Genomic DNA, 72,089 nt, shown 5'->3' on the forward strand with positions numbered 1-72,089 from the left:
ATATCCGTGGGGAACAGGGTTTTTGTAAGAAGGCAATGTGCGGGCGGCCATAAAGAAATCACTGACCAATATTGTACTGACGTTGTATATGAGCTACACATTTTCTCCGTCTCACAGGGAGCTGCCTGTGGATGCAATCAGAAACCAGGAATCTACTAAAGCCTTGGACGGTTAACACTTCTACAGTGGAAGCCAAAGAGGGAACATGAACGTGCGTGTGTGTGTGTGTGAATGCGTGTGTGTGGCAGTTAGACTCAGTACCATCTGGTTCTGTGTGACCTGTACAGCTGCAGTGACTGTGCTGCCACCACTTGGTTCTTTCGTTCCATTCGCTCTCTGATTTACTGTCTGGATTTTTATCAGCCGGCCGCATGCCGGGGCCTGCGGTACACCTCTCCTCCACCGCATGGACAGACAGTTAGGCCTCCCCTGAACACCCTGCCAAACCTCCACTCACACACTGCAGCACACGCACCCGCCATGAGCCCTGCTGCACTACTGCATGCTGGGTATGCAGCCGTTGCGAAAGAGAAATGAATTGCTGTATGTGTTTTCATTACATCACGAACATGGCACGTGAATTTCAGCAGCACAATAAGCAAAATCATGGGCATGTTAAGAGATAAATTTTTGGGCAAGGCCCAAAAATACGCAGATGAATGAGTACTGAAACACGGAGCACAAGATCGATTGATTTTGTGGATCAATATATATGTAGATTTTGCCTCCTATTAACTTTGGGGTCAATTTGACCCCATTCAATATTTAACGTCTGTAAATACATTATTAAAAAAAAAAAAATTCTTCAGATTTAATGACTTTTCCTAATTTAATGGGGACAACTCTGTAAACATAAAATTAACCTGCTGATATTTTTTCAATGTCCTGTACACATTTTGTAGCATCGGTGTTCCAGGCTCTTTTAGCTGTATAAAACATAAGAAATATAAAAATTTCACACACATTTGTTTTGGTTGATTTATTGAGTTCACTATAACATGTTATAATTATATAATGTTCATTATAATTTCACATATTCAATATTATATTCAAAAAACTTCCCTCTGTTTTAGGGCTCTAACCTAACATAACCGTATCTGAAGTAGTTCACATGACATGGGGCATAATTCTCATGAGAACTTTGATGTTTCATATGCCATGGGGGAGGGGAAAACATTATTTTTGCGAGAACTTTGATATTTCCCGTGCCATGGGGAGGAGAATACCTAATTTTCATGGTTTACCAAACAAAGGGGAGGAGCAAACATTATAAAAGCATGAACATAAGCATTCTAAACCATTTCTTTTTGTGTTCTGTGTGCTCTGTATGTTCTCCATTTAGCTATACATCTAAGCAAAGATTTTCTGTCAATGAGATTTTGAGATTTTGACAGTGAAAGTGACAGAGGAGAATGTGTCTAAGACCGATGATACTATGGAGGACCCTGATTATGAGGCATCCTCCTCAGATGAGAATGAGACTCCTAATGTTGACCCTCCTGTTGTCTCTCAACCACCCACAAACCCATTACCTTCCAAAAATGGAAAGTTATCATGATCCCGCTCACCACCTGAACAACAGGGTAGACTTAGTGCTGCTAATGTCATCAAAATGGTTCCAGGGCCCACTAGATATACTGTCAGCCATGTCCAAAGATATAAAATCAGCATTTCATCTTTTCATCACACCATCAATTGAAACGAATGTACTTGAAATGACAAACTTAGAGGGTAGGCGTGTGTATGGGGATGGTAGCAAAGACTTTGATGTGACTGACTTGAAAGCCTACATTGGGTTGCTCATTTTGGCAGGAGTCTACAAGGCAAAAGGAGAAGCAACAGCAAGCCTTTGGAATGCTGACACTGGTAGGGCAAAATGCAATATGCCCCTGAGGGAGCACATCTTGTAGCTTTTGGTCTCTCAACCAAGGTTGCTGAGATCATCCTGCAATCCAGAACTCCCTCCATGAGGAAACTGTACACCTTGAGGTGGAAACCTTTCACCTCCTGATGCGAAGACTGCCAGCACGACCCAGTTATTTGCCCAGTTGGGACAGTTCTGGAGTTCCTGCAGGCCCTTCTCTCTGCAGGGTTGACCCACTTAACCCTGAGGGTCTACGTGGCGGCCATTACAGTCTACCACGCCCCTCTTGGTGGCCATTCAGTGTGCAGACACCCTCTGGTTACATGTTTCCTCTGCGATGCACTGAGGCTGAGGCCTCCGGCCAGAAGAAGTGGTTGATCAGGATGCTATCCTAAAACCTTGAGTCCTCTGATCTCCCCACACCATTGGGATTCAAGGCTCACTTGAACCGAAGTATGGCAGCTTCCAAGGCCTTCTTGTCAGGTGTGTCTATACAGGACATCTGCAACGCAGCTGGACGGTCCACACCCCTCACATTCATCAGATTTTATGGTTTAGATCTGCGAGCCACTCACAGATCTTCTTTCACTTGCCTTAATTGTGCTCCTTGTATACACACTAGGCAGGGACTTGCAAGTCTGGCAGTGTGGGCATTCTTGTTGCCATAGCGATTTGGATCCAGCTCGAGTTCCTGAAGGGTGAACGTCCCAGGTTACGTATGTAACCATGGTTCCCTGAAGGGAACGAGATGCTGCGTCTCAAAGCCATTCTTCCAGCATCCCTGCCAGAGTTCGCTTCATTCCTAGAAGCTGACGCTCGTTCCACCTCACGTTCTTTTATAGCTTCCTGGTCGTTACGTCACCCGCCTATGACGTCATGCCCATTCATGAGACTGATTTCACATATTATTCAGATTTGGTCAGGCTGAAGGGCGTTACCATAGTGTTTCGGACTCAGAGTCTCGTTCCCTTCGGGGAACCATGGTTACATACGTAACCTAGGACGTTTTTCTACACATTATGTATGTTGCCATCCTTGATAACAAAAAAGGACTGGTCTGTGTTCCTTACTGATGTATTGAATGTGATGAAGTTCTGTTTAAAAATAAAATCCTTCTAAATTTTTGAAATTTTGTTTGTTTTTCCTGGGGTCAAATTGACCCCAAACATAACTCGTGTTACTATCATTGATAAATAAATATTTTTTTTTTCTTTTCAAATGTTATAGATTACAAAAATCTGTACTTAGAAATATTATAAAACAAATAAAACACCAAATATATATATATTTTTTTCAAATTTTAGGTCAATCAGTAAGATTTTATGGTGATTTGTAAATGTGTCCATGCGTCATGCAATGGGTATTCTGGATTTATAAGGGGTGGGGAGGGGGGGGGGTTGGATGTCAACTTAAAAGGCTATTTAAGTAGTCAACAAAGACATAAATTACCTGAGACACAAACCTTTGTAAAAAAAAAAAATCATATTCTGGAGGTTTAAATTACTGGGGTCAAAATGACCCCAGTGGGTAACAGATGTTATCAGATTTTAGGGTAACAGGAGGGTTAAATAATGATTGCAATTATTTGAAAAAAAAAAATAATAATAATAATAATATTTTACTCCCCCTCATTTATTAGCTTGACATGGCATCTTAAAAATGCAGAACTCATGATGTCAAATGCTTATAAAACAGTGAGACATCCATTTAATATGTACATATACCAATAATTAAAGAAAGAAACTGGTAAAACTTAATAATGGAAATTAATACAACATTTAGCTATACTTTTGTTCATTTATTTATTTATTTATTTTTCTCGGTGATGCATTCTTTTTGCACTTTAACTGCCCTTCATCTACAGCCTTAAATCTGAATGTCAGAAAGAACATTATGCTTCTATCCCTCTTTATTGAATAAAAGCACCATATGCTTTTACTGTTCATGAAAAATGGCACTCACATATATTTCCTCAATGGTAACTATGTGTGTTTGACCTTTCAACCCTGCTAGCTATCAGATTCCTGTGGGATATTATTGCCTCCACCTCACCTCTTTTGCTCTCCCTCTCTCCCTCTCCCTCTCCCTCTCCCTCTCTCTCTCTCTCTCTCTCTCTCTCTCGCTCTCTCACTCTCTCTGGCTACTCATGAGGTAATGTCTAAATTTGTAATCTGTCTCTGTGCCTTTGAGAGAGAAATCTTTCCTCTCAGAATGTCGAAAAACCTTACACCAGACCTTCCTTCAAAATAAACATAAAAAAGCAGCCTTTGAAACAGAAACTGGATACTTTATGCATATAAATGCCACAGACACTCAAAGCAAACTGGCAGAAAACACAGTTCATATCTAAGTTAATCGGTTTCAGGCAAAGATGAAAACACCAATTTCAAAGTAACAGCAGAACACCATTTTTCTACAGCGGTCTCTAATCCAACCCACAGCAATTGTCCTGGTCAGTGCTGTGGAGAGAGGAAAGTGAGCCACTGATTTGAGGTTGGTCACAGAACCACAACATGTAAACACTTCATAACTCCTGGTTTACTAACCTCACAAACAAAACCGGATGGCCTTGGAAATAGTTTATTATCTATCACGTGATTATTCATGTAATAAATGATTTACAAGGTGAAATACATGACAGATGAAAATTTTACAATATAATATAGTATAACTAAGCAATATTAAACGAGCAAGAGAGGAAAAGTTGCAATTATGGTGCAAGTAATCAAAGTCGTGCTGAAGCTCAACATGAATGCAACTGTGATACTGCTTTTATACTGTTTAATAAATAAGAATTTAATATTGAGGAACTTACATGTTTAGACACAGTAATGATGAAAATAAATCCGAATGGAGTCGAGCTACGATCAGTGGCTGGGTTTTTACGAGCAACACATGCTAGTGCTGTTTCATTCCTGAAATGAATAAGAGATTTAAATGAATCGGTTGATTTATTGATTCAATGACTCTCAGAGTCTTTTGTCGCTACCTGCTGATATAAAGTTAATAATATTAATATATAATGCTGTACATAAATGTTATTATTATTATTTTTTTTGTATATTGCATTTTCATTTAATGTTAAGATTTATTTTTATTTTATTTTTTTGGCATGGTAATGGTTTAATTGCTGAGCATAAGTTTTATTTATTTAAGTAAATTTCCCTCCATCTGTTTGAGGCTGTTATATGAAAAGATGAGATAGATGCTCATATGGACCACTTCTAACTGTCTATAAGAAGACCTGAACTCCTGAACTCAAAAAAAGATGGGAGTCCATCAAAATTCTTTCAAACAAGCATACGTGAATAAACGCGAAGCCTTTCACATCTCAGGATTCTGACAACAACAGCTTGGTTTGCAGACTTTTTTTAGTTCAATCAGAATGTTTCAAACCATTTGGAGGTTGAGAGGTGTAGTCATAATCAGCAGAAAATAGTTTAGACAGTGATTCAGATGAACACCTCACGTCAGTTTCAAAAGTAGAAGTTGTGCATTTGGCGAACGATGCAAGGTCAAAAGGTTTAGAGATCTCATTGATGGGAAATGTATCTCAAATCATTGCTGACGCCTACTGTAAATATCCTTAAAATATGAGCACCATGAATCCTGAAAAATTTATTGACTTGAAAATATAAACACTCCAACCTGAGCTTTGCAAATCAACACCCACACATCTGACAGAAACAAGTCGTCCAGAACATTTTTTTTTTTCAAACAAACACCAGAACTGGATGTACCAAGCAAAACTTGACTTTTAACCTGAAGATAATCATTTCTGATGATAAATGTACACATTTTAGCAATTTTTCCACATGCAGAAACTCACTTTACTATGGTCTGCCAGTAAAGTGGTCATTTTTGGTAATTGCTCAGGGGTTTTGTTTTCTACCGGCAGTGGCGTGGGAATGTTGTAAGATTGCCAGACTGGATTGATGAGGTCTTCCTTAACTGACCTTCCTTGAAGTGCCCTGTGCCTGATCTCTGTTGGCTGATGGCCATATTTCCTTCCAAATAAGTCCTTACAACCTCAGCTTTGTCATGATGAGCCATGCATTTATGTTGTTGTTCTGAGCCACACATTGAAAGCCCTATTTGCCAGCTTTTAGTACACACAAGTAGTACACTTACCATATTGTACTTTAAAAAAAGAGTACTTATTACAGAAATAATAATCTAAGAATAATACACTTAAGTGTGAACTGAATGCAATGTTTTCAGATGCTTAATTGCATGTTTTCTACAATGAAATTAAATGATTATAGTTAAAATGTATATAGTTAAGAATATTTTTGAGCCACTTACATTTTTATATGTAATGTCAAAATCATTATTAAAATACTATTAATTGTATTATTAATATATGGTTAACATTGAAGAATTTACTGAATTTATGGTAAACTAAAATATACAATGTTGTGTTGAAACTTGGATGAAGTATTAAAATATATTTATAAAAAGAAATAACTTTAAATGCAATACCAGATAACATATTCAAGTACTTTACATGTGCTTTAGTATGAGATTATTAAAACATGATTTAAAAAGGAAACGTAGTCATGCAAGTTTCTCTCTTTAAATGCACTTAATTGGCATTTTATTTCAGTAAAATTGTATAAATATTTTAACTGAATGTACAGTTTGTAATCAAATAATATATATATATATATATATATATGTGTGTGTGTGTGTGTGTGTGTGTTTAATTAGCTTGTAAGTAGCTTTTTTTACACTCTATTCAAATTCATCAGTGTGTTTTGCTGGCGTATGGAGGTAGACAATGGGCCCTTCACTATCTCTCTTTTTCGATATCGCTCCCTCTTTCAGGCAAGAGAAACCCTACCCAACTGTTACAACCTCGGGCACTTCATTTGACATCTTTGCACATACTGGAACGGTTAGCGGAGGCCTAACCTCATGACCTTGTGACCTCTCCTCCTCTCACACATACACACAGCCTGTCTTAGACAGCCTCCAGGGAGGCCATGGATTAGGCAGGAGTGCAGAATACACCATTCCCCCACTCACTGAGCTCAAATGTGGGGTTACACTCTTGTTTTCCACACTGCTGTACTGGTTTGGAACTGTATTGCACCTTGGCATCCAAAACACAGAGGGACAGTAGGATAATTGGGCCTTTAAGCAGACTTGGACAGGTTTGTAGAGCCTTCAGAGGGACTTCAGTATTAGATAATGTGTCATGTTGCATGACTGAGTGTTTAAGAGGTTCTGGGCTGTGCCTGGCCACTCTTTGTTCTCAAGCAGCTTGGACAAAGATCAGCTTCTGTCTCTCTAAGCCAATGCACAAAAAGCTTTTGGGAGCATGACTCTAGAGAATCTGCACTGACATTGCAAAAGAAAAAAAAAAAAAAAATAAAGGCACAGTACACCCCCCTAAAAAAAATGTTTGCCACCATTTAGTCAACCTCATATCGTTTTTTTTTTTGTACATTCTAAAGGCAGGGTCACTGATGTTCTGCAAATTTTTGTCATCCATTCAGTCATTTAAATATGCAACAGATCCATAATTCAGTTCGGCAAGGGAGGTTCAACGTCACCCATTCAAAGTCAATGAAAAGCATTAACGCCGATATTAATGTACCGTTAGAAATAAAGCTTTCAAGCTACAAAAAGGGTGCAAAAGCAAAATAAAAAATATCCTAAATGTGGCCTGTGTGATTTATATGCTATATTTCAGTCTTAAGTCTTATGATAGCTATTGTGTTAGAACAATATGGATATTTAGTTATTATGTACTGATAATGTTCTGACATTTATTCTGACATTCCTTGGCATGTTTATGAGAGATAATGAAAAATAACATACTCAAAAGATAATGAAAAAAAAAAAAATAAATAATAGAATCAGCAAGTCTCAGCTCACTGAAGAGGAAGATTATCAATAAGTGAAGTGAATAATGACTTACATTTCCTAAATTGGTTCATTTTTGGCTATCCCATTAAATATTGATTTTAATCATGACAACTCTCTGAAGATTTTAGTATGGTGATGGAAATTACATTAATGTATTTGGTCTTGGCGGAACAGATCTGCTACGCTGCTGAATTGCTGCTACGGTTTGTTATTGCTGTAGTTGTAGATTATTGCTGCAGCTGCAAGCAAGCACAGGAACTTGCTACTGCCAATGCATACGGCCATGTGGTACTGTGAGTGTTTAAGACATACTGCTGCTGCACAAATAGCATATAAAATAACCCTTAGCAGATCTATACAGGTGGAGCTGGTGAAGGTGGAGGGTTTCAGAGAAACTCTGAAAAGCATGCTGCTGGAATCTCTAGTGAATGCTGGCCTGCCATGTAAATGCAAGGCAGTAAGCTCATTGGCTGCATATGCAGCATGAACCAATCAGCTTGTGCCAAGTCATTTAAGTCTCTGAACATCATCAGTTACATTAACAACCCATCAGCCTGTGCAATCTAGAGTTTAATGACTACGCTATATATGTATACCTGTTTTCTCACTCCCTCTTTACTCCAGTAAGCACAGAGTCTCTCTCCTGAACTCCAGCAGTGTAGCTTTTCTTACCTGAGGTTATAATACTTAGACTGTGAAATCATCTAGTCACCGCCGTTCCCCAACTCCCTAAACTTTGCACGCTCTCGCATAGCAGATCTTTAATATTTATGGTTGTAGAGCCGAGGGAGCGGAAGGGGGCTGAGGGGTGGAGGTCCACACTGCTGGAGGAGGGAGGCCCAGGGTGGCGGTTTAGCAGCCAGAGCCCAGGCATGGGCCTCCATGTTGAAATGATTAGGACACAGGAAACTGAACCTGACACTGCTGACACCAGGCCTCACCGCCACATCCTGCCCACAAGACCCTCACTGTGCCAAAGCACCCCTCTCATGACAGCTAGACGGTGATTTACATCTTCTGATAAGAGGAACTTGGACATGGAAAGAGTGGGTGTGGAATATTAAATGGCAGCAGAATCGTTATGTCCATTCAAGTCAATTTTGAATGTGAAAAAATTTATCTTTGATCAATAAATTGCACAATTGACATGTGGCCCATGTCTTATCCCATTTCTCTTCTGCATTTTGTTTTATATAACACTGACATAGTTTCTGCCCCTGGTGAATTTCGGTAAGAATATTTACTAGAAAAAAAAACAATTAAATAAATAAATAAATAACACACACCTTTCTTCTTGCCCCCATTTTTCCTGACTGTGTTTTATTGTACTACAGAGATCTAGTGCCACCTTCTGGTGTGGGTTATAATAAATTCACATCATGCTTAAGGGTCCAGAATAACTCGTGAAGAAGAAGGATAACATCACTGGTCATATCATATTTGCAGTTTAGCTTTATAAATCTTATATGAATATTAATTAACTATTGGCACTTATTCTTGAGTACTGGGATTGTGTCTGAAAAAAAAATGAAAAAGAAAGAATTATTTAATAAAATGTCTATCATCCCATTGATAAATAATTAAATGCTTTTTGATAAATGCAAGGACAAATCCAATTCCTCACTCAACTTATTAATTATATTACAAAATCAAGGTTTCATAGATGTTAAAATTAGCACCTTGTTTGCTTATGTTTCAGAATCTGTGATTGAGCCCTTTTAAAGAGTATTATACATGTTTTACAACTTCTAAACTATGACCATAGATTTAAAAATGAATGTCTGGGATAATACAGTCTTTTTTTTTTTTTTTTTGCAAGTGAAGATGGGCTGACGTGATGTTTCCATGACAGGGATCATAAGGATGATACGAGTATTGTTTGGGCTCCCAGATGGCCGTCTCTTGTGCTGGTTTTCTTTAATAACACACTGCTACTGTTGCCATCGAGATGGCCGTTGGTTACAGACAGAGCTTTAGAGAACCACTACCTCATTAACATTTTTAACAGGCCTGTTTGTTTGTCTTTCCTACCCTCTGGTCATAATTATAACAGTCAATTAACGCTCAGAAAAAGGGCATAACAGCGAGGGAGCCAAACTATTAAACCGTGATTCACTAACTTTAGCCATATTCACCTCATCCTGTCTAGATGGCAAATTACTGCTGGATAATTTGACTACAACACTGGAGGATAACATACATTTACTTACATAAATTACACACCAGAGACCTGGAGAGACACTGACAGACTATGAGGAATCCGTATCGCATACAAACTCAAGTTCAGAAGAGAACGGATGAAATCAATAGTGCAGTATGCAGATTATGTGTGAGAGCAGTGTGCATCTTCTTCTGTTCCTTTTAATATACAATAAATAGCCAGAAACCCGGTTATGGCTCATTACTCTAAGAAGTGTCATTAAAGGTTTGCTAACTTTGGTTACTACTGCCAATTCAGAATACACTTCAGATTCTTCTTCTTCTTCAAAATAAAATAAAATAAAATAAAATATGAAATGCATGTTTAGTAGGAAAGACAGCTGAGCTTGTTGCTCTGACGGCATTTGAGTAGCTTGAGGAAGGTCTCTATCTTGTGGGCGTCCTTCTTGAAGCAGATGAGCAGGTTGTAGTCCCTGAGAATGGACTCCAGCATCTCTGGGGACTGTTCATTGTATGGGGTCAACGTGTGCTCGAAGATGGACGAGGTCGTCAGAATCCCATCATCCAACATCTGGAGAGAAACTGGAGTGAAAATGCTGCTTGGCACAGTTGCATTATGAGACGCTGTGTTGATATTGATTTACCTTGCGGATGAGGACCAGCACACCTTGCTCAAGGCTGAGCAGTTTATCAGACACCCACTTGGTCTTGTTGAGCAGAGCATCTGGGGCGTCATCGTAACGATTAAGAGTAGTTTGCAGATAGATCAGGGGTTCCATCCAAGACTGCACCAGCATCAGGACCGAGTGAAGCAACCATTTATCCTGCATAAAACACACCAGAGTCGAGAGTTTTTTTTTTTTTTTTTTAAATTTTGATGTACGGATAACATACTGTAACTTTCAGAACATCTTCTCCAGTCCAAAAGGAGAAGACATTTATTACTAAGCTGCGGAAACAACTCACTTGAACTCTCTGACTTTAGAAACATGAATATATTAACAAACAATCGCCCACATTTACACACCAACAAAGCATGTTTAGTGTTTAGAATCCATCCAACCAATTCACCAAGATGAGTTATTATTCCTAAACAGCAGAAAACGTATACACAATTCCAGTTTGCATGCCGCTAATAAAAGCTGATTACGTCACCTTGACCTTAAAGTTTTATGATGCACATTTTAGGATGTGTGTTGTCCTTATTGTAATGCAGACTAGGGTTATTAGTTAATAATAATAATAATAATAATAATAATAATAATAGTAATAATAATACAAGAATCACAAGATCGTGGATGGAAAACTGAAGTCCGTCCAGTGGAGGTGGGGTGCAGAGGTTTTGTGGCGGTGTCTACCACCAGACTGCTTGGAGACCTGGGAATCAGAGGCCAGAGCCTGCGCCAGGCCATCAAAGCAATGTCGGAGGCAGCTGAGAGAAGCAGCCAGTGGCTGTGGATAAAGAGACAAGACTCTTGTTGGGCTCCAGCTTGATTGGGTGATTGGGGGGATACACTGCGGGGATTGATCACCCCCGTAGGGCCTTCCTCAACCGAGGATGTCTAGTTATAATGGCCGAAACATCCTATGAAGTTTGAGGTGTACTACTGACGATGTGTCCCTCGGACCACCCATCAAGGAAGGATGCCCACCTGAAAACTTCACTGTGACAACTACACTGCCAAGGTCAAGCATATTCTCCTGGTACGCGCTTGCACTTAAAAGGATGCATTACATCTCGTCCTGTGTTTCCTGAAATCTAAATATCTGGACAAGTCCAGTGGTCGCTGAGAAAGGTCAGCTGACAACAGGGGAAAGTCCTTGTGATGGCATGGAGAGACAGCTGGCAGGAGGGAACAGACCCCAATGGGACGTCATGGGCTAGCTCCCCGTGGCTGTAGTTTCCAGAGCTTTTTAGCATATGGAAACGCCCGCTATGGCTACGAAAACACAACAGAAGAAAATACCCTCAGAGTCTGCGAGAGCGAGGGCGCAAGAAGACTCATCGGCTGACACTATGGAAACAGACCCTGGACCGGAATCGACTACGAGTAGAAAAAGCGCATACCAGGAGAGCACCACAGGAACTGTCGTGGCTACATCTGCAGCAGCGCACCGCACACTCCAGATATGTGCCTGCGGATGGAGGAAAGTTACGTCATACCATGGGCTGAGGATTCACCAGGGGAAGAGAAAGTGTGTGGGAAACCAGAGACAGGGGCCTCGCATTGATCACCTTCTGTCGAAGGAGTCTAGTCAGTCGAATGAAGCACAGCAACCGGACCTAAACCACAGCTTGCAGTGCATCAGCACCACTATAACGGAGGAAGTACCCTCAAGCAAAGAGATAGTAACATCTGAGAATCCCACCCAACTTTCCAGACCCGCGATTGAGAGGAGGTTGGTTGGGCACAGACCACGAGTGAAATGGCCAGCTGCTGCCGACAAGAAACAGTGGGAGGCAATCAACAGTGATTTGTCCTTGACCCTAGAGCAACTTAAAGGCACAACGGAAAAGAAGTTGGAGAGTATGGGGGACATCATCCACAGATATGGAGCCGAACGCTTTGGTATACAAGAAGGGAAAAGCCAGAAAAGGTCTCAAACTGCACCAACCTCCAGGAGGCAACAAGAGATCAAGCGCCTCATCCAACAGAGGAGGCAACTTCGGAAGCAGTGGAAAAAAGCTTTGGAGAGGGAAAAGGAAGGTATTGAGGTGCTTCAAGCTGACATCAAAAATCGTTTGGCATCTCTCCGTAGAGCAGAGAATCTACGGAAACGCAGAAGAAAAAAAGAAAGATCTAGAACACAGTTCTACAAAGACCCCTTCAAGTTTCTAAAAAGCTTTTTCACTATAGAGAAAAGTGGATCTCTGAAGGTAGCAAGGAAAGATCTGGAAGAACACCTGAAAGTGACACACTCTGATCCAAGACGGCATGAACGGATGACCATTCCACCAGACATCCCACCAATCAACTCTCCAGAACATCAGATGGAGACTGGTCCTCCGACCTGGAGAGAAGTGGAAAAGGCAGTACAACGGGCAAGGGCGACATCAGCCCCAGGTCCTAATGGAGTCCCATATAAGGTATATAAGAACGCGCCACATGTCCTGAGGTTTCTTTGGAAGCTCATGAGAACAGTGTGGCAAAGGAAGATGGTGCCCAAAGTGTGGCGTAGGGCAGGAGGGGTCCTGATCCCAAAGGAGAAGGCGGCGGAGAACATCAGCCAGTTTCGGCCAATATCTTTACTAAATGTAGAGGGTAAAATCTTCTTTAGCGTCATTGCTAAAAGGATGTCCGAATACCTTCAAAAAATAAGTATGTTGATACATCAATACAGAAAGCAGGAATCTCAGGCTTTTCTGGATGCCTGGAACACTCTAGCATGATCTGGCACCAAATTCAGACTGCAAAGGCGAGTAAAAAATACCTCCATGTCATCTTTTTGGACCTGGCTAATGCCTTTGGGTCAGTGCCCCATGAGCTTCTGTGGGCCGCCTTCACCTTCTTTCATATTCCGGACACCATTACAACCCTGGTTAAATCCTACTTCCAAGACCTGCAGTTCTGCTTTACCACAGCCGATTTTACCACATCTTGGCAATCCTTGGAAGTTGGCATCATGGCCGGATGCACCATCTCACCCCTGGCCTTTACAATGGCAATGGAGGTAATCATCCGGGCATCAAAATGGGTAGTCGGTGGGCAGCGGCTTAATGTGGGCACACGCCTTCCTCCCCTTAGAGCCTTTATGGATGACATCACTACTCTGACCACCACTGCTCCATGTACCAGGAAACTGCTCGGAAAACTGGAAGAGAACATCAGCTGGGCTCGCATGAAGATAAAGCCATCAAAGTCACGGAGCATCTCCATTGTCAAGGGAGTGCTCTCTGACTGCAGATTCTTCATTGGAGAAGAACCCATCCCAACAGTTTCTGACCAGCCTATTAAGAGCCTTGGAAGGTGGTATGATGCCAGCCTGAAGGATAAGGACCAGGTACAGCAGCTGCGGAAAGAAATCAGAAATGGGCTCCAGGCCATTAACCACACTCAGCTCCCTGGAAGATTGAAAGCCTGGTGTTTACAGTTTGGCCTTCTTCCCCGAGTGCTGTGGCCCCTTACCATTCTTGAAGTCCCAATCTCAACAGTGGAGAAGTTGGAAAGAGGAATCACAGGCTACATCAAGAAATGGCTTGGAGTGCCTCGATGCCTTACCACCATAGGCCTCTACGGAGATTGTGCCCTTAAACTGCCCCTCACCAGTCTCACAGAGGAATTCAAGTGTGCTAAAGTAAGACTTCAGATGACACTGATTGAATCTCGTGATGCTATGGTGAGAAACAACACACCAACCTTGGTGGCGGGCCGCAAATGGAGACCAGCTAGTGCTGTGGAGGAGGCAGCAGCAGCTCTCAGACTTGCGGACATAGTGGGGCATGTCCAGCAGGGAAGGGGAGGCCTTGGGCTAACAACTAGGCAACCAGCCTGGAATACAGCCACGGCACACGAACGGAGGAAATTGGTGGTGGAGGAAATACACCGGCAGGAAGAAGCAGCAAGGTGGGCCAAGGCAGTTTCCCTTGGTAAACAGGGACAGTGGACACGCTGGGAGAGTGTAGAGAGAAGGAGGATCAGCTGGAAGGAGTTGTGGAGCATGGAAGCAAAGCGAATCAGCTTCATCATCAGGGCTACATATGATGTTCTTCCAACACCTAGCAATCTCCATCAGTGGTTGGGAGAAGATCCAGGATGTGCCCTCTGCTCCAGGCCAGGTTCTCTCAAGCACATACTGACCGGATGTGGAGTCAGCCTCACCCAGGGACGGACGTTATACGTGGCGTCATAACCAAGTCCTTAAGATCCTTGCAGCCACCCTGGAAAACAAACGGACTGCCTCCAACTGTTTACCACCACCATCAGCACCCAATCCACTGCAGATCAACTTTGTCCGCATGGGGGCAAAGGCAGCCAGGTGCAGGCCCACTTCTCTGGAGCATGGTCAACTTCGAGGGGCCTGTGATTGGAAGATGTTAGTGGATGTTGGACGGCGGCTAGTTTTTCCTTCAGAGATTGCAATCACCACACTTAGGCCTGACATAGTTCTCTGGTCCCCCTCTCTGAAGAAGGTCTTCATCATCGAACTCACTGTACCCTGGGAAGACTCAGTGGACGAGGCATACGAGCGAAAAAAACTACGCTATGCTGAGCTAGCTGCTGAAGCACAAGATCGTGGATGGAAAACTGAAGTCCGTCCAGTGGAGGTGGGGTGCAGAGGTTTTGTGGCGGTGTCTACCACCAGACTGCTTGGAGACCTGGGAATCAGAGGCCAGAGCCTGCGCCAGGCCATCAAAGCAATGTCGGAGGCAGCTGAGAGAAGCAGCCAGTGGCTGTGGATAAAGAGACAAGACTCTTGTTGGGCTCCAGCTTGATTGGGTGATTGGGGGGATACACTGCGGGGATTGATCACCCCCCGTAGGGCCTTCCTCAACCGAGGATGTCTAGTTATAATGGCCGAAACATCCTATGAAGTTTGAGGTGTACTACTGACGATGTGTCCCTCGGACCACCCATCAAGGAAGGATGCCCACCTGAAAACTTCACTGTGACAACTACACTGCCAAGGTCAAGCATATTCTCCTGGTACGCGCTTGCACTTAAAAGGATGCATTACATCTCGTCCTGTGTTTCCTGAAAATACAATTTAAATATAATAAATATATTTCAAATATATTTCTTATAAAACATAGAAATATAATACAATTTAGCTGGAATAAGATAAAATATCTAATTTTCTCTTAGGTTAACTTCATGTACTAAAATAAAAATGAAATAAAAATAACCAAAAGCCATAAAAAATCATCTCTCTTTCTCTCTCTCTCTCTCTCTCTCTCTCTCTCTCTCTCTCTCTCTTTCTCTCTATATATAAGGCATTGATCTCAAGTATTAACAAACAAACAATTCATCATATAAATAAATAATGACCCCATTTACAGACTTCAAACTCTAAACGGATGAAAAACTGTGAATACAGCAGCCAAGACTACTTCATAAATAAGCACAACCTCCCGGTGAAGGCGAGGTTACAGGACATAACCCATTTTCAATATTTGTGCAACAGTTTTTCTGTACTGTAGCTGCAGAAGAATTTTCAGAGACTGTAAAACATCTAAATCAAACGAAAAGAAGGGTCTACTTAGGCTGTGTACACTGGTGGTGTGACAAGACTCATTAACTAGTAAGAAGCTAAAGCACTTTTCAGGAAATGATTAAACTTATTTCAGCCGATGGATTAATTGGTTTATTGAAAAGTAAACAGCCTATTTGGTGACAGAGGCAATTTTGTTGTAAAGAAATACTAGTCTCTTCATTGAAAGAGCTGTCAGACAGTAGTGCATTAGATGAACAAGACAGCCTGTCGTCACAGACTTTCACACAATACCCGTTAGGCAGAGCTCATTTGTTCAGAGCTGGAACACATGGTTCAAGTATCAGTTTTCCAGTGAAAGACTTAATCTGTACTGACATGCATGGATGGATGAGAAAAAAAAAAAACCTTACAAATCTGCCATAGGATGAGAGTAAGAAAGTTAATTCAAAGAGAAAACAAACAATATTATTTTTTACCCCCCCCCCCCCCCCCACCGCCATATTTATTTATTTATTTACAATAAGTAATATACATTACTTAATATCTTAAGATGTATATATATATATATATATATATATATATATATATATATATATATGTATGTATATGGCGTGGGTTTACGCGCTTTGGATGAGCGCATGCACAAATCTTCTCACTGCGCTTGTGAGCTTGCGACCTTTGGCTCTTAAATGTTTAAACTGGCAAAGCTTACGTGAGTTTAGTTTAAACACAGATATCAACGTGTGCTTTTCAGGTCTCAACTGTGCGCACAAGCTATCAGCACCTGGTGATGACGGAATAAATGACTGCTATTCCAGCATAAGGCATTCTTCCAGCAGGATAATGCACCATGTCACAAAGCTCAAATAATCTCAGACTGGTTTCTTGAAGATGACAATGAGATCACTGTACTCAAATGGCCTCCGCAGTCACCAGATCTCAATCCAATAGAGCAGCTTTAGGATGTGGTGGAACAAGAGCTTCCCATCATGGATGTGCAGCTGACAAATGATGCTATATATATATATATATATATATATATATATATATATATGAAGTGTATTTTTTTTTTTTTCAGGGTTCAGTCTGTGGGTAAAAAATAAAGCTAATTCAAGATGTATTCTCTGAAATCAAATCTATCACTTATGATGTTATGTTTTAAGCATATTTAGATACTTATTACTGGGGTGAAAAAAAGGTAAAAATACTGATTAAGATATTATTTTTTTACATACTTAATGTGTACTTTGAAATGTCACCATACATCTCCACATTCACAGAAATGTAATACACATAGTTTGCTAATGTTAAAAAAACACATTAATAAACAAATAAAAAAAGAATAAAAGATAAGAAAAGAAAAACTGTTACTTGCAAGCAATCTAAACCTCCCTTTGGGGGCTGAAACATCTTGAGTCAATAAGGCTTTTCACCTTACAATGCTAGTTTATATATCCAGTATAAAATCAATGAAACATCTCCTCACCGATATCTGCTGAATTTCACTCTTGGAGCCCGGGATTGGGAAGGGTTTGCTGTGGCACAGGTTTCCTCCATGGTTCCTCAAAAAATGCAGAGGGTACGGGATGAACATATCCTCCTGTAGGACACATGGATCATGAAGATCTGGAAATCTTAGTTTATCTGTTTTAGATGTGGATGGGTCATTTAGGCAGCAGTTGATTCTGAGATTTGACTAATTTAAGGTTTTCATTGCAGTGCCAATAGTTAATTTAATATATAAAATATATATCTCTCACATATGTCACTTCAGACAACAGATTTGGAGAATCTGAGGTGAAAAATGTAATTATACCATCATTCTCTGCAAGTTTTCCCACTGCGAGAAGACAATCTACCTAAGACTGATAAAACTGACTGATAAAATAATCAAAGAAGACTGATAGGCATCTCACAGTGTTTATAATAAGTCTGATTATTCATTAAGATTACAGTCTCATTAATTCAGAGTCATGCACACAGCCGGCAATAATGAAGCACTGTTGATTAAATGAAACCAAATAATGAGATTAAATGAAAGAAAACTTGCTATCATTTTGGTTAATAATATATCTCAGCTGATGAGATGAAATTACATTTCTTATCTGATTCTGTGTTATATATTTCTTTAAGACAAAAAAAAAATGCAGACATTTAGCAACAGTTAATTCATGTGCAAACTACACTGTCAAAATTATAATTCAACTTCATTTGGTATGTCATTTCTGTCTTGTTTTCCAGTACAAATATCTAACGATTCTTAAATCAAGAGACATTTAGAATCATTAGAATTCATAAAAAAATATTTCTAAAGAAAATTTATAAAAAGTAAGATTATTTTTCTTGTGTTTAGATATTTGTACTGGAAAACAAGACAAAAATACCAAGTAAGCAAAATATAATTTTTTTTTTTTTGTTTTTTTTTTTGTTTAAGGCTTAAGTTCACATATTTTTTTATTTTTTTATATTTTTTTTCAGAAAACATGACTGAATGTCGTGTAATTTTGCCTCAAGTAAATGTTTCTTGATTGAAGTATGTTTCGATCTCTCTCTTTCTTCACAGTATAAAGACCTCCAGTGAATAATAAAGATCAGACAGAGATGGTACACTCACAAACAGAGTACAGGACTCTTCAGAGACACGGTAGATGAGCTCTGCATGTTGGATGACACGATCCAGAAGTTGCTCTTGAGAGATTGATGTACACTGGGTGAGTGATCCCGTCTCGTCTTTGCAGTCCAGAGGAACGGCGTGAGGAAGCCAGCAAGGCCACAGCGACACACACCACAGCCAGGCCTGCAGAACTGAGGACGCACACACACATGACCAGAGAAACACACCATAACTGAGATTCACTTCAAAGATTCACTTTAGCAAAGAAACAGCTGAACTGTTAAGCTAATATCCATAGAAATATTTTTGCTCTCTGTAGAGATCACATATTTGATAAGCGAGCGCTGTTTTCATATCGATGCTAATGCGTTTCTTCCAGGCTGCTGTCGGCAGATTTCCTTGCAAAAAGCAAATACAAATCTGGAGTCAATGTACCTTTAAGCCTGTTCATTTTGCACGGATTTGTCAATGGTCAATTGTTTGCATTCGAGACAAACACACTGGTTTTATATAGCAGTGATTCATGAAGATTCTCAGAGATCCATAGATTCATAAACTCACCTGCTCAAGTGTAAGAAGAGCCGTGGCCTTCTCCTCAGACTCCTGAATATATGGGCCTTTAACAGATACCTCTGAGAATACGATAATGCCAATGAATAATGCCACCAAAACTAATGCTGGTTTTATTAATGAACGGGAAGTTACTAAAAATATTGCTGCCCAAGATAGAAGATATTTATTTATAGTTAAGCTTCTGTCAAGATGCCCTGTCAAATATTTATTTTTTTATAGATTATTTTTTCTTATATTTAAAAACACAAATATTCTTTTACAACTGCTAATATGCCTATATGTTACACATGTTAGGTGCACTGTTTATTAATGTATTTAAATTAACCATTGTTGTAACACACACACACACACACACACAGACAATCACAATTTATTTTAAATATATTAAAATAGAATATATAAAATAGAACACATAAAAATGTAATAGTATTTAATATTTTTGATCAAAAAAAAAAAAAACCCTCACTATATGTGTAATGTGTTAAGTTGCTTATATACAGTATTATTTTTATTTTTTCCAATACCAATCTCAATAAATACATATATTCACAATTAAAACATCTTTATTTCTAATGAAATTTATATAAACAGCAGCTGAACAGCATAGAGCTTAAGATCTTTGCCCGATCGGTCGGGTTCGGTCTTAATTTATATCATCTTACGCGGGCTCGGCTCGGGCTTGCGCTCCGGTCATGTGATGGGTTTCGATTAGCGCGAGAAAGATGCGAAAATGGATGCTGAGTAGGTGTAACGGAGGCTTGCCTCTGGCGATTACGTTTTGGTTGCACCAGCAACTAAAGCATAGTCTGAGGTGTGGAAAAGTTTTGACCATGTTTATAATGAGAATAATGAGTGAATAATGACGCACCATCAGTGAACACAGGAACGCGCTGAAGACATCTACAGTGGATTCAATCATTTTCCTCCACAAAAACATGTAGGCCTAGCCTAATCTCTGTGAGTTAAGGTTTTTCAAATGATAATTACATATTCATTTAGTTTTAAATGCATAATGTGGACAGAGTATTCACGCTAATCTTGGCATTCTTTTATTAAATGTCAGCTGCTAGTGGCGAAGCAAATCCGGCGGAGCCTTTATCTTAATTTCGTTATAGCCAAATACCCATCTTAATTTATCTTAATTTGTAAAAATAAAGACTCGTTTTATTGGTCTATTTATAGGCTAAATGAGCCTATGCCTATTTGGAGTGCTGAGATGTTAAGATGTCACAGAGGACTTTTCTTATTTCTTTATTCCAACTTCTAAGTGGTCTAGTCTAGTTATGAATAAATTACGTTAAAACATGTATAAATGACTCATTCTTGACAAAAGGCAAAAGAGCTGTGCATGGGCACATGTGAATAATGTCGGGCTGTAAACGGGGTCGGGCTTTTAAAAAGCTGTCAATTTAAATGTACTTGTCGGGCTCGGGTCCTGTCGGGCCAAACTTTTATGGCCCGATTACAGCTCTAGAACAGCAGCTGCAACTAACTAAATATTTTGCAACAGCTACACAATGAAATGTATAAAGTTTGCTGTCCTAGCAACTATATAATGAACACTTCTTCAAAGCATATAGTTTCCTGGCTGTCCTGAGGAAGGTGATGGTGTTCTGGTTGCTCTCTGTGCTGATGTGGTGAGCTGATTTGTCTCCGAGTTCTTCAAAGATCTGCTGCTCTGTGTAGAAGCTATAGGCTGCCAGCCAAAGCAATCTCTCTCAGAACGTAATCCACATTAGGAAACTGAAATTGAAATAATCCTATAGCAGGTGGGCGGCGGACTTCATTAAGTCCTGAATAAAATCTGCCCATAAATGTCTAATAAATTTTTGGACATATTTGTCATGCACATATATATCATGTCAGTAAATATATAATATATACATATATAAAAAAAAAAAATAAGATGAAAATATTTATTCTAATTTGTTAAAAAGGCACTATTATTGTTATTATTATTATTATTGCATTATATATGTATTTATTTGATTATTATATTTGATAATATTTGATAATTATATTTTTAATTAATATTTATTGATATTTGATTTAAACATATATTCCAAGCTTTGGCAATATCGTATTGATTACATACATGATTACATTAAATAAATTCTGAAACATAAATTTTTTTCCCACTGAAATAAATGGTTGGACAGTACTTATAATAACATGAAAATCAGAATAAATTCACATTACCTATGAAAAATCATCATATGGATATTATTAAAATGTACATATACAAATTGTATTATGAGGATTTTATATGTGTTATAAAATAAAAATTTTCATCTACCCAAATAATTTACATATTGCATATTGTGGAAAATACATTGCCTTATAGGGGAATGATATGACAATATCACTTAAATATGGCAATACGTGACATTTATTAGATTTCTGTATGGGTCTCATTAACAGTCTGTTTTCTCCTTTCTTCTCCTTCCTGATGAGGTGATTTTTCAGGGTCATTTGACAGTTTCAAATGGTCTGTCTCAGAGCCAATGAGAGCGAGAGGCAGAGAAACTTAGCTGTCCACAGACTCACACTTACAGACGTCAGAGAACTGTTTCTTATTCACGGTTCTTCCTCAAAACACCTGAAGCTCAAAGTGTCTCAGCAGCCATCCGGCCTCCACACACCCTCTTAATCTCTTAATCTTACTCCACGAGTCTGGAGTTTTCAGGACATTCAAACAAAGGCAGAGGAAACTGTGTGCTGCCAGAAATAAACTACACAAATGTGTATGTTAATATTCACTATGCAAATACAAGTACATCACAATCACACATACACTTAAATCTACAGAAATCATACTACTACTTCTCCTACTAATACAAACTAATAATACAATTTTTAGTCAGATTACTTAAAACCAATAAAATCAATCAGTCAATACTTACTTTTCCATATTACCACATTTAGCATGCATTCTTTTTGCACACACACACACACACACACACACACACACACACACACACACACACACACACACATACATATATATATATATATACACACACACACACAGGGTTGGGGGTAATGCATTACAAGTAACGCGAGGTATGTAATCAGATTACATTTTTTTCAAGTAAAGTAATGCATTACTTTTTAATTTACTAAAATATCTGAGTCACTTTTTCAAATAAGTAACATCAGTTACTTTTTTCCCATTTATTGATTGACAGCTCTTCTGTCCCCATGTTGAGAGAAAGCAGGGGTAAGATGTCACTGTAGTTCTAGAATAAATGTGAAAAAGCATTAACTAATGAGATTAATGCATTAATCTCACTCGCAAAAAAAAAAAAAAAACGATTCAGTATTCCTCATAAAGAATAAAAACAGCAAAATGCAACTCAGAATGTGATGCAAACTCGCAATAATTAAATGTTAAACAATACAAATATAATTTATATATTTAATCCCATTTTATTAATCAGTGTCTAAGCTGCTGACCTTCAATGATCCAATTCAACCATACAAATTAGCAAAAATTACTCTAGATGAAGATTTGTGCTTATTTTTTTATTGCTAAAGTGTGTTGAACTTTCTTCTTTTGTGTTCTATTATACAGACGTGAATTGACTTTTTTTTGTTTTGCCTGGGTCCTAAAAATATGACTTTTTTATATTTAAAAAATTAAGGGCAGCTGTGGCCTAATGGTTAGAGAGTTGGACTTGTAACCTGAAGGTCGCAGGTTCGAGTCTTGGTGCTGGCAGGAGTTGTAGGTGGGAGGGAGTTAATGAACAGTGCTCTCTTCCACCTTCAATACACATGGCTGAAGTGCCCTTGAGTAAGGCACTGAACCCCCAGTTGCTGGATATATAGCTGCCCACTGCTCCAGGTGTATGTGTTCACTTCTCACTGCTGTGTGTGTGCACTTGGATGGGTTAAATGCAGAGCACCAATTCTTTGTATGGGTTACCATACTTGGCAAATGTCATGACTTTTTTAAAACAAACAAGCAAGTCCAGATCGCAAAAGTAGCAGAGGGGGGTATTACTTACTCAAACATGTTCTGAGGGCAGAAAGGAAAGTGATTGGTTAACAGATTCAACCAATGAATTTGAAGCAGAGGCGGAGTCAGGAAATTTGAACTTGTGGAAGGAATACTTCAGACAGATACGTTACTGACGCTTCGTGGGAGGCATTTATTGCAAGGTAAGTTAATTTACCATGTATTCTCATGAAAAAAATTAAAATCTAATTACATTTTAGATAATTAGACACAGCATTATTAACATAAAAGATAATTAGCGAACAAAGATACACAGAACAAATAATCATGCATTTTCACTTGACTGCTTCATCAGTTAATTGCAGCAAAGCTGGTTATGAGGTAACTGGAGTAAAACATGCTTTTCCAATGTTTTCACGCTGTCTGTGAAACCGAAATGAGCGAAAAAGTACTCATCCGTGTCTCCTTGACATTACATCAGTCAGTTAGTGTTAGCATTAGCATTAGCACTGCTCTCAGGGCAGGAGTACTCGATATAACTGTTATTTTTAATGAACTGTGTGCTGCTTTTAGGGCAGGAAAACTCCATATTCATATTACTATTATTTTACTAAACTATGTGCTGCTCTCAGGGCAGAAGTACTCAATATTCATATTACTATTATTTTACAAAAAATGTGCTGCTCTCAGGGCACAAGTAATCAATATTCATATTACTGTTATTTTTGTGTATTATGTGCTGCTCTCAGGGCAGAAGTACTCAATATTCATATTACTGTTATTTTACTAAACTATGTGCTGCTCTCAGGGCAGAAGTACTCAATATTCATATTACTATTATTTTACTAAAATATGTGCTGCTCTCAGGGCAGGAGTACTCAATATTCATATTACTGTTATGTTTAGTGTAACATACTGCTCTCAGGGTAGGAGTACTCAATATTCATCATGCACTTGTGAGTGTTTTGTCTTGGTTTCTCATTAGACTTCTGTGTGATCGTCATTGCTAGGAAAGTTTTTGGTTTAAATTGTGTGTGTCTTACCCTGGTAAATACGTGCTGAAAGCGGCGCTTGGTTTTGCGTTTGCCTATCGCGGGACTGCCCAGTTTCGATCTGCTAAATAGTGAGGCGTGGCCAGCTGACTTCAATCACAGGTAATCAGGCAAATACAAAAGTGGTAGGTTTCGTGGCAGCGGTCGCAGCAGCCCTCGTGTGAAGACCAACGAGGGTAAAGACCATCGACTCTACCTGCGCAACTCCACCGAGCAAGGACACCGACAGGGCACATGAGTATTGCTTTTTGCCCCTTTCTTTACTTTTTGTATAGCTTCTCCTCAAATATTTCTTACACTTGTAGTCACTATGTGCTTTCAGATCTCTACTACCACTACTAACACTTGAAGAGCAAGCTACGTACATCACAGGAAGGCCTGTCTGACAAACCTACGGCCTGTCTCTCTGACCTCTACTACGCTCTCTATTCCAGTTGGTCTCTGGAACTGCCAGTCTGCAGTTAGCAAAGCAGACTTCATTTCATCTATTGCTACTCATTCCGGTCTCAACCTCATGGCACTGACTGAGACTTGGATCAAACCTGAAGACACTGCCACTCCTGCAGCCCTCTCCACTAATTTCACTTGTTCCCACACTCCTCGTACCACTGGGAGGGGTGGAGGTACTGGTCTCCTTATATCAAAAGAATGGAAATTTGATCTTCAGCCATCACCTACAGGTAACGGTTCATTTGAATCACATGCTATTACTGTAACCCACCCTGTTAAAATCCACTTTGTGGTCATTTATCGTCCCCCAGGTCAATTGGGAAACTTCTTGGAGGAATTGGATGTGCTGCTATCAAACTTTCCTGAAGATGGTACTCCTCTGGTACTGCTTGGTGACTTCAACACCCACCTAGATAAACCCCAGGCTGCTGACTTCAAAACTCTGCTCGCCTCATTTGATCTCAAGCAAGTGTCTACTACAGCGACTCACAAATTAGGCAACCAACTGGACCTCATCTACACCACTGTTGCTCTGTGGACAACTCTTCAGTTGCTCCACTGCACACCTCAGACCACTTCCTCATTACTGCTAACCTAGCACTTACTCCTGAAGCGGCTCACACTCCAACGCAGGTCACCTTTCGATGGAACCTACGCTCACTCTCTCCATGGCGCCTATCTTCTGTGCTTCAAACACACAAGCAGAGCTAATGACACAAAGCCACATCAACGACAAACAGAGTCAGCACACAAAAGCATTCATGAAAAAAATACTGCTGCTGCTAATACCAGATTACTTTGTGGAGAGAAAAATGTATCCAGGAAAGAAAGTTTAAGCCAAACTGGACAAAATTTGAATGAGGCCTATCCAAGATAAAAAGAATCACTAGACGATCACCAGGTGGACCCAAACTGCTCAAGCACTGTCTGCATGTACTGTAGTGCCGATGCCAAGCTTTGTTTCAATACACTAAAGCATTGCAATAATACAGGAGTATGACTTTTGGACAAACAAATGACTGCAGTAATGACATATTTTTGTAGGTCAACCTGGAAGTTCACATCACATTGATTTCGTCAGCAAAACACCCACTAGGATTTTTCCATTGGATTTTGGATTATTGCATAAAATAAGCTCTGCGACCAACAGAAGTTTATGATTCTTACACATTTTTGTGTAAAAAAAAACTTTGACTTCAGGATGATAGAACCAGACGTGTTAGAATGGCAACTGGTTTCTAGACTTTAGCCAACAAAAATGTAATTTCTGTACCACTGTGTTCTGCAACATCATTAAGCATATTTAGCAGATTTTCTTACTTCTAAATTTGATACCACACTTTTCTTCAAAAGGACTCAGTATTGGCAGAATGCAGCCAAGGCACAGTATCCCTGAATTTTCAACGACACACATTAATTGTATAGAGCATAATTCAGTTTTAACAATTCACACTGTAAAACCCGACAAGTTAACTTACCTCAAACCGTTTGAGTAAACAGGTTGCCTTGATTTAAACCATGTAAGTTTTAAAACTTTGCATTCAAGTAATTAAGTGATTAACTAAGTCCTGATTGAGAATTAGTGATGAACAGCTGCTGTTAACAAACAGAATCACTGAAGAAAAGAGAAACACAAGAACTACTACAACTGACTTCAGACACAGTCTTAGATGAAATCAACTGAAATAAAATACATGAAATCTCTCAAGATCTGATTTAACAACCCCACAAACAGCATCACCAGCTCCACTTATTAATAACCAGACTGACTTTATTTCTGTCAGACGTCTACAGAAGATCTTATTGAGAATGAACTAAGATTTAGATGTTGATTTATTGTTTCATTTGAAGTAACCATGTTAGAGATCAGTGTTTGCTTTAGTTGGGCTCTTGACCCTTGACTTCTGTCTTTGCGTTACCTCTGGCTGTTATAACCATGTGTTTCTACAACACATTTGTTGTAATTCAAAAGCCCAGAAGAAATGCCATAAGGTGATAACCTGTACCTAGGTGAAGTCAGTTGTAGTAGTTCTTGTGTTTCTCTTTTCTTCAGTGATTCTGTTTGTTAACAGCAGCTGTTCATCACTAATTAACAATCAGCACTTAGTTAATCTTAATTGCAATGTACATCTTCTTTCAGTGAACTCAACTGAATTAAGTTCAGAGTACTCATAACTGTTAGTTTTTTCAACTTAAATGGTTTAAGGCAATCGGTTTCCTCAAATGGTTTGAGTTAACATAACTTGCCAGGTTTGAGTGAGGCTGTGTCTGAAGTCAGCTGCAGTTCCTTTCTCTCCTTTCTTCATTGATTCTGTTTGTTAACAGCAGGTGTTCATCACTAAACTCAATTATCACTCAATTAATCACTTAATTACTTAATTGCAATGTATATCTTCTTTCAGTGAACTCAACTGAATTAAGTTCAGAGTACTCATAACTGTGAGTTTTTTCAACTTAAACGGTTTAAGGCAATCGGTTTCCTCAAATGGTTTGAGTTAACATAACTTAAGGATATCTGTTTACTCAAACCGTTTGAGTTAAGTTTACTTGTCGGGTATTACAGTCAAGGCAATCGGTTTACTCAAACGGTTTGAGTTAAGTTAACTTGTCGGGTTTTACAGTGCAATTTAAAAATAAATATATTAATAAATGCACATTTAGTACTTGGTCGCTTACAATGAATGAACGAACAAACGGACAAATTAATGAATTTCAACCTGTGTTTCATGAACACTTGTATCCAATAATCTTTATCATCCCAAATTATCATTGAGACTGAAAATGTGAAGATGGCACACTTGAGTGGATGAGATGGAGGTTATCAAATCAGTCTTTTCAAGCATTCTCAACAGATAAAATCTGGTCTGGGCTTATTCATTTCGAAGAAGGGGCAACATGCCCTCTCAAGATGTGAAGGGTGCAAAGAGACTTGTGTGCAGAGCCACTTTAGCCCTGAAGAGAGCTGCAATTGCAGAACATGCATGAATATTTATTATTCCTCGATGTTCATGGCCAATTACAGCACAGCTTCCTCTCTTTCCTTCCCATGTTTGATTGTCAAGCTAAGTAATCAATCTGGGTGCTATCAACTTTGTAATTAAGCTTCATTGGGGGTTGAATGTGGTGTTATGTGTGTGTGTGTGTGTGTGTGTGTGTGTGTGTGTGTGTGTGAGTTAATAGTAATTTACATTGATTCATATTGATTCACATTTTAAATACAGCCCTCTAAAAATGAAAAAAATAAAAAATATAAATAAATAAAGAGACGTGACCTTGAATAGAATATCACAAAACTCTCACACAATAGTCATAGAAGGGAAAAGCAAACATATACAAACTCAAAGCAGTTTTTTATTTTTATTTCGAATGATGCCAATAAAATAAATATAAATAAAATAACATTTAACATTACATTTTAATTTCAATTTTAAATTAATACATACATACATACATGGATGAATGAGTGATAATTCAATTGTGCAGTTTTCCCCTTAAAATAATGTTAAATTAATTTCAACACTGTTTCGCTGAGGTTTGTAATGTTCAAAGCTTGGCCTAGAAAATTGCTTCTCTATTTGAAAGTGAAAGTTATGTGACGTGCAGCCAAGAATGGTGTCCCATACTCTGAATTCATGCTCTGCATTTCACCAGTCCCCCCGGGGAGCATTTGGGGGTCTTGCTCATGGGTCTCACCTCAGGTGTGATATTGAGGTATGTGTATTAACTGCCCTGTGACCTTTGGATTACAAGTCAGACTCTCTAACCATTAAGCCATGACTGCCCCATTGTCTCACCTCTTATGCAAAAGCTGGCATTATATGATCCAGTATTTCAGCGCTTGCCGAATGTTATGAATGTGTAAATCTTGACAAATGTTCTCAATGCAGTGGAGGTTTCTATTTCTTTATATATTGTAATGACTTTTTGGGTCCACTTGCTCCAAGCTGAGTTACTGGGAAATGTGGAATTCTGATTTATGATGATTGTTATCACTTAAAGAGCACTAAAGCAAACTTAATAGATGTGTGTGTTTTTAGTGTGTAGGAGGACAGCTTTAGTGCAGTGCAGCCGGCAGCGCTCAATACATCAGCTCGCTGGCGATTGTGACAAATACATTAGCTGAAAGCAGCCAGTCCATTGTTTTCTAATGAGGATTTGCTGATACAAAGGGATGATGTGTGTGTTTTACAATGTGATACCGATAATCCTTGGGCAAATATGAGAAAGATGGGTGAGATAAAATTCTGTATCTCCATGACAACCTTATTTAGGTAATTCTGCTTCCATCTTCTTCCCGGTCAACCAAAAGAAATGTGGATAAATTGAATGTTTAATATATTAGAGGAGTGGCTTTTTTTTTTACTTTCTAATAAAGTGATGTGACATACATCCAAGTATGGTGACCCATACTCAGAATTTGTGCACTGCATTTAACCCATCTAAAGTGCACACACACACCTTGAACACACACCCGGAGCAGTGGGCACCCATTTATGCTGTGGCGCCTGGGGAGCAGTTGGGGGTTCGGTGCCTTGCTCAAGGGCACCTCAGTCATGGTATTGCCGGCCCGAGACTCAAACCCACAACCCTAGGGTTAGGAGTCAAACTCTTTTACCACTAGGCCATGACTTCACCTAAAGTTCTAATTAGCATTAGTGCCTTCAGAAGATGCTCAGCAACTCAACTCAAATGAATTCTTGAAGTGTGGTATGAATGTCTACTTCGTCCAAAGCCCCATTTTAATAAAAAAAAATAGCATTGATACATCAATTTATTGAGGATGTTGATATAATTATTATTATTATTATTATTATTATTATTATTATTATTATTATTATTATTTATTTTATTTTTTTTGTGGGTGGGTGGTGGTGGTGGTGGGGAGGTATGCTCCAGCTTAGCTTCATCCTCAATGGATGCCATGAATATTAATATTCAGTAACAAATTGTGCAATATTCTAGTTTGTTTATAAATTAATCCTATAATTTCCATGCACAACACATTCCATTTGAACAAGACACTTAGCTCTCTTCTGAACACTTGCTTTTGCTGGTTTAGATTGTCTTTTCCAAATGATGACAAGGTTTTGAAGAAACCTTCTAACTCTCAGTATTGCCCTCAGTGTGCTGGCACTCTTCTAAGCAATCAGATTTAGGCTACAGTTTCCACAATAAAAATCTGTCAATGTATACTTACCTTAATTGAGCGACTCAAACTGTATCTTGAAACCAAACTGGACTCTTTTTAATTTGACTAGAGAGAAACCACCTACAAGCCATCAAGAATCCCTGAAGAACTTGCTAAATGATATGTTACGGGGTCATATGAAGTGATTAAAATTTTTCCTCTCTCTTTGGAGTATTACAAGCTCTTGGTGCATAAAGAAGATCTGTAAAGTTGCAAAGACTAAAGTCTCAAATCCAAAGAGATATTATTTATAAATGTTAAGAGTCAACCACACCCCCTTAAATGGCTCATTCTAACACACCCCTACATGTCTAAGTCATTATTTGGGAAGAATTGCATAACGCCGCCAAAAGGCTTTCTTTCTTCACAGATACCCATGATCCTGACGGCCGACGACAGCCCTGGAGCGGTCGTGCTGCATGCTGGGGTTAACAAGACCACGCTGCAGCAGACAGAGACACTGAAGAGGGACTTCAGGAGCCTGATCAAAACGATGTGCAGCACAATGGCCACGGCGATTATCATCGTATCAGGACCACTCCCCATGTATCGACGAGGACACGAAAGGTTCAGTAGATATTTTGCTTTAAATTAATGGTTATTGTCATTGTATAGAGAATAGAAACTGCTCTTTGTTAATAATCTGAATCTTTTCTGGGAGAGTCCTAGACTTTTTCGCACTGATGGCTTGCACCTCAGCAGAATCGGAGCAGAACTCCTGTTGAACAACATCTCCAGGATGCTACGCTCCATATGCTATGATGCTATGATGACTTTTGTTCTATCCGCTTAAATGATAGAAGTACTTGCGCTGTCCAATCTATTAAGACTGTGTCTGTTATACAAACACGAGCTTGTGTCAGTACAGCAGAAAATAAATGTGTATAGACCACCAGGGCCATATACAGAATTCCTAAAAGAATTTGCAGATTTCCTCTCAGACATTTTGGTTACAGTTGATAAAGCACTAATTGTCTGAGATTTTAACATTCCCGTTGATAATACAAATGATGCATTAGGACTTGCAGTAACACTCTCTCAAGAAAGAAACTCGTAGTCTTGTGCAAAAAAGGAGAAAAAATAACTTGGAAGTTTTTAGAATTGCGTGCAAAAACAGTATGTCCAGCTATAGACAGGCTCTAAAAACTGCCAGGGCCGAGAATATCCACAAACTTATTGAAAAGGTTTTTATTTAGCACAGTGGCTAGATTAACAAATAATCAGATGCCACCCAATTTAAATATTCCCTCACAAGTTTAATAATAATGACTTTATGAATTTCTTCACTGATAAAATAGATAAAATCGAAATACTATAACAAATGTAGATTCTACAGCGTCTAATACTTCAGTTTCATACATCACACTCAAAGATAAACTGCAGTGCTATACAACTATATGACAAGAAGAGCTAAATAGAGAACCCCCCACCCAATCTCGGGCAGTCTGATCACCTTTCTTTGTTTCTCACCCCTAAGTATTCTCGCCTCATCAACCATGTGAAGCCATCAGTGAGGAGCATCAAAGTGTGGCCAACCGGAGCATACTTCAGGACAGATTTCAATACACGGACTGGAGTATGTTTGTTTCTCAGGCTGCCTGTGGCTCTCACACGGACATTGATATCTATACCTCCTGTGTACTGAATTACATCAACACCACCATTGACAGTGTTACAACAGAAAAACACATCACAACATACCCTAATCAGAAGCCATGGATGAACAAGCAGGTACGACTTCTGCTGAAAGCCCAAAGCACTGCCTTCAGGTCAGATGACGCTCAGGCCTACAGCAAATCCAGGGCTAACCTGAAAAGGGCCATCAAAAATGCCAAGTAGTGCGACAAGCTGAAGGTAATGGAACATTTTTCCAACTCTGACCCCCGACGCATGTGGCAGGGCATCCAGGTTATCAGCGACTAGAAGTCAAGGAACTCCTCTCCAACAGTCACAGACGTCTCCTCCCTTAACAAGCTAAATTACTTTTATGCTCGCTTCAACAGTGACAGCAAGGAGATGGCCACCAAAATCACACACTCAGCAAACCACCCACCCCTCAAACTCATCTCCATAGATGTCCACACTGCATTGAGCTGGATAAACGCACGCAAAGCTGCTGGCCCGGGCGGCATTCTTGGTCATGTGCTTAGGGCATGTGCAGAGCAGCTTGCAGGGGTCTTCACAGACATTTTCAACCTGTCCCTCACCCAAGCAACTGTGCCAACATGTTTTAAGTCCACAGCCATTGTGCCAATACCGAAACACTCCTCCCCGATGTGCTTAAATGACTACCGCCCTGTAGCACTCACACCCATTACTATGAAGTGCTTCGAGCGACTGGTTCTAGAACACCTCAAGGACTGCCTCCCACCCACACTGGACCCACACCAATTTGCCTACCGTAGAAATAGGAGAAAAGAGGATGCAGTATGCACAGTGCTGCACTCTGCACTCACATACTTGGACAAAAACAAAACATACTGTATGTACGGATGTTGTTTGTTGACTTCAGCTCAGCATTTAACTCAGTCATTCCCTCCAAGCTGACCACAAAACTTGGCGACCTGGACATTAACACCTCCCTCTGCAACTGGATTATGGACTTTCTGACAAACAGACCTCAGCATGTTAGGTCAGGCCACACCTGCTCCACCACCATCACACTCAACACAGTGGGCTGTGTGCTGAGCCCATTCCTTTACTCGCTTTACACCCACGACTGCAAGCCTGTGCATGGATCCAACTCCATCATTAAGTTTGCAGATGACACCACAGTGATTGGCCTCATCAGAGACAATGATGAGACTGTCTACAGGGAGGAGGTACGGCACCTGGCCACATGGTGCGCTGACAATAACCTGCTCCTTAACACCAGCAAGACAAAGGAGCTCATTGTGGACTTCAGGAAGAAAAATCTTGGTGAACTTCTACCACTGTGTGATCGAGCGTATCCTGACCAGTTGCATCACAGTCTGGTATGGGAACTGCTCAGTTGCTGACTGCAAGGCACTGCAGAGGGTGGTGAAAACTGCCCAATGCATCACAGGCACACCACTTCCTGCTCTTGAGGACATCCAGAGGAAACACTGTCTACGTCAAGCTCGCAGCATTCTCAAGGACTCCTCTCACCCTGACCACAGTCTTTTTAACCTCCTGCCCTCTGGGAGGCGCTTCAGAAGCCTCCGGACAAGGACCAGCAGATTCAGGAACAGCTTTTTCCCTACAGCTGTCACCTTACTGAACTCTGCCCTCTGACGCCCCCCAACGCCCCCCCACACCACACACACAGACTCCTCATCACTACATCTGATTAATTTATTTATTTACAAACAAGCAATAAACAGTAAACTTGTTATTACTTGCACTACTGTCTGTTCATCCAAAATACTGAGTAATCCATTTGCACACTGAAATATTTTTTTTATGCACTTTACTGTCCATTGCACTAGTGTAAATGATGTTCATATGTTCATGGTTTCTGCCTATAGTGTACATACACTTTTACATAATATATATATCTATAGTATGTTCATAGTACACCTATCTTTATATCATGCTGATAGTATTTAAAAATCTGTAAATTATGTCCATAATACTGCCTTATCTGTATATTTATTGTACATCTGTAACATATTGTAGACCTTGTATATTCTGTACTTACTGCTTATTGCACTTCTGGTTAGATGCTAACTGCATTTCGTTGACTTGTACCTTACATGTGCAATGACAATAAAGTTGAATCTAATCTGCACTTGTTAAAATTACAAATGACTTGCTTCTTGCGTCAGATCAAGGCTGCATCTCATTGCTAGTTTTACTTGATCTTAGTCCTGCAATTGACACCACAGATCATGCATACACATAGATCAATTGCAAAACTATACAGGTATTCAAGTAAAGTCTTTAAGATGGTATAGATCCTACCTGTCCAATTGCTACAATTTTGTTAATTTAAATGGGGAGTCATCTCATTTGTCACCAGTAAAATATGAAGTGTCACAAGGATCTGTCCTAGTTCCGATGCTATGTTCAATACACATGTTGCCCCTTTATAATATTATTAGAAAATACGGGATTAGTTTCCACTGTTATGCTGATGATACTCAACTATATATCTCAACAAGACCAGATTAAACTTCTAATTATCTAAGCTAGCAAAGTGTGTTAAAAATGTAAAAAAAAAAAAAAAAAGATTGGTTGACCAATCATTTTCTCCTATTAAATTCATTTAAGACAGAGCTATTACTTATTGTTGGGATGTCACAATTTTAGATTTTTCATATCACATTTATTGTGGCCATAATAATTCACATTATTGATATATCATGATATCTATAGAAACCTGGGGGGAAAATATATCAGTCAAATTATTTTTTACTTTGTTTATTGAGTTTTTCTTTTTCACCCAACGAACATAAGGATACTGATAAACGTAGGGCACAAGACTGGCTTTCGCAATCTTCTTTGCAGCTCCTATGAAATATCAAGAGAGAAAACACTGTCAAGTTCATCAGTGTGATGAATAAATATAAAATATATTTGTTAATGGAAAACGTTATTATTCTGCTCTTGGTTAAGAAATGTTTTGTCCTTTTTCACAGTCCTTGTGGAAAGCAATAAAGCAGGAACTTATTTCACCAATTCGATTGCAAGGTTTTTTAATTTTCTGGCCTTACATATATTCTTTTCTACACTCTCCAAATATTTAAAAACTATTGAATCCCTTTTTCCTTCTAAAACTACAGTCATGGGCAAAGATATCGGCACCCTTGGTAAATATAAACAAAGAAGGCTGTGAAAATTAATCTGTATTGTTAATCCTTTAGATCTTTTATTAAAAAAAAGTCACACAAATCTAACCTTCCACTGGGTAATAAAATAAATACTTTGAATCCTTCATTTGACAGTTTAACAGCTCTAAATGTTCTCCTATTATGCCTGATGAGGTTAGAGAACACCTGACAAGAGTTCAGAGACCATTCCTGCGTGCTTCTCCTTTTCAGTTCAGTCCACTCATTTTCTGTAGGGTTGAGGTCAGACTGGAATGACATTTATGTGTTGTTATTATTGTACGGTTGGAAGATCCAAACATGGCCTATTATAAGATTTCTAACGGAGTCAGTGACTTTTTGATTTTTAATCTGTTGGTATTCGATAGAATCAAAGATTCCTGAACAATATGCCCAGGATCTCCATCAGAAATATAGGACCACAAAATTAAAAATACAGCTGTATATTTCATTTTACACATGGGGTACTTTTTATCCATGTGTTCGTTCACCAAGCTCATCTTGAGTGTTTGCTGCTAAAAAGCTAATTTTTAGTTGCATCTGAAGCCAGTCCCATTTGAAGTTCCAGTCATGTCTGATAACTGAATATGCTGGAGTTTGTTTTTGGATGAGCTAGGAAACTTTTTCTTGAAACCCTCCCAAACAACATGTGGTGATATATGTACTGTTTGACCATTTTTTAAGGTTTTCTCACCCGAGACTCAACTATTTTCTCCAATTCTCCTGCTATGGTCTTTTGAGAGTCTTTAGCCACTCAACTCTCCTCCACACTGTGCATTAGGACAATACAGACACACGTCCTCTTCCAGGCAGTTTCGTAACATTTTTTGCTGATTGAAAATTCTTAATTATTGCCCTGATGGTGGAAAATGCAATTTTTCAACTGCTCTAATTCTTTTCTTAAAGCCACTTCATTAGTTTGTGAAGCTCAATTATCTTTTGCTGCACATCAGAAATATAATATTTGGATTTTCTCATTGTGATGGATGATTAAGGGAATTTGGGCTTTGTTTCCTGTAAGGGAAATCAGAATCAGATTCAGAATGAGCTTTATTGCCAGGTATGTTCACACATACAATGAATTTGTTTTCGTGACAGAAGCTCCACAGTGCAACATAATGGCAGTGACAGAACAAAAAAGACAAAATGGAATAAAAAATTTAAAAAAATACAAATAGGTAGATAAGGAACGAAAATATACAAATTGACAATGTATGGCAGGTATATTACAATGAGCATTATGTATGTACAGGTATATTATGTGCAAAAAAATTAAGTGTACGCTAAGTATGTGTGTTAGATAAAAAAGTGTATGTATATATAAATATAAATAGTGTAGTGTGTTCCACAGTTTTTTTCAATTGTTCATTAGATGGATTGCCTGAGGGAAGAAACTTTTCCTGTGTCTGGTCGTTCTGGTGCTCAGTGCTCTGTAGCGTCGACCAGATGGCAACAGTTCAAAGAGGCAGTGTGCTGGATGTGAGGGATCCAGAGTGATTTTGCCAGCCCTTTTGCTCACTCTGGATAAGTACAGTTCTTGAATAGAAGGGAGGGTTGAACCGTTGATTCGCTCAGCAGTCCGGACTACCCTCTGTAGTCTTCTGAGGTCAGATTTAGAAGCTGAGCTGAACCAGACAGTTACTGAAGTGCGGAGGATGGATTCGATGATGGTGGAGTAGAACTGTTTCAGCAGCTCCTGTGGCAGGTTAAACTTCCTCAGCTGGCGAAGGAATTACAACCTCTGCTGGGCCTTTTTCACAATGGAGTCAATGTGAATGTCCCACTTCAGGTCCTGAGAGATAGTGGTGCCCATGAACCTGAATGACTCCACTGAAGTCACAGTGCTGTTCATGATGGTGAGTGGGGGGAGTGCAGGGGGGTTTCTCCTGAAGTCCACGGTCATCTCCACTGTTTTGAGCGTGTTAAGCTCCAGGTTGAGAGTGCACCAGACAGCCAGCTCTTTAGCCTCCTATCTGTAAGCAGACTCGTCACCGTCCTGAATGAGGCCGATGAGTGTGGTGTCATCTGCAAACTTCAGGAGCTTGACAGAAGGGTTCTTAGATGTGCAATCATTAGTGTACAGGGAGAAGAGCAGTGGGGAGAGAACACAGCCCTGGGGAGCTCCGGTGCTGATTGTACGGGTGCTGGATGTGTATTTTCCCAGCATCACTAGCTGCTGCCTGTCTGTCAGGAAGCTGTTGATCCACTGACAGACAGAGGTGGGCACGGAGAGCTGAGTTAGTTTGGGCAGGAGGAGGTTTGGGATGATGAAGGCCGAGCTGAAGTCCACTAACAGGATCCTCACATAAGTCCCCGGTCTGTCTAGGTGTTGCAGAACATAATGCAGTCCAATGTTTACTGCATCTGTTTGCTCTGTAGGCAAACTGAAGAGGATCCAGCAAGGGTCAAGTGATGTCCTTCAGGTGGGCCAGCACCAGTTTTTCAAATGACTTCATGACTACAGACGTTAGAGCCACAGGCCTGTAGTCATTTAGTCCTGTAATTTTGAATTTCTTTGGGATGGGGATGATGGTGGAGCGTTTGAAGCATGAAGGGACTTCGCACAGCTCCAGCGATCTGTTGAAGATCTTTGTGAAGATGGGGGCCAGCTGGTCAGCACAGGATTTCAGACAAGCTGGTGTAACACAATCGGGGTCTGGTGGTTTTTTCCTTTTCTGCTTCCGGAAGAACTGGCGCACCGAATCCTCGCTGATCTGAATTGCAGGTGTGGGGGAGAGGGGGGATGCAGGAGGTGTGAATGGTGAGAGCGCTTGATTGGAGACGGTTCAGGGCGGGTTGCAGGAGTTGTTAATGGTGTGAACGGTTGTTTGGAGAGTTGTACAGGATGGGTTGCAGGAGTTGTGAATGGTGAGAGCGGTTGATTGGAGAGGTGTTCAGGATGGGTTGCAGGAGTTGTGAATGGTGTGAATGGTTGTGTGGGCAGGCGTTCAGGTCAGGTGATGGGTGTTCTTTCAAACCTGTAGTAGAACTCGTTCAGATCGTCTGCCAGTCGTTGATTCTCCACAGTGCTTGGGGGTGGTGTCTTGTAATTGGTGATCTTCTTTAGACTTTTCCACACTGATGCGGAGTCGTTCGAAGTAAACTGAGTCCTTATTTTACCAGAATAATTCCTCTTTGCCACTTTGATCTCCTTCTCCAGTGTGTATTTAGCCTGCTTATACAAGACATTGTCCCCCTTCATGTAAGCATCTTCTTTGGCCTGACGGAGCTGTCTAAGTTTTGCTGTAAACCATGGTTTGTCATTGTTGTAATTTAGTTTAGTCCTGGTAGGAATGCATATATCCTCACAGAAACTGATATATGATGTTACGGTCTCTGTGAGTTCATCCAGATTGGTGGCAGCAGCTTCAAAAATACTCCAATCAGTGAGGTCAAAACAAGATTGTAAATCCTGCTCTGCTTGATTAGTCCATCTTTTTACAGTCCTTAATACAGGTTTAGCTGATTTTAGTTTCTGACTCTAGGTCGGTATAAGATGAACCAGAAGGTGATCAGAACGTCCCAAAGCTGCTTGTGGAACAGAGTGATATGCATCCTTTATTGTGATGTAACAGTGATACAATATATTACTGTCTTTGGTGGGACATGTAACATGCTGTCTGTATTTTGGCAGTTCACGGGAGAGATTGGCTTTATTAAAGTCCCCAAGAATGATTAAAATGGAGTCCGGGTGTTGTTGTTCTGTCTCTGTGATCTGATCAGCGAGTTTCTGTAAACCCACGCTCACGTGCGCTTGCGGAGGGATGTAAACACTCACCAGAATGAACGAGTGAAACTCCTGCGGCGAATAGAACGGCTTGCAGTTAATGAAGAGTGTTTCTAGATTTTAGATGCACATCTTCTTTAACACAGTTACATCTGTACACCACCATTCATTGATGTAAAAGCATGTCCCGCTGCCGCGTGATTTCCCCATTGATTCTGCTTCGGGGTCCGCTCTAAACAGCTGAAAGTCCGGCAGATGGAGCGCGCTGTCCGGTATGGCGTCATTCAGCCAGGTTTCCATGAAACACAGAGCAGCAGAGTGTGAGAAATCTTTATTTGTCCAAGAGAGCAGAAGCAGTTTGTTCGTTTTGTTGGGTAGAGAGCGGAGATTTGCCAGATGGATGCTAGGTAACGGCGTTCGAAATCCGCGTTTTCTGAGTCTCACGAGCGCGCCAGCTCTTTTTCCCCATCTGCGCGTCCTCTTGAAGCGTGTGATCAGCGCAGCCGCTCCGGCGACAAGAGTGTCCAGTAAAACATCAGAATAGTCGAAAACCAGTGATATATTGGGAGATGTGTGTTGCCGAATGTCCAGCAATTCGTCTCTGGTGAAACTGATTGCAGGAATATAACTAAAGACAGGACAAACTAACAAAAACACAAAAACAACTGCAGCGCACGTCACGGAGGCAGCCATCCTGTATCGGTGCTAACGAGGTAATGCATAAAACACATCAATTTAGCTCAAAGGGAATTATTTAAGATTTTTAAGGGAATTTGAACAGAATCACTGTTTCACGGCTGATCACTGAGACGCCCTGCGATTCACTGAACGAGCCGTTTAACATCAAATCTGCACTGCACTTAATTGGCACAGTAACAAGATCGGCAGTTTAAGACATTAATTTGTTAGCAGAAAACACAAGATACTTCTTTTTTCAGAATGAATAAGGCTTTATTAGATAAATCTAAGACATATAAACTAATCTAACACATAAGCACACGCACTCACACATTCACACACATTGCAGGAAGACAGAAAGTTAGGGAATAATTAATTTAAGAGAATGAAAATGTGGAAGCCCAAGTTTACAGCAATACATGAAATTGCATAGACAATTTTATGTTCATAATCACCCTGGACTGCTTAAAATTGTCAATATGAATGGAAGTATACTTCAGAAATATTTTACTCAAAAAAATTTCTAGGGGTGCCAATAATTATGTCCAACGTGCATTTGAGAAAAAAACATTCATTTCATAATGATATTTCCCCCCTATTTAAGTTCTTAATATGCAATGGAAGTTTATATTTTTGTGATTATTATTATTTTTTTTAAAAAAGATCAAAAGAATTATCAATGCAGATTAATTTTCACAGCCTCCTTTGATAATATTTACCAAGGTTGCCGATACTTTGGGCCATGACTGTATATGGCATACCCATACTCCCGTATGGCACAATCGGAATCTGCTTTCTGGTGGACAACCATTTGTACGGCCAACTTGGGATACAAAAGGTATTCTAATGTTAAAAGATATAAATGGCGAGAAATCAATTGACCATTTTCAAGACTTAACTGAACGATTCAATATTTCCCGTAACATTTTATTTATATATTTTCAACTTAAACTAAGCATTACAATATCAAAAGGTTCCTTGGGGTAATAATCTTCAAATTCTCCCAGTAGGGCAATGGATTCAAAATGAGACAAACATAGGAATTGTTTCTTATTTTTACCTTTGCTTTTCAAACCTTAATAAGTTAGAGCGTGGTTATCAGATTTGACTCCCTATAACTGAAGCATTGATTGGGACACAGTGTGGGTTAATACATTCCATGCGTCCTCAAACTCTAATCACAAATTAATTCACTTTAAAATTACTCATAGAGAATATTTACTAGGGATGTGCACGGATAGTCGAACATTCGAATATTCGTTCTGCTCTAATTATTCGATAAATAAAAATGATATTCGAATTTCGCAAAAAAAAAAAAAAAAAAAGTTCACAATAAAACCTAATTTGGTCACTTTCTGTGATTCTCCACGGCATATTTGAAGATGTATGCAAGCAAAAAATAATTAATGAATGATTAAGGGGCCATTCACATATCGTTCCTAATAAGGCGTGGAAAAGGCTATGCGCGCCACTTTCTCCTTCTTTCCAAAGCGCTCGGGCAGAAGCGCTCCTGAGGCGACGCGTTCTCTCCATGAAGACGTGGAAATTTCAGCAAAAATTTTTTGCAGCACAAAAAAAATCGCTTTCAGTAGCTCTGCTACTAAATTTATTTCAAAATGGCAATCCATATACAGCTATGATCAGCTGTTCCTTCATCTTGGCTGAGCTTTCAACGTTGTTAAGGGAAAGGATGAAGCTGAATGTTTAGTTCTTGTCACATGACCTGCGGTGCGCTTGCGGCATTCTGTAAGTTGAGATGTTTTTAACTCGATGCTGTTCGGACGCGCCTGGAAAAAACGGGACCGCGTCGCACCGCGTGCGCATCGCGACCGCGTCGCTTCCATTATGAGCGCGCATACCGCGCGCCTACATTGGAAATAACGAACTTGAGCATGCAAAAGACATGATATGTGAACGCCCCCTAAAAGAACTGCGGTCTTCTAGTACTTCAAATATGCCGTGGAGAATCACAGAAAGTGATCCAAGAACATTGTTGCAGCATCTCTCAAGCAATGAATAAACACCGCTAACTTGGAGAATGCAGTGAAAACTCCTCTTCTCGCGTCTGCCCTAGACCCTCGGCACAAACATCTCAGGTTTCTCGATGAAAACATGAGAGAAGTAAGAAAAAAAAACTTTTTTGAACATTATCAGAACATTTTCCTTGATGCGAGTGGTGCGGATGCAGTCGCCACGATGAAGATGCAATGCCCACTCGTTGGAAAAGGCTGAGCCAGTTCTCCAGCGATGATTACAGAGAGTCCAGCCGAGACGAGTGGGAACAGTTCTTGCTGGAGCCATGTATTCCACCAGATGAGGATTCCATTCAGTGGTGGAACGAAAACACGAAGCACATCACAAAACTTATTCGCTTAGCACACCGTTATTTGTGAGTCCCGCCAACGTCTGTGTCGTCAGAGCACGTTTTCTCCGCGGCCGGCCTTATTGTTAACAGACTAAGGAGCCGACTTTCCCCCAATCATGTTTACATGCCCGTATTTCTTAACAAGAACATTTGAAACAATAGAAAAAAAGAAAAAAATATTTGCTGACAGTTTAAAAGTTAAGTGTAAGCTACATTCTGTACAATAGCCTAATTGCTGCAGGCTGCTTTACGTTTTTTCTTTGTTCACTTTTTTTTTTCACTTTTTGCTTTTAATCTGTACTTTTGTTTGTTTGCACGCATTGTTAAAGGTTTTCAGCTACAAAACATGATGTGTAATGTTCAAGCTTATTGTAAGCTTGTTCAAAATGACGAAAACAAATGTTGCTGAAAAATAACGTCTGACTCATTAAACTTAATTTAAATAAACGAATATTTGAATATTCGTTTTTTGTGAGCTCAAATATTCGAATGTGATATTTGTGGAAAACGCCCATCCCTAATATTTACCCACACGTATTCGTTATGCTATGGGTATTTCACCCCATCCATATTGCATATTTTGCAGACCAGGTTGCCTTGACACTTTGAGACATATGCTATGGGACGGTCCAAGTTTACACTTTTTTTTTTACATTGTGCTTGATGTTATATACAAGGTTATCAAGATTCGTTTTCCCAAAGATTCTGTTATTTTATTGTTGAATGATAATTCAAAATTTTATGTAAGTGACAAAGAATAGAAATTTTGGCTAGTAGCTTTGACTGCGGCAAAGAAATTACTAGTTCAACGCTGGAAACCCCCTCATGACCTTTCTACTAAGTACTGGATTCATTCCTTATTGGAAAAACTATACTCGTCTTCTGCACGGACTAACCACGAAAAGTCTGCTACTCTATCTATGTGGAAAAACTGGATTTCCATAGTCTTGAAGATTTTGGTTATTTAGTGTAAAGATGTCATTCTGTTGTTAATATTATTACCAATTATATATATATATATATATATATATATATATATATATATATATATGGATCTTATATTGTTTTGCTTTTGTATTAATCTGGGTCCTGGGGTGCGATGGGATAGGTGTGGGATGGGGGGAGGTTCTAGGAGGGCAGTGGTTTAAATAGGTTTTCTTTCTTTTGTTGTGATGTATTTTTGTGTGTTCTATCAAAATAAAAAACTGTGAGTTACAAAAAAAAATGCATAAGTAAATGCTGAAATTAACATGAACTTAGATTAATAAATGCTGTAGAAATATTGTTCATTATTATTTATGCTATTTATATATTTTAACTAATGTAATTTACTAACGTTAACTAATGAACCCTATTTAATCGTGTAACTGTTAATTAAATGTGGAACAAGCTCCCACTCTATATTAGATCTGCCTCCACTTTGTCTGAGTTCAAATCATGTCTCAAAACTCATCTATTCTCTGTTGCTTTTAGGTTATAAGAGTGTTCTGTCATTTACTACTATTAGTGTACATTATAAGACTTTTGTTTTAAACTGTTTTGCTGAGTTTAGAGTACTTAATCTTTTATTTTTTTTCTAACTTGTACAGCACTTTGGACGGCCTGTGGCTGTTTTTAGTTGTGCTTTATAAATAAACTGAACTTGAACTTGTTAATAGATTTGAACAAAGAAATAAAGTGTTACTACACACAGGCCATATTTATTGCAAATACAAAAACAAGTAAAGAAAATGCGGTATTTATTAAAATAATCACCCGTTACTTCAATATTTGAACACAGAAAACTGCTGTTAACAGGTTAATATAGCATTTCTCATTCTATGACTAGTAAAATAATGGCAACTTATTCTGATGAACACGGCTTTCCTCGGAGCAGCTGGAAGAGCTGCGTCTTCATGACTGACAGGTGTCAGCGTTAAGGCACATTACTGCCACCTGGGAGCTCAACCAGGTGCTGGTGCTTTAGTATTTATATGTGGAGTTATCATAAGAGAACTGTTCATTTTAAATATTACGGTTATCGATAATACCGGTATATTGTTACACACTAAATTAACACAATATAAATAATCGTTGCTTTGAATATTAAGTTTATCGTCAATACCCATATATCACAACACCCCTAACTTATTGGACCAAAAAAACAATACACAGAATCTCGTAGATTACAATTTGCAACTAGATGGATGTACTGTTACTTCCTCTACAGTCAGAAATCTGGGTGTTATGTTAGACAGCAACTTCTCTTTTGAAATCCATATTTCCCATATTACAAAAACAGCATTCTTCCATCTCAGAAACATTGCCAAGTAACGAAACATGTTACCTCTTTCTGATGCAGAAAAGCTAGTTCATGCATTCATGACCTCTAGACTGGACTAGTGTAATGCACTTCTAGGTGGTTGTCCTGCATTTTCAATAAATAAGCTACAGGTAGTCCAAAATGCAGTGGCTAGAGTCCTTAACAGGTCAAGAAAATATGATCATTTTACCACAATTCTATAATTCTGCACTCGCTACCTATCATGTTGCGTATCAGTTACCAAATATTATCACTTACCTAAAAAGCCCAAAATGGTATAGTTTCTGCCTACCTAGCCTTCTACCATGCTGCAATACATCACACTCCCTAAAGTCACAAAACTCTGGACTTTTGGTAGTTCCTAGGATAGCAAAGTCCACAGTGCGACCTATTGCTATCCCCTGACTGCGGGTGTCGCTGTTGGACAGTGTTTTCTCTACTTCCTGTTGGCCTTCTGTAGCTAATCGTAGCTCCGTGTAGCTGTTTTTATTTTTTTTCTCTAGAATCTTTATCTTACTATCACTCTCTGTTTTTTAAAGTGATAAAATATAACTTAATTCACACCATATTTCTGATATTATCGATCAATCTTATCAGATTAATTTTGATCATTCACTTTTATTTTATATCCGTGAGTGCAGTACACCTGCAAAACATTAGCACTCGTTAGCTTGTCATTAGCGTTTTCATTCGAACCTATCGGTGTTTTCTTTTCTCCTCTCCTCTCTCTCGCTCCAGTTTTTCACAAGTTCATCAAACAACCGCAGTAAGAATATTTGATCAACCACGGTGAGTAATGGCTTCTCCTGCTATTGTTATTTGCACCTCTTGCCACATGTACAGTTTATCTATCTCTGTCGCAGATGAGGGATTCACATGTGATAAAAGCAGGGAAATAGTTAGGATGACAGAGAATATTTCAGAATTAGAGACACGCATCCAAACTTTAATTGAGGACAGTAAGAATGTTAGGGCTCTAGATACGGCTTTGGATGCGTCTAGCTCAGGGATTCCTGTACATTGTTCGGTTCCGGCAACAGAGCCCCTGCAGCAGGGCAACTGGGTGACAGTGAGGCAGTGTAGTCGTGGGTCAAAACACCGCTCTTCTGTTCCGATCAAAACATTAAACAGGTTCTCCCCACTCAGTGATGCACCCACTGAGAAACCTGATGAAAGTGCTCTAGTTATCGGTGATTATATTGTACAGAACGTGAATATAGAGACACCAGCCACCATAGTCAAATGTTTACCGGGAGCCAGAGTGCCTGACATCTTGGCAAATTTAAAAGTGCTGGCTAATGCTAAACGTAAATAAAGTAAGATTGTTATTCATGCCGGCGCTAATGATGTTCGACTTTGCCAGTCGGAGATCACTAAAAATAACATTAAAGAGGTGTGTGAACTTGCAAGCACGATGTCAGACACTGTAATATGCTCTGGTCCCCTCCCTGCTTACCGTGGTGATGAGATGCATAGCAGATTGTCATCACTCAATGGCTGGATGTCTAAGTGGTGCCCACAGAATAACATAGGTTTCATAGACAATTGGATGAGCTTTTGGGGCAGACCTGACCTGTTTAAAAGAGATGGTCTTCATCCCTCCTGGGGTGGCGCCACTCTTCTCTCTAGAAATATGTCAAATAGTCTTAGTGTTTATACTTGACTAACTGGGGCCCAGGTCGGGAAGCAGACAGACTGGCTAAACCGACCGTCTGCTAGCTGCTTCACATCACAGAGGTCAGCTAATTCTCAGCACATAGAGACTCTTTCACCTAGATATCACACTATAGAGACTGTGTCTGTTCCCCTAACTAGAAAATACAAAAAAACGTCCAAACCAAGTTAAGATTAGCAATTTAATTGAGGTTCAACAAATAAAAAACAGATGCAATATGGATAAACAAATGATAAAGCTTGGCTTATTGAATTTCAGATCCCTTTATAAGAAAACACTTTTTGTAAATAATATGATCAATGATCATAATATAGATGTGCTCTGTTTGACAGAAACCTGGCTAAAACCTGATGATTACATTATTTTAAATGAGTACATCCCTCAAGATTACTGTTATAAACATGAGCCGCGTCTAAAAGGCAAAGGGGGAGGTGTTGCTTCAATCTATAACAACGTTTTCAGGATTTCTCAGAGGGCAGGCTTCAAGTATAACTCGTTTGAAGTAATGGTGCTTCATATAACATTATCCAGAGAAACAAATGTTAATGATAAATCCCCTGTTATGTTTGTACTGGCTACTGTATACAGTCCACCAGGGCACCATACAGACTTTATTAAAGAGTTTGGTTAGTTTACATCTGAGTTAGTTCTGGCTGCAGATAAAGTTTTAATAGTTGGTGATTTTAATTTTTATTTAGTTTTGTGCAAACTTCATATAGCCAAAATTGTAAATTCTACTTCTTGTTAGAAGTATGGAAGAACCATCACTTCTACCACAAAAGACTGCTTTTTGAGTTATTTTCCTGATGTATCCAAATTCCTTGGCATATCCAAAACCTCAGAACAACTTGATGATGTAACAGAAACTATGGACTCTCTCTTTTCTAGCACTTTAAATACAGCTGCTCCTTTATACTTAAGGAAGGTTAAGGAAAACAGTTTGACACCATGGTATAATGAGCATACTCGCACCCTAAAGAGAGCAGCCTGAAAAATGGAGCGCAGCTGGAGGAAAACAAAACTAGAGGTATTTCGTATTGCTTGGCGGGAAAGTAACCTATCCTACAGAAAAGCATTAAAAACTGCTAGATCCGATTACTTTTCTTCTCTTTTAGAAGAAAACAAACATAACCCCAGGTATTTATTCAATACAGTGGCTAAATTAACTTAAAATAAAGCCTCAACAAGTGTTGACATTTCCCAACACCACAGCAGTAATGACTTTATGAAATACTTTACTTCTAAAATCGATACTATTAGAGATAAAATTGCAACCACTCAGCCATCAGCTACAGTATCGCATCAGACAGTGCACTATAGACCCCCTGAGGAACAGTTCCACTCATTCTCTACTATAGGAGAGGAAGAATTGTATAAACTTGTTAAATCATCTAAACCAACAACATGTATGTTAGACCCTATACCATCTAAGCTCCTAAAAGAGGTGCTTCCAGAAGTCATAGATCCTCTTCTGACTATTATTAATTCCTCATTTTTATTAGGATATGTCCCCAAAACCTTCAAACTGGCTGTTATTAAGCCTCTCATCAAAAAACCACAACTTGACCCCAAAGAACTAGTTAATTATAGACCAATCTCAAATCTCCCTTTTCTGTCCAAGATACTAGAAAAGGTGGTATCCTTACAATTATATTCCTTCTTAGAGAAAAATGGTATATGTGAGGATTTCCAGTCAGGATTTAGACTGTATCATAGTACTGAGACTGCTCTCCTTAGAGTTACAAATGATCTGCTCTTATCACCTGATCGTGGGTGTATCTCTCTATTAGTTTTATTGGATCTTAGTGCTGTGTTTGACACAATTGACCACAACATTCTTTTGCATAGACTTGAACACTTTGTTGGCATTAATGGAAGTGCATTAGCATGGTTTAAATCGTACTTATATGACCGCCATCAGTTCGTAGCAGTGAATGAAGATGTATCATATCGATCACAAGTGCAGTATGGAGTACTCTTCACGGTTTATATGTTACCCTTGGGGGATATCATCAGGAAACATGCTGTTAGCATTCACTGTTATACTGATGATAATCAGCTCTATATTTCTTCACGGCCCAGTGAAAAACACCAATTTGAAAAACTAATGGAATGCATAGTCGATATAAAAAACTGGATGACGAGTAATTTCTTACTGCTAAATTCTGAAAAAACAGAGGTGTTAATTATAGGACCTAAAAACTCTGCGTGTAACAACCTAGAACACTGTCTAAGACTTGATGGTTGCTCTGTCAATTCTTCGTCATCAGTTAGGAACCTAGGTGTGCCTATTTGATCGCAACTTTTTCTTTAGAAAGCCACGTTTCTAGCATTTTGTAAGACTGCATTTTTCCATCTCAAAAATATATCTAAATTACAGCCTATGCTCTCAATATCAAATGCAGAAATGTTAATCCATGCGTTTATGACCTCAAGGTTAGATTATTGTAATGCTTTTTTGGGTGGTTGTTCTGCACGCTTAGTAAACAAACTACAGCTAGTCCAAAATGCAGCAGCAAGAGTTCTTACTAGAACCAGGAAGTATTACCATATTAGCCCGGTCCTGTCAACACTGCACTGGCTCCCTATCAAACATCGTATAGATTTTAAAATATTGCTTATTACTTATAAAGCCCTGAATGGTTTAGCACCTCCGTATTTGAATGAGCTCCTTTTACATTATAATCCTCTACGTCCGCTACGTTCTCAAAACTCAGGCAATTTGATAATACCTAGAATATCAAAATCAACTGTGGGTGGCAGATCCTTTTCCTATTTGGCGCCTAAACTCTGGAATAACCTACCTAACATTGTTCGGGAGGCAGACACACTCTTGCAGTTTAAATCTAGATTAAAGTCCCATCTCTTTAACCTGGCTTACACATAACATACTAATATGCTTTTAATATCCAAATCCGTTAAAGGATTTTTAGGCTGCATTAATTAGGTAAACCGGAACCGGGAACACTTCCCATAACACCCTATGTACTTGCTACATCATTAGAAGAATGGTATCGACGCTAATATTTGTCTGTTTCTCTCTTATTCCGAGGTCACAGTAGCCACCAGATCCAGTCTGTATCCAGATCAGAGGGTCACTGCAGTCACCCGGATCCAGTACGTATCCAGACCAGATGGTGGATCAGCACCTAGAAAGGACCTCTACATCCCTGAAAGACAGCGGATACCAGGACAACTAGAGCCCCAGATACAGATCCCCTGTAAAGACTTTGTCTCAGAGGACCACCAGGACAAGACCACAGGAAACAGATGATTCTTCTGCACAATCTGACTTTGCTGCAGCCTGGAATTGAACTACTGGTTTTGTCTGGTCAGAGGAGAACTGGCCCCCCAACTGAGCCTGGTTTCTCCCAAGGTTTTTTTCTCCATTCTGTCACCGATGGAGTTTCGGTTCCTTGCCGCTGTCACCTCTGGCTTGCTTAGTTGGGGTCACTTCATCTACAGCGATATCGTTGATTTGATTGCAAATAAATGCACAGACACTATTTAACTGAACAGAGATGACATCACTGAATTCAATGATGAACTGCCTTTAACTATCATTTTGCATTATTGACACACTGTTTTCCTAATGGATGTTGTTCAGTTGCTTTGACGCAATGTATTTTGTTTAAAGCGCTATATAAATAAAGGTGACTTGACTTGAATGAGGTAGAGCTTTTTCACATTTGGCTCCCAAACTCTGGAATAGCCTTCCTGATAATGTTCGGGGTTCAGACACACTCTCTATGTAAAAAAAAAAAAAAATCTAGATTAAAAACACATCTCTTGCGCAAATCATTCAAATAATCCATCTCATAATTTTGGACTGCAGCTATATCCAATCAAATGCGCATTACTATTCTTTAGCATGGATTAAACTAATTAATTTTACTTGGTTGGAACAGCAGCATGCTTTTTATGTCTCTATTTCTTTCTCATTAACATCCCGTGGTAACTAGGATTTACAAGTTTCATTCTGGATCCAGAACACCTGAGAAGAGATTATGTCACCCGCTCAGAGGACCTCAGATGATGCTAACCCTGAAACAAAATATAGAACTACAAAATTTAGCTAGAAGTGTGATTGCATCATATAATAATTGCTGTTAATAAAATAATAAAAATCCTCAAATAACATTATAGTCCAGTCTCGTCTAGTTAACTAAGGTGCGGCATACATTTTGTCATAATTTCGTCATCAGATATTATTTTTAGCTCGTCAAACAAGAGCAAGACAAGACTATGAAAACAAGAAACTAAAACATGACTATGAAAACAAACACAGAAATGCTTGGTATCGCAGCAATCGCTAGGAGAGTGATATATGCAGAACAATACTCAGCAGTGTGTGACAGGAAGTCCAATGCTTATTAAGCATGTCTGATGATAGTGCTGTGTGTGTGTAATTGGTGGCAGCTGTGTGTGATAGTTATCAGGAGAATGTGATTGGTGCAATGGAGCATGGGAAATGTAGTCCAGGGTGTACTGTGTAGTGTGAGAGTCTGCGTTGCGGATGATGACCTCTGGTGGAGAATGAACGAAAGTTCAATTACCAGATCAGTTCTCCAAAACAAACTGAATCATTTGAAATGGTTTACGTCTCCAGTATGCACTAATCCATAAATTACTAAAGTTATTAAATTTATAAAAGTGTTTGACACTTCCTCTGATGCAAAATAAACCAATATCCCGAGATATTCAGTTACTAACAGTACATTGACTGAACTGCTAGATTCACACGGAAGGCATCAAAACTATGATCACATGTGGAATTATATATGGAATTATATACATAATAAAAAAAGTGTGAAACAACTGAAAATATGTCATATTCTAGGTTCTTAAAAGTAGCCACCTTTTGCTTTGATTACTGCTTTGCACACTCTTGGCATTCTCTTGATGAGCTTCAAGAGGTAGTCACCTGAAATGGTCTTACAACAGTCTTGAAGGAGTTCCCCTAGAGATGCTTAGCACTTGTTGGCCCTTTTGCCTTCTGTCTGCGGTCCAGCTCACCCCTAAACCATCTCGATTGGGTTCAGGTCCGGTGACTGTGGAGGCCAGGTCATCTGGCGCAGCACCCCATCACTCTCCTTCTTGGTCAAATAGCCCTTGATGCCTTCAGTGTGACTCTACAATTTTCATAGTCATGAAAATAAAGAAAACTCTTTGAATGAGAAGGTGTGTCCAAACTTTTGGTCTGTACTGTATATATATATGTGTGTGTGTATGTGTGTGTGTGCACGCATATATATACAAACCAATATCAGAAAGGAGTTTCTCAGAGAAAAATTGCAAAGAGTTTGAAGTTATCATCATCTAGAGTGCATAATATAATCCAAAGAATCATCCAAAGAATCTGGAACAATCTCTGTGCGTAAGGGTCATGGCCAGAAAAACATACTGGATGCCCATAATCATCGGACCCTTATATGGCACTGCATCACATACAGGAATGCTACTGTCATGGAAATCACAACATGGGCTCAGGAATACTTCCAGAAAACATTGTCAGTGAACACAATCCACCGTGACATTCGCCATTGCCGGCTAAAACTCTATAGGTCAAAAAAGAAGCCATATCTAAACATGATCCAGAATCGAAGGCATTTTCTCTGGGCCAAGGCTCATTTAAAATGGACTGTGGCAAAGTGGAAAACGGTTCTATTGTCAGACGAATCAAAATTTTAAGTTCTTTTTGGAAAACTGGGACACCATGCCATCCGCACTAAAGAGGACAAGGACAACCCAAGTTGTTATCAGCGCTCAGTTCAGAAGCCTGCATCTCTGATGGTATGGGGTTGCATGAGTGCGTGTGGCATGAGCAGCTTACACATCTGGAAAGGCACCATCAGTGCTGAAAGGTATACCCAAGTTCTAGAACAACATATGCTCCCATCCAGACATCGTCTCTTTCAGGGAAGACCTCGCATTTTCCATCATGACAATGCCAGACCACATACTGCATCAATTATAACATCATGGCTGCGTAGAAGAAGGATCTGAGTACTGAAATGGCCAGCCTGCATTCCAGATCTTTCACCCGTAGAAAACATTTGGCACATCATAAAGAGGAAGATGCGACAAAGAAGACCTAAGACAGTTGAGCAACTAGAAGCCTGTATTAGACAAGAATGGGACAACATTCCTATTCCTGAACTTGAACAACTTGTCTCCTCAGTCCCCTGACGTTTGCAGACTGTTATAAAAAGAAGAGGGGATGCCACACAGTGCCTTGTCCTAACTTTTTTGAGATGTGTTGATGACATGAAATTTAAAATAAACTTGTTTTTCCCTTAAAATTATATATTTTCTCAGTTTAGACATTTTATATGTCATCTATGTTGTATTCTGAATAAAATATTGAAATTTGAAACTTCCACATCATAACATTCTGTTTTTATTCACAATTTGTACAGTGTGCCAACCTTTTTGGAATCGGGATTTTATATAAATATGTGTATATACAGTATATATGTATACAGACTAGGGGTGTAACGGTACGCAAAAATCACGGTTTGGTACGTACCTCGGTTTTAAAGTCAAGGTTCGGTTCATTTTCGGTACAGTAAGGGAAAAAAATGCAAACATTAAACTGCAGGTTGTTTATTACTATAAACTTTTTTTAACAATTTGTTTACACTTTTTTTTTTAAATACTTTTTAATAAAATATATATAAAATAAAAAAAGGATAAGAAATAAAATACTGCTGCAAAGTTCTCCACTAAATAAAATACTCTCAGTCTCAAACCAATATCATATAATAAAATATAATGAAAAATATAAATAACTATGATTACAGTGCAGCGTTATTGCGTTGGACCGATCAGAATTAAGAGCAAAGGTCTGTTTTAATGCAGACGGGAGCTGCATTTGAATTACAATAGTTTTTTCCTAGTTGTAGTGATGTTCACACTCGCGTGATGCCTTTTGAAAACCTTAGGCCGGTGACACACTGGCATATTGCACCTGTCAAACATAGTCTATTTTGCCGTCAATACTGTTGACGGTGTCCTTAATCAGTAGGCTTTATATTTATGCTCAACATGAAGTATAGATATTGTTGTCGTGAAGACAAGAGCCTGGTCTGTCGGCGCCTCGGCGGTCTCCCTCTATGTCACCTACAATAGCAGCAGCGCGCCAGCGCCGCGTCAGGCACGATTCTGGTGTGTAAAGACACAGAAAACGCGAAGCAGCCGTCCCGCAACTGACACGCAGCAGAAACGCCACGCTCACGCCACGCAGCCAGTGTGTCACCAGCCTTAGAATCAGCTCAGGGCGGGATTTGCGCTGAACGCGGAGACTTCCGCCACGTAATATGTTCGTTTGGAAACACGAAAATGTACCTATGTTCCGTACACAAAATATTGCATTCTTTCATTCGGTACACACGTGCATCGTACCAAAAGCCCTGTACCGAAACGGTCCGGTACGAATACACGTATCGTTACACCCCTAATACACACACATACATACATACATACATACAGTACAGACCAAAAGTTTGCACACACCTTCTCATTCAAAGAGTTTTCTTTATTTTCATGACTATGAAAATTGTAGAGTCACACTGAAGGCATCAAGGGCTATTTGACCAAGAAGAAGAGTGATGGGGTGCTGCGCCAGATGACCTGGCCTCCACAGTCACCGGACCTGAACCCAATCGAGATGGTTTAGGGGTGAGCTGGACCGCAGACAGAAGGCAAAAGGGCCAACAAGTGCTAAGCATCTCTCGGGGAACTCCTTCAAGACTGTTGAAAGACCATTTCAGGTGACTACCTCTTGAAGCTCATCAAGAGAATGCCAAGAGTGTGCAAAGCAGTAATCAAATGCATGGATATAGTCCGGATTTAATCTTGACTAACATGGAAATCATGGGGATTCAGACTAATATTAGGACATTACTGTGCATGTAAATAGACTCATTGAATTGTGTATGTTAAGGCACTGTGGAATGCAAATACAGACAACAGACGATTATTCAGGCCTGAGGCTCACAGTTAAGGACTAAATGATGAAGTTCTAGGCAGCAACATCTGGCTGTAAATGCCTGAGTGTGTGCTCATGCAAGCGTCCAAACAACAAAGCCATCAATAAATCAACCAACCAGCACACAACGTGGGCCTATAAATAAATACGGAGCCAGAGCGCTCTGTTGCATGAGCTGTTATGTATTCAGTGTGTGTGAAGGGTAGTGTTATGGAGAGATTAGGTAGATGACAGTTCTGGGCTAAAGATGCATTACTGCTTCGCTCCGAGTGTAATTAGGCCCTCTATGTTAAAACCCAACCAACTACTCCACGTCTCGCAACTTCCATCTTGCCCTTGTCCTCCTGTCACCCTCCGGCTAAACTCCAGAATCCTAATCTGCAATATTTTCTTCTCCAAAGGTAGATGTAGCCCACACTGCAATACAGAAGTGATGTTCTGAAAAAAGAAGGCTGCAAATGAGATCAGTCTCACTGATGCTACAAAGATATATAGTCACATAACCACTGTGAACCAATCAGATTCAGATCCAGATCCATAGTGCAGCTGGAGTTGAGTAAACGCTGTTCATTTCATACTCTCTTACAGACGGGTGATTTAGAAGTGCTCACTTTGTCACTGTACCTCCTTTCATTCACACAAAGTACATCTGAGGATTGGTCTGATGCTTGGAAGTCTTCGAGACCAGATTATATTTTCTTCAAAGCGAGATCTGAGAAAGTGGCACAAATAAAACACGCTGTCTGCCCTCCAGGACTTTGGTTCCTCAGAGACTCGTAAATCTGAGGCATTTTTTCTGTGAGGATAAAGACTGTCGAATGCACCGTCTTGGCTATGCCTCTGTCATGTCTGCCCCTCCTCATGGGTTAATGGAGGATCAAGCGTAGCACGAGTTGGGTCTCGCTGTCAAACAAGAAGTCTTGGAAAGAAGCGGGAGGACAGATGGCTGTTAAGAGATGTCTCATGCATAAGCAGGCCACCTTTTGCTATTTTTTCTTGTTTTAAAAGTACATGCAATATCTTTGAGCTCTGAATGTTTCTTAGTTGTCCGACGCAGTCTCAATCCATTTTACCTTTTTGCTTGGCAAGGCTGTCAGTAGACTTTCCAATCACAGAACATGTTAGTGAGTTTATCAGATCAGTTGACTGCCATATCTTTTTTTATCTTTCTTTCTCTCACTGTTGCTTTTGTGAGTTGGTATTTGAACTATGGTAGTCTAAAGATTCACATATTGTTGTTATTGTTGAGACTTGATGTTAATGTATCTTATTCTATTCCAGTTCAGCAACAGCAGATTTGAGCTGTTTGTAGGTCAATTCATGCAAACATGTAACATGGTTTATAACAGACTGGCCAACACTAGCTCATCCAATGGAATAAGTTTAGGGCAGGGCTATTTCTGACCAATGACCAAGTTCAGGAATTATTATTATTGTTATTATTATTATTATTATTATTTCATTATAATTCAGTTTTAATTAATTTGGTTGATTAACTACACTAGGTGGGGGTTGGGGGGGGTTAATTTAACTTAATTTTAATTAGTAAATATTTGAACATCCTTAAAACATATACCTTAATTTTTTTTTTATTTTTTTTTAGATTTATAATATTTTATATCTGCTAGTGGGAAAAAAAAATAATAAAAAAATGTGGTCTTTCGAAATTGGAAGAAAAAGGTCCTAATAACTGAAGCATTTTAAAGACTATTTAGAGGTTTTTGTGTTGTTTATTTTTTTTTTTTTAATGCAACCATTCTGATTAAGATAATAATAATAATAATTTTAGAGATCAATTTACAAAATTTACAGACTCTAAAGTTGTACTTATTTTTATTATTATTAGATGCAGCAGTGTCACATTGGAAGAGCTCTGCTTTGCCAAATGCAAATATACATCTTCGAAGTTGAGGGTAAAGCTTAAAATCTATGCATATCAACTAATTAGAAACATTCTACTGCGAGAGGGTGATAGAGGTGAACGCATATTCGGCATATTCAAATTGACCCCCCCCCCACTTCATAATCGACAACCCTAAGAAAAACTAATGTTTTGATAATTAATGGAGTAAGGGCTAGGGTACAATCCTGATAGACAAGCTCTCCTCAAAAAAAAAAAAAAAATTCTCCTGCAAGTTCCGTTTTATTGTCAGCTGTTCAAGCCGGAGAGTGTTGCAGTGATTTTCAGCTAACCTTTTGTAAACCCCTCTATTTCTATTTACCACACTGAGTCTTCACCCTCTCTCTCAAACAGTCTCACTGGGATTCGGGGAACAGACAAATTGCTCACTATGCCCCATATGGAATTAGATTAAACTGAAAAAAAGAAAAAAAAAAAAAAAGCATCCTCCAGTGTTGCCGTGGTCGGAGTCTCCCTCTCCTCCGCCTCCAGCCTCCGAGGCCCAGACTCCGCCTCGGCCCGTAGTCCCAGTGGCTCCACCTCAGCTCTCGGCTCTCTTGCATCCTCCTGTTAGGACGCACCTTCCGAGAAGGGGGTGAAATGTCAGGATTGGACCTGTTGTCATGTGTGTCAGTTCCTGCTTTTCCTTATTTGGTCTGTTTCCTGTCTTTGGTTAGTTTGATCATTAATTGATTCCCCACACCTGTCGGTTCCCTCATTATCCTGCCTTTATAACCCTAGTCCTTTCAGTTCAGTTTTGTCGAGTCTACCAGTAAAGTATGTGTGTCTTCTTTCTGTTATATGTTCTGTTATATATATATATATATATATATATATATATATATATATATATATATATATATATATATATATATATATATATATATTGAACCTAAGACGATCTTCACAAACAATACGTTGAATATAGATTAATCTTCATTCAAGCAACAAAAGTTAATCAGCAGTTTTTCTTTTGTTCTTTGATAATGCCACAGACTGCAGCAGGTTTCACTTTAAAAGCAGCACTGTCTCTTAAAGCTTGTGATATGGATCTGACTCACAACTCTTTATGGCTACTTAGGATTTTTTTTGAAAACTCATTTAAAACTGCTTACGATGTCACTCGCCAAAAACAGTAATTTTGATTAAGTGTGTTTTGTTGGTGAAAGATAACTCAATGTGCTACTGGCGTGCTGTCTGATACGGCTTTCTGTACGTGTGTCAGATGCCTGTGTTCATAGAGTGTTGCTTCACAGACACCAACTTCTCTTTTGCATATTATCATGCTTTATAGAGTGTGGATAGTCTACTGTAACATTAGCCAAAGGGATGCAAGAAAAAAAATATATAATAATTTTGTTTTTAGTTTGTTCCAAGTAAACTCTGTACGTCTTACCTTTCCCTTAGAAGGACACATCTCTGACATCTTCTAATGTCCAGCTCTCAGTTTCTGAGTGTTGTGTGATCTGACACAGGCAGATGCTTTTTCCATGACATGAGGAATGGCTCTGGGATGTAGCAGTGAGTAAGTCAGCCTCCCAAACAGAGTCGCAGAGGAGGATCAAAGACCTGCTGCACTTCAACACAAGGCAGTCTCTACTGGCTCCGATCTTCTGAATCTTTCTGCTCGCTGACATGCTTGTGAAATAGATGAGGGACTACTGGGGCCAGAGGTGACTGAGAAGAAAAGAGAAAAGACAGACACGTTATTCTCAGACTTAGCATTCTTCCAAAGCAAAGCAACAGTATAGAGACATTACTAATTAAAAAGGTCAGGCAGTCATTACTGCAAAATAAACCCTGGCGGAGTAATCAGGACCCTAATGTGTATTGCCTGATGGGGTTTATTTTAAATATGAATAGATACATTAAAGAGTGAATTACAGGGTTATGTGTATTTTATAAAAATATAAGACCAGAGAATCAGAAACAAACTATTAGAATTTGTGTTTTTAATGATCATGGTCTCAAAAGGATGTTGTTCAGTTTCAATATTCTATTTTGTGTAAACCAATCAAAAATGTAATTCAGAGCTAACAGAAATACTGTATTATCTTGTCCAAAGTGCTTAACTGAAAGATTAAAGGCGGTCTTCTTGAAAGCATTGAAACATGAAGAACAAGGTTTACTCATAAGCTATTAACTTCAAGTTCAAGTAAAGCAGAGAAAGCTACATTAATAGAATAGTTCACCAAACAATTCAATTGCAAACAGCAGAGCAAGACACAGTTTTTGGCCCTGGTTTGCATGCAGTACTGCTGTTCTTTAAGGATAAGTTCACAACCAACAATTTGTCTCTTTTTATTTACCCTCAAACATGTTTGATGTAAGGAAATATAGCTTTTTTCATTTTAATTTTTCTTATAAAGATCATCAAAAACACCCTATGGTGCATATGACTTGTTCATTACTGTATATTAAGTCTTCTGAAGTCCAACAGTAATTTCATATGTATAAAAGACCAACATTAAACTAATAATTTACTAATAATCTTTAATCTTCAGCTGTTAAAGCTGCAAAATCTCATTCTCCATGTTGTACATTCGAACTGAGGATTTCCCCTTCAAGCATCCTCTAGGGGACACTTTGGGGGAATGCCATCATCATGACTGGTGTCTGAAACATTGAAAACACTCCAACATAGTATGTGATGTCATTAGCAGAGTACCTGGAAGTATGAAGGTATAAGAGGATAAGAGTTTGTCTGAATTTTAGAAAGTGTGTGCTTCTGAATATACAGGATTTCTGACACCTGTAGCATAGCACAATCTATGTTTTATGTTTTTGGGAGAGGAACATGTATGCTCATTGCTTGAGGGCACTAAATGCGTTTATTGTGAAAAATTCTCAATGAAAAAGCTCCGATCACACCTGTCCATATTCAGACATATGCATCTCACTGCTCAAGTCCCACTGTTGCTGAGGCAAGGCAAAAGTTCTGGTCAAGGCAATCGAAGGTGGAGCTTACAGAGAAACTGAAGAAAAGTTTAGATCTTTATGCTTCTTCTGTCATGATCTGCAGAATCCAGACATTTTCTCTTTGGAGTTATCCAGTTCAGTGGACAGCATGCTGCTGGTGCCATCCAGTCAAGATGAGGACGTGAATGCAGTTGGTGAAATTAAAAAGTGAAAGTCATGACATTTGCCAAGTATGGTAACCCATACTCAGGATTGGTGCTCTGCATTTAACCTATTCAAGTGCACACACACAGCAGTGAGAAGTGAACACACCGTAAACACACACCCAGAGCAGTGGGCAGCTATAGATCCAGCACCCGGGGAGCAACTGGGGGTTCAGTGCCATGGGTATTGAGGGTGGAAGAGAGCACTGTTCATTAACTCCTACAACTCCTGCCAGCACCAAGACTCGAACCTGCAACCTTCGGGTTACAAGTTCAATTCCCTAACCATTAGGCTACAGCTGCCCCATGATGTGATGATGAGGAAAGTGTGAATACTGAGTCATCCCAGCCCACCAGCCCCGCATATGTGATGTCCAAGATCATTGCCCGTGCTGCTAAGAGACTGGAGCTAGTTTGGGGGTGTGAGAAACAGAGGCCTGCTCGTAGTCGTCTAGATGAACAGTTTCTGTCGGGCATTGACCATTCCCCAGGAGCTATCCATTTTTCCCTGATCTCCATTCAGAACTTGAGAGATTTGGGTTCAAGAACATATTCAGCTCTGCCTCACCTTTTTCAACACGCTGATTATGTGAATATTTACAGTCTAGCTGAGAATGGATACGTGCGGATACCACTTGTGGAAGAGACATTTGCTGGCTATCTATCCCAGGGTGAGTAATGCTCTTTTAAGGCTCCTGTCCTGCCGTCTAGAGCGCTTCAAACTACTTCAGAGTTGAATGGCAGGGAGTATGTGACAGCAGGTCAGGCTGGGGGGACTTTATAAACTATGGCTGTGTTACAAGCCTACCAGGTGGACCTGCTGAAAGAGCTAGAGGAAGGTAAGGGTTAGTCATGAGACTGTGGAGGGGCTGCACCGAACCCCAGATCTCGCTCTGGCTGGGCGATGGCGGCAATGACATTAATGACATAATGACTGTCCGTTAGACATTGTCCCAGCCAGGATAGTGAAAGAAGTTTTTAATACCGCCATTGGGTCAAGTTTACTCACTTTAATTAATTTGTGTCTTAGTCTAGGTTGTGTCCCAGCTGCATTTAAACATGCTGTGGTCAGGCCCCTACTTAAGAAACCAAATCTTGACCCTTCAGTGTTATCTAACTTTAGACCAGTTTCTCATCTGCCTTTTCTGTCAAATGTTTGGAAAAAGTTGTTTTTATACAGTTACAAGCCTTTATGCAGAAAAATTCTGTCCTCGAAAAATTTCAGTCTGGTTTTAGATCACGTCACAGTACCGAGTCTGCACTGCTAAGAGTACATAATGATATTGCCTTGTCTGTGGATGCCGGGAGTCCTGCTGTGTTAGTGCTTTTTGGACCTCACAGCAGCGTTCGATACGGTGGACCATGCAGTCCTCCTCTCTCGTCTTGAGCATTGTGTGGGCATTCGAGGTTTGGCACTTCAATGGTTTAGCTCCTATTTAGCAGATAGGAGCTTCTCTGTTATGATTGGTGAATGCTCCTCGTCGGCTGCTCCTCTTTCTTGTGGGGTACCCCAGGGTTCAATTCTTGGCCCAATCTTGTTTTCTTTATATATGTTGCCGTTAGGGAGTATTATAGGAAAGCACAATCTATCCTTTCACTGTTATGCTGATGACTTGCAGATTTATTTGCCTTTAAAACCGAATGATAATGTCGCACTAGACTCCCTACTTAGTTGTATCGATGATATTAAGATGTGGTTGTCACAAAATTTTCTTAGTTTAAATAATGAAAAAACGGAGTGTATCATCTTCGGCAACCCAAACGGTTCAGCGTTGAGTTTGGGGGCTTTGGCTCCATACCTTAAGCCTGCTGTCAGAAATTTAGGGGTTACTTTTGATTGCGACATGAAATTTGACAAGCAAATCAGCAATATTGTCAAAATGAGTTTTTTTCAGCTTCGTCTTCTAGCTAAAGTTAAGCCTTTTCTTAATAGGCATGATCTAGAAAAGGTGATTCATGCTTTTATTAGTTTGAGGTTGGATTATTGTAATGCTCTCTATGTAGGTTTAAGTCAAGGCTCTATTGCACGACTTCAACTTGTGCAAAATGCTGCCGCTCGGTTTTTAACAAATACACCTAAGCGTGTTCACATTACGCCTGTCCTCTATTCCTTACACTGGCTTCCAGTACAGTTTAGAATAGATTTTAAGATTTTGTTGTTCGTTTTTAAGGCCCTAAATGGCCGAGCACCGGAGTACATAAGTGAGATTTTAACCCTGCGTGAGCACAGCCGGTCGTTACGGTCTTCAAATCAACTGGTTTTAGAAGTCCCAAGGTCAAAGCACAAGCGTTGGGGTGATCAGGCGTTTGCAGTTGCTGCCCCAAGACTTTGGAACAAGTTACCCCCTGATATCCGTACAACTGCAGATGAAACTCTTTTTAGGTCTAAACTTAAAACCCACCTGTTTAGGAGGGCTTTTAATACATAGTAGTGGTGACACAATTTCCCTCTTGCTGTTTTCTTTTTTGTTATATGTATTTATTGTATGATATGATGTTTATTGTATTCTATGATATGAAGCACTTTGGATACCTGACGGTTGTTGTAAAGCGCTATACAAATAAATGTTGATTGATTGATTGAATGATGGCTATGGAGTGTCAACTGTGGTTAAATCTAGTGGACAACGGGAGGTAGGAGAATAACTTTCTCCTTGATGCTCCACTTTCACCCTCTGGGCTTCTTGGCACATTCTTTGTGGTCAAAAGGTTTATGGGTACATCCCTCACTAAACTAGATCTTCTCCCAAAACCTCTGAGGGTTTATGGCTAATGACATTAAATAGTCACAGAACTGTCAGTTTGGGTTGAACCATTGGTTAAACAGCTTTGGCCGGTTGGGATTTGACTGAAACAAATAAGTATAAATTGTCAGAATATATATATATATATATATATATATATATATATATATATATATATATATATATATATATAGGTGTTTTTTTTTTTTTTTTGCCATAAATTGAGGTCTCATGGTACTTTGCAAATAGTGTGATAGAGAGATACTGACCAAGTCATGATAACCTGCAGTAGAACTGCATCTGTAATCTGCAGGCCACTAATACAGAGTATGTCACCGATAGAGAAAGAAAATTAAAAAATAAAAATTAAATAGCATGACTACAGCTGATTCATTGCATGCTCTTTAATCTCTCTCCCTCCTCTTCCTCCTTTTTCCTTTATCCTTTCCGCTCAAATCTAGGACATTTTTTGTTTTGTTTTCATCTTGGTTTTCAGGAATCTTAGAAGCAAGAATCAATCCAAAGTTCCAGAAGCATTCATTGTGCATTGGAGTTCTCTGCAAAAGGGGTTAAGACACTTTTCCCAGAGTAAAAATGTATTTGTGCATATGAATCTTACCTGAACATTTGCATACAGGTTTCTGTGACTGATGGAACGTGTTGCGAATGTGTGCGATCTAGATTCAGGACCAGCAAAAGGAATTTACCCAATGGACTGCTGTTAGTGACGCAACCGCACACAACAATCAGATAAGACGTCTGCGAACAGCATGCATGCGGCAGTAATACAAAGGTGGCTGTGTCATTAAATGAATACTCAAAGGTAAAGATATCTTTATCTTACAAAGAAGGGAATTCTCCAGGCGTGAAAAGGAAAGCGTTGCGATAATGCTGGAAGACAACGCACAGAAGGGGCGGGATTTCATTTGTGTTGCAGCACAAAGAAAATTGTAAACATCCTAATGAATGAATTGTTTCAAAGAGAACAAGAGCCAGTAGTTCACATTTCAGTGAATGGATCAAGGCTGAGAGATGAATGTCTGGGCAAAATTAATGCATGTAGTTCATCATTGTGAGCATGAAATGTCAGTCACAGGCCTTTGTCTGTGCAAAAATTACACATTACATCTTGGTGACGGGATTTGAAATTGACTTCAGTCAAAAGATTTGATGAATGGAAAGAGGAAAAACAAGCAGGAAAACCTATACCAATGTACTATATGTGAATTTGCAGTGAAGAACAAAATAATAAAATAAACCCTGAAAATAACAACAAAAAAGCTCAGTTTATAAAGTCGAAAAGCTTTTAAAGTGTCCACCAGGTGGCGTTCTAATACTGTATGCACTCTTGGCAGCTGCTTGCTTGTGGAAAGGTGAACAAATGAAGTCAGAGGGAGACTGATGGTCAGGAATGTTAATGTGGCTTCAAGAATCCTCAAACAATAAATGAAGGAAAGGTGATGTAGTGTACAGGAGCTCTGCAAAAAATCGAAACCAAAATAAACTAAATTCCTCCAGCCTTCCTTCCACTCACCAACCCTCGCTTGCATTTATAGATGGACATCTCACCATGATCGTAAACACTGCATTTCACTCATGCATCTATTTTCAGATGCATCATGTGTATACAATGTCTATATATAAATAATATTTATTTGCCCACATTTTACAAGCTTGCCTTACATGCAAGAGGTTTCTAATGCACGTCTGGGACAGCTATTAAATATCTGCAGATAATACTGCTTTTGCATTCATTCATTCAGCATCACTGTAAAACCATAATCATAATTATGCAGACAGGGACGGTGCATATGTTATTATATAAAAGAACCCAGATGAGTCCTGAAATGACTTTGCCAAATATAAAATTGTAATTCCAAGAAACAAAATCGTATCTGTGAGATATAATGACACATTTTAAGATATAAAGCTGCAATTACGAGAAAGATTCGCAATTAATTGAATGATATAAGGTTACAATCACAAAAAAATTAAAGCCACAATTGTGACATATAGTCACACTGCAAGGTATAAAATCACTATTATGAGAAACAAAGTCACAGCTGCAAGATCTGAAGTCATACTGCAAAATTACAATTAGAAGATAAAAATGAGTAGATAAAGTCTAAATTGTGAAATAAAAAGTCACATTTAAGTAACATAAAAAGTTGCAATTGTCGCAAAGCAGCAATTGGAGGAAAAATAAATCAGCTGCAATATATAAAGTTGCAATTAGTAGAAACAATGCTGAAATTGTGAGATATGAAGACATATTGAAGACATATTATAAGTTATGTCTATAGAAGGTCTATAGAGGGGAGTCAAGTTGAATGCAGCTTCCAAAAGACAAAAAATAGCCGATTAAGATATTATTAATTTTAATACAATCACACTGGTGCAAGTACGTTCAGCGAATCATATTATCAGCTGCTAAATTCAGATCTGTGATCGCTTGCTGGCGCTGAGACAGAGACAGACGCGTTTTTACAGCGCTGCGCATTATAACAAATCACACATGATTCTTTTGAGCTTATTAAAGTATTGGCCAATCAGAGGCGTTCAGATGAGTCATCGCTAAAATGCTGGTGCTTCCTTCACTCGCTCGCTGACTGAATACCTCTTTCTGGCGAATTCTCTCGCAGGAACAAAGTGCAGATGTGTGTACGAATCTTTAATTAAGATATTGATTTCACAGTGTTAACAGTTTCAGTGATTTTAATGGGAGTTTCTGAGAGTGATTGAAATCTAGACTGTCAGTGAAAATGATCTTTGATAATGTAAATGTTATTTGCTCTCTTTCTGAACAATGAAAGATTAGTTGCAATATTTATATCACATTAACTTTCAATGTTAAATTCACATTTAATATAAAGTCAGTCGAATTAAAAATATGTTATGGCATGACACCTATATCTGTTACTTAAGTAAACAGACAGGGTTTTATAATAAATTACATAAATTGGAGTAAAGGCTGATGAAATATATACATTTATACACGCACACATACATTACATACATTTTATCTATATATCTAAATAAAAATAGGCTCAGTATATATGACCCAAAGTAACTAGTAACTAACTACTTGAGTAGATTTTTTATCCGATACTCTTTTACTCTTACTCAAGTAACTATTCAAGACTAGTACTTTTACTTTTACTTGAGTAAATATTTCTAGAAGTACTTTTACTTTTACTTGAGTACAGTTTTTGGGTACTCTACCCACCTCTGATAATCTGTAATCAGTAATGGACTACAATTTGACAGTCACAACTGAGAGATAAAAAGACACACTTGTGAGATATAGTCACAATTAGGAGATAAAGTCACGATTATGAAAACTAAAGCTGCAAATGTGAGACATAGTCACATTGTGAGAAATAAAGGCACAATCGAGATCTAATAAAAAATTCAAAATTGTCTGCAATTGTGAGATATATTGTTGCAATTACCTTTTCATTGTACATTTTCAAACAGGAACAGGATTCAGTATATGTGCGGATTGAGCATTTAATCCATAAACATTGGTGGTAATGCATTAAGGAATTGGTCTTCTCTTACAACTTCCAAACTTCTGGGCAAGCCTTCCACTTTATGTTGCAATATCTAATGAGTTCTGTACAGGTCAGACATGTTGTTCCTCACTAGTAGATCCTTTCTTTACAGATTTTGGGCACTATCATGCAGTGATAGAAAAGAGCTCTCCACAAACTGCCGTGCACACAGAAGTTTCTAGAACGTTACTGTATGCCAAAACATTAAGATTTGCCTTCTCTGGACCAGTGTGCTCAGTCAATCCTGTTAATTAGAAAAGGGTCTTCACATACTTTTGGCCATGCAGTGTTAAGCTGTGGTTCCCAGCAGATGCACAGAGATCAGACAGAGGTTGCGCTCCAGTCTACGGCACACAGGCATATGATTGCTGGCAGAAAAATTAATTAGTGAGCAGGACAAGGTTACAGCCACGTAATGAAAGTTATTGGGCATGTCAGTTCATCACAGCCTCAGTCCCCCTATTACTTTCAATCAGGCCAGCCGGTCGTGAAATAGAGCTCCATGTGAGGCTAGAGCTGGAAGTGGCATATCAGAGGGCCGTCCCCAGTGGCTTTTCACATGGGCGATCAGGGTACTTACTCAATACGTGTGCAGCGTGATGATGCCTGGACTGTCACACTTGCAGGCCTGCCCCTTATTTCAAATTACCAAAGCACAGTGGATATACCCCTCCTCTGCTCTCCCTCTCTCCCTCTCAGTCTGCCCGGAGGAGGTGCGGCTCACACAGGAAGACCCAGCGAAGAGAAATGGATGAGATGGCCGGGTTCAGGAAAAATGCGCTGATGTGAAACTGTTGCAACTCCAGTCAATTAACCTGCAGCAAACGCCGATGAGAGAGGGTGCTGGTAGTGGCTTTGTCTGAGAAGATGTCATCGTAGTTCTCACGCTCACAGCAGAAACAGACTGGGCCTCATCCAACCCAGTTATCAAGCAGGACCTCCAAACAAACTTTACTAAACGATTCTTCACAGCTGTAAGAGAAGCAGCCTGATTAGCTCTTGTGTTTTTAGGTGTGTTTAACGATTCAGCTTGGTCTAGATTAGTTCAAATTAAATTATTATTATTATTATTATTATTATTATATTTTTTATTAAATATTAATTATGTTTTCTATAAAAAATATATATATATATATATATATATATATATATATATATATATATATATACATTTATTGTACAATATTACATTACATTTATTCATTTAGCAGACGCTTTTATCCAAAGCGACTTACAGATGAGGACAGTGGAAGCAATCAAAACAACAAAAAGAGCAATGATATATAAGTGATATAACAAGTCTGTTAGGTTAACACAGTACACCTAGCATGGGATTTTAAATAATATAATATAAAGAAAACAGATAGAATAAAAAAGAATAGAGCAAGCTAGTGTTAGAGGTCTTTACACATACAGACACACACATACCATTGCATAATTAATGAAAATAAAATAGAAGATAAAAAGATTAGAAATGTAGTTAGATTTTTTTAAAGAATAGAATAAGAATAGTGAGTGTTAAAGTTAAAGGGTCAAATAAAGATGGAAGAGATGTGTTTTAAGCCGATTCTTGAAGATGGATAAGGACTCAGCTGTCCGGATAGAGTTGGGGAGGTCATTCCACCAGGAGGGAACATTTAATTTAAAAGTCCGTAAAAGTGACTTTGTGCTTCTTTGGGATGGCACAATCAAGCAACGTTCACTTGCAGAACGCAAGCTTCTAGAGGGCACATAAGTCTGAAGTAACAAATTTAGGTAAATGGGTGCAGAGCCAGTGGTAGTTTTGTAGGCAAACATCAATGCCTTGAATTTTATACGAGCAGCTATTGGAAGCCAGTGCAAATTGATAAACAGAGGTGTGACGTATTCTTTTTGGCTCATTAAAAATTTATCTTGCTGCCGCGTTCTGAATTAATTGTAACGGTTTGATAGAACTGGCTGGAAGACCTGCCAAGAGATTTAACACACTTGAACGATTTTTCACACTTGAACGAGCTGTGTTCAACCAAGTCACTACATTTCTCACACACAACAACCTCCTTGACTGCAACCAATCTGGCTTCAGAAGTGGACATTCAACTGAGACTGCCTTGCTCTCAGTTGTTGAAGCTCTAAGACTGGCAAGAGCGGAATCCAAATCTTCAGTACTTATCCTGCTTGATCTGTCCACTGCTTTTGACAAGGTTAACCACCAGATCCTCCTATCAACCCTACTGGCAAAAGGCATCTCAGGAACCACACTTCAATGGTTTGAGTCTTACCTATCAGAAAGGTCCTTCAAAGTATTCCTTGAGAGGTGAGGTGTCCAAGTCACAACATCTAAATACTGGAGTTTCTCAGGGCTCAGTTATTGGACCACTTCTCTTCTCTGTCTACATGGCATCATTAGGTTCTGTCATTCAGAAACATGGCTTTTCATACCACTGCTATGCTGATGACACTCAACTCTACCTCTCATCCCATCCTGATGATCCGACGGTAGCTATTTACCTCTCAGCTTGTCTAACAGACATTTCTTCCTGGATGATGGACCATCACCTTCAACTCATCCTTGCCAAGACAGAACTGCTTGTGATTCCAGCAAACCCATCGTTTCATCACAATTTCACCATCAAGTTAGGCACATCAACCATAACTCCTTCAAAAACAGCTAGAAGCCTTGGAGTTATGATTGATGAGCAGCTGACTTTCTCAGACCACATTGCTAAAACTGTCGAATCCTGCAGATTTACTTTATTCAACATCAAGAAGATCAAGCCCTTTCTTTCGGAACATGCTGCACAACTTCTTGTTCAAGCTCTTTTTCTGTCCAGGCTGGACTATTGCAATGCCCTCTTGGCAGGTCTTCCAGCCAGTTCTATCAAACCGTTACAATTAATTCAGAACGCGGCAGCAAGATGAATTTTTAATGAGCCAAAAAGAATACGTCACACCTCTGTTTATCAATTTGCACTGGCTTCCAATAGCTGCTCGTATAAAATTCAAGGCATTGATGTTTGCCTACAAAACTACCACTGGCTCTGCACTCATTTACCTAAATTTGTTACTTCAGACTTATGTGCCCTCTAGAAGCTTGCGTTCTGCAAGTGAACGTCGCTTGATTGTGCCATCCCAAAGAAGCACAAAGTGACTTTTACGGACTTTTAAATTAAATGTTCCCTCCTGGTGGAATGACCTCCCCAACTCTATCCGGACAGCTGAGTCCTTAGCCATCTTCAAGAATCGGCTTAAAACACATCTCTTCCATCTTTATTTGACCCTTTAACTTTAACACTCACTATTCTAATTCTATTCTTTAAAAAAATCTAACTACCTTTCTAATCTTTTTATATTCTAGTTTCTTTTCATTAATTATGCAATTGTATGTGTGTGTCTGTATGTGTAAAGACCTCTAACACTAGCTTGCTCTATTCTTTTTTTATTCTATCTGTTTTCTTCATATTATAAATCCCATGCTAGGTGTACTGTGTTAACCTAACTGAGAATTGTTATAGCACTTATATATCATTGCTCTTTTTGTTGTTTTGATTGCTTACACTGTCCTCATCTGTAAATCGCTTTGGATAAAATCGTCTGCTAAATGAATAAAATGTAAATGTAAGAGAGCATTGCAATAGTCCAGCCTGGACAGAACAAGAGCTTGAACAAGGAGTTGTGCAGCATGTTCCGAAATATTTTTTTTTAATTAAAATTAGCAATAGATTCATAATGAATACATAATAAATATGTTAATATTAAAATATAAAAAATATTTAATTTAACATATTACATTTTCTTAGGAAAAGAAGAAAGCCTGATGAGCAATACAACTCTCATTTCCTAATAAATAGCATAAATGCTGTACATTTTTTTTTTTTGTGGTTCAACACTGTCAGGTTAAAGTATTACTTATTTAAGGCAACTACACATTTACCAACTCCTGGGTAAAATTTTTATATGCAAAAAGTTAAAAAGATCTGCATTTATTTATAACATATTTTTTTTGGTCAGAATGTACTGTACTGTTCAAAAGTTTGGGGTCAGTGTTCTATTCTCAAAGTTGGGTTGAAGAAATATCTTCACCTTGATATTTTAGCGCGGATGTATACCTAGCTGAACTGCACTGTAGGGGGCGAGAACGAGTCTTCGAAGCTGTGTGTATGCATACTGTGAAATTACCACATCAAACGTGACGTGCTAACATGGATGCAGCTAAGATGCCGCCGGGTTTGCTTCAGGGATTTGTTTTTTTTTTTTTAAATAAGTTTCCCAATGGAAACCTCGGACTTGATGTGCTTTCACACAGGTCGTGTTTGCAGTCCGCTACTAGGTACATAAACGATCGCTGCACTGCTGCAGACGCAACGCTCCTGGAATGCAACTGGAATCCGTTAACATGGGTGCGTAAAAAAATACGAAACGCATAAACATTGCAGACGGATTATGTGTGTAACAGGCGTAAGGTTGTTTGCACTTTGTGCAATGTGGAATTAGTTTACAGCTTTCTCAAGCACTTTGTGATGCATTTTGGAAACAGGAGATTAGCCCCTGGTCTAATGCACCACCTGACTTGAGAAACCCCTTCTCAAAGACTTACTTTTAGTCATTATTTTATTTGGGTAGAATACATATTCTGAATGCCTTTGGCAGAATTCAAATGAGCCATTTTAATATAGATTAATTCCAAGATTACAGTGAGTTTAATCTAGATAAAAAAATAATAATCTATGCCCACCACTAATATAAATAAAAAATAAAAGATAAATAAAAATAAATAAAAATATCACATATCCCAAATAATTAAATAAATAAACTAAGCAACACAACAATGACGACAACTCAATTAGAATTATTTCTAAAGGATCATGTAACACTGAAGACTGGTATGATGATGCTGAAAATTCAGATTTGCATGACAGAAATGAATGATATTTTAATGCATATTAAAATAGAAAACTATTATTTTAAATTGTAATACTTTTTCAAAATTCTATTTGTAAAAATACAATTTTGTAACTGTATTTTTGATCAAAGAAATGCAGCCTTGAGAATGAAATGAACCAACGTTATAGCATACTTCCTAAGATGAACTTTCGTTCATCTCTTCTTTGCTATTATATATATATATATATATATATATATATATATATATATATATATATATATATATATATATATATATATAATTTTTCTGCTTTTTGAAATCAAGGACACCCAACAGGTCACACCTAGGAGCCTGAATCAATGGATCAATGGACTGACGCTGAATGTCTGTCTGAATGGCTGCTCAGACAGCTGTACACTAATACAAATCAGGCCTCAGAAACTCTTGGCAGGAAAGAAATCATTGACAGTCATCTCATAAACCTGCCTTTGATTTGGCCTCTCTGTGGCCTTCTCCCCTGCTCCTCAGGCCTTTTCCACGTTGGAAGTCGATTATAGTCCAGGCTGAGAATAGCACAGATCTGCATTTTCAGCTGCTGCAGAACATCTAGAAAAACTGAAGGGTGTTTTATTTAACAGAAGCAGAAAGTTTTGCAGCTAGCTATGCTGTTTATTGATAGTAAATCTGTGAGAGTCTAATTGATCGTTCTCCCAGATCAGTGGCATAATCTCTCAGCCTTGGGGATTGCAACACTGGAGGCTGAACAGAACAATCAATTCAAACCACAAGAATATGTATAGACATTGAAAAGTCATAATGACAAAAACATAGCATTTCTATCATCCATTTAGTTTGAAATGTATATGTTTTTCATGCAACACAACAAAGAGAGATACTGGAAAAAAAAAAATAATAAAAAAAAAAATAAATAAATAAATAAATAAATAATAATAATAATAATAATAATAATAATAATAATAATAATAATAATAATTATTATTATTATTATTATTATTATTATTATTATTATTATTATTATTATTATTATTATTATTATTAAAATAAAGAAATGTGCTGGTTTCTGTTTTCTATGCAATAACAATAAATAAGGCTTAAAGAATTCAAAGTTTGAAAAAAGGCACCTTGAAAGTATCCTAAAACTAGTCCATACAACTTCTGCATAGAAGCCATATACTGCAGCTTTGTTTGAGAAATTGTTTGAGTCAATCATTGAGTTTTTTGGGGTTTAACAATTTAGAGAAATTAGAAAAAAAAAGAGAAGGTGATTATATATTTATCATCTTCCACTTGTTCTGATTTCTTCCCAAGTCCTTGTTTTCATCCCTGGAGACCGCTGAGGATTTGCTCTCTGTCCATCTGGCCAGATTTCTCTCTTTTTTTTCCCTGCACTCACCACAGTTGTTTCTCACTGTCAGCTCCTCTGTAGTCTTGGCCTTTGGTGTAGACCCCTCCAGTGAGCCTGCTGTTCTCCCACGCTCCCTGTGTCTCTCATTAGACACCTCCACATGGACCGATACCACACTACTAGTTTTGATGCAAAAAAAAGATGAAGAAAGAAATCGGGGAAGGTTCTCCAGCCCCACATCCAAAGAAACAAAAGTGAAAACTTGGCCAACTTCCCACTGTCCCTCTGGCAAATAGAGATGTCTGATCAAGAGAGGAGGCAAGGGAGGAAAAACTCAGAAGCTTAGAACTTTAATGTATCTACGCACAGATGTCACACAGGGAAGGTCTTCTGAATCTCAGCAACCTGCTTTTAGTTGGCCGACAGAGGGAACAGCAGGGAATCATGGGCCAGCATTCACGTCCTTATACCTTGTGTAAAGTGCTGCCGGAGCTTTGTACCGCCACTACGGAGTCCTGTGGTGAAAGTAACGAGGCTTTTAAAAAGCACACGATGTACAAAATGAAAGTCTGCACCTTCCAAAGCACGAGGCCTGAACCCATTTAATTCTGCTTGTTACAAGACTTATTTCTACGGAAAAAAAAATGTGATGGAAATAGGGAAGGAAAATCAAAAGGATGTTTTTGGACTACTGTACTACTTGTTATTGGCTTGCTGAAATAATTAGAGCTGGATTTACCATTTCTGGGTTGTCAGATATGTTATCACAGAGCATATTGGGAAGCTGTGCATGCAAAACCGAGTTGGAGAAATCACCCAAACATATATCGCCATATCTCGCAATAACTAGACATAGCCCTTAACTAAGGCTTCTGGACTTAGTCAATCAATAAGCAACTTTCAACAACATGTGGTCTTACAGAAGGTCTTAGGTTTTAGGTCTAACCTAAGGCGGTGGACACACGGGATCCATATCAAGGAGGTCTGGATCGCACACAATGATCCGACCTGGGTAGGGGGCAAACCTTTCCTGATGAAGAATTAGAGATGAGGCTGGCCTCTTGCAGGGCACGTGGTGGATCAAACCGCAAGGCAGAAGATGATAGATAAAAATTTCAGCCAACAA

At 39.1% G+C, this 72,089-nt stretch overlaps 1 protein-coding gene across 1 annotated transcript; it reads right to left on the reverse strand.

The window, feature by feature from the left end:
• Window positions 1-9,961: 9,961 nt before the first annotated feature.
• Window positions 9,962-32,028, reverse strand: LOC132155492 (somatolactin-like). The gene is made up of 7 exons (XM_059564293.1): window positions 31,933-32,028; window positions 31,357-31,527; window positions 30,261-30,367; window positions 18,666-18,897; window positions 17,538-17,651; window positions 10,543-10,722; window positions 9,962-10,469 (listed from the first exon to the last, which is right to left on the reverse strand). The coding sequence occupies exons 1-7, from the start codon at window positions 32,026-32,028 to the stop codon at window positions 10,263-10,265; spliced, it is 1,107 nt and encodes a 368-aa protein (XP_059420276.1). The 3' UTR covers window positions 9,962-10,262.
• Between the last annotated feature and the right edge of the window lie 40,061 nt (window positions 32,029-72,089).

The sequence above is a fragment of the Carassius carassius genome, chromosome 13, assembly GCF_963082965.1.
Source record: "Carassius carassius chromosome 13, fCarCar2.1, whole genome shotgun sequence".
NCBI lineage: Eukaryota > Metazoa > Chordata > Actinopteri > Cypriniformes > Cyprinidae > Carassius > Carassius carassius.

Excerpts from the sequence above, each read along its gene's own strand:
- LOC132155492 (XM_059564293.1), bottom strand. The coding sequence starts at position 32,028 with ATGACCAAGAATGCCGCCCGGGCCAGCAGCTTTGCGTGCGTTTATCCA. Across the intron at positions 30,368-31,356 it reads TGAGGCGAGAATACTTAGGG|GCTCCTGAAGTCCCTCTTCA; the intron begins GTGAGAAACAAA and ends CGTTTTGATCAG. Across the intron at positions 10,470-10,542 it reads TGCTGGTCCTCATCCGCAAG|ATGTTGGATGATGGGATTCT; the intron begins GTAAATCAATAT and ends GTTTCTCTCCAG.